Source organism: Anomalospiza imberbis, chromosome 2 (assembly GCF_031753505.1).
Source record: "Anomalospiza imberbis isolate Cuckoo-Finch-1a 21T00152 chromosome 2, ASM3175350v1, whole genome shotgun sequence".
In the NCBI taxonomy this organism is placed as follows: Eukaryota; Metazoa; Chordata; class Aves; order Passeriformes; family Viduidae; genus Anomalospiza; species Anomalospiza imberbis.
In genome coordinates, this window is record NC_089682.1 from 32,705,336 (window position 1) to 32,777,424 (window position 72,089).

The following is a 72,089-nucleotide window of genomic DNA, read 5'->3' on the forward strand; positions in this document are numbered from 1 at the left end:
TGCCTCTTCAGCTGACTGGCACTGGCTGATGTCATACCAGTTTCGAAGTATCTTTTTTTCCTTATGTCTTTTTGTCTTTGCCCACTCCAAAATGAATGGTGGGGATGTAGAGAAGAAACACACCTAAGAATTTTTTAAAATGTTTTTCATTTTGGAATGATATTCTTCTCTTATTTAAATTTCCTTTTAAAGGGAATTTTTAAAAAATCCAACTAGTCAACCAAAATATTAATTTTCTTAATGTTCTGGTTAAAACTATTTCTGGGTACAGAACTTGCCAGTCTTTGTAGGTATTAGCATGAAATAGGAGAAAATATTGAAAATTAAGAAATGTACTTTATTTTTCATCACCAAAACAGTATTTTTACATTCAAAGAGTGGGTGAAGAAAAGATAGTCAAAGCTTAATCTCCACTTAACAAAAACATTTCCATACGTTTTACTCATATTAATAATTCACAAGAAATGAGTCACAACTGAGGAGTGAAAAAAACTTCCATAGACATGAAGAAAAATATTAACAATGATTACTACTTATAACATCTTGCTTTAAAGGAGCACTCAAAAATAAAGATGCTATAGAGGTTAGAGAGGCCCAATATGCTTAATTTCTGTTAGCTGAGCTTTGCCATTTGGTAGTCAAGGTAAATAGTGCAGGTTTTATGAAAAGAAAATAAGGTATCTTAAAAATTCATGATTCCTGCTTAACATATCTGAACTTTTATAAATCTAAAAGACACAAAACATCTAAAGAAATCATATTGGTTCATTTAGAGAAGCGTTAAGCACAATAATTTAAGTCCATCCATGGGATTGTAGGGAAGTTTCTGATAATCTGATACATTTCCTCTGGTGATTAAAACATTTTGCATGATGAGCTGAGACACTGGAGTATATTTCAGGTTTATAGATTTGTCAGTGTCATCACAGTTAAAGATTAACAGGGCTCCCAGTGCTTGTTCTTGGAATTTAACAATTAATAGCAGAATAAATTAATCCAGATCCTCTTTCCAGAAAAGATCTGCTGCCCATCAGTACCATGTGTCCCAGACAAAGGTAATCCTGATGTCTTTTTCTCTGATATTCTTGATGGTGCTGAAGTTAAACATGCTTCAGGTCCATACAGAATTACTGAACTATTCCTTTTTCCCTTCCTATTTTTGATAATTATTCATTGTTAGCCTCTCCATAGAGGAAAGTCTGTTGCTGCATGAGCAGTGGTGTTCAGTATTTTGGAATTTCAACTCTGCAAAGACTGTGCAGTTCAGTTTGTTGTCTTGGGAGTGGAGGTGGATGTGATGGAGCAACAGGTTGAGGTTGCACAATGACACACAGATATCAGAACAGGGAGTAAATCCGTGGAAACCCTCAAAAAAGCTGTAAACAGATCTGAAAATAAGTCTGAATGCCTGTCATTGTGAGGGTGACACACATCTCTCTGCAGGTTTGAGCAGCTGAAGGTTGTGTGTAGTTACAGAGGTGACATCACAGGATGTATCCATGTGTGCAGGTTGTGGATCTGCCCAGGATTTATGGGACACAAAATTTGCTTTGTCTGATATTCTGTGTGAGTGATGAACGCTTTAAATTTCAAGTAGCTTCAAGCCCACAAGATTTGTCAGCACCATAGAAAGATGAAAAGTTGCTGCAAACCATTTTCCCTCAAAGTCTTTACTGAAACACTTCCCCTTACTTATTTTAAAAGCAGTAAGTATTTCCCCAGTGGATTTCTTGGCTTTCTAGCTGTTTTGCTGGTGCCAGATATCAGTGCCAGGGGTTTTTGTTGTGGTTCCAGTGCTTCTTGTGCAGGAATTGTCTGGAGGCCACAGAATGATTTGGCTGCAGGCAGCAGATGAGGCTGATATGGCACTGACTCCTGGTGTGGTTCAGATTATAATTATTGACCCAGGGGTGAAAGGCTCTGGATCCCATTACTAACTCCCTGAGTCATCCTGTTCCTTACAGCAGGGCTTGGAACAGCTGATGCAGGATGCTGCTGCTCAATAGCATCTGCAGTAAGAGCACTTACTCAGATTTATTGGCCAGCAAAACTTCCAGGTTTTGTTTATTGAGCAGCAAATAGGTATTTTTATGGAGCTGCACTCATGAAATCCTCAAGTCCTTATGCATCTAAACTTTTTGCTGAAGACAGATATCTTGAATAAGAATTAAGGACAAGGCAGTCTGAAGTTATTTTACAATCCTAGCATACTCTGATTCATAAGAATTTACTGGATATATTAAAAGCTCTGAATTCAGGAAATCCCCTGGTGTGACATTTTTCTGATTTGAATGCTGTGTCAGTCCTTTTAATTTGTGGTTGGGACTTAGGACCCATTCTCATTATTGCTATCTGAAAAGCTGCACATCTTTGCATTTCAGCCCTATTGTTTAGTGGGTGTCTCTGAATGGAGGAGAACTGAGGTAAAAGGGACCCAGAGTTAGGGAGGGGAATCCTTCTTGCTCTTGGATGCAGGTGAAAATCTGGACCGTCACCACCCTGTCATGTTTACCAGCTGGTTTTTTCTTTCTTTTTTTTCACATCTCTCTAAACAATAGATGCTTTGTGCCATTCTGTCTGTATTATCCTCTAACCAGCTTTTGGTTGAATGATACAACAAAAATGAAGCTGCTAGGCACCAAATATCTCAAAATTTTCCCTACTTCCTTATATTTTTACATAAAAATTGTGTGGTCAGATGCATTGAGACAATCACAGCACCAGAATTTGGTAGGGAAGAACTTCAAGTTTTTTGCTTCAACAAAATTTAGTCTCTATGGTCTGATTTTTTTTTTCTCCTCTCACTTGCTCTGAAATACCTCCACTTAAAAGTGCTGCACCATCCAAAAGTTAGTGTCAAATAGATCATTTGGTCTAATAGAAACAAAACTTACTGGCATAAACCCCAAATAATCTTTTGCAGAGTTGTTCTCATATAAGTGTATAGAAAAGAGATTTATACAGTAAGTGCTAAAGCTTAGAGTGGTCAGTGTTAGATTCATGTTGAACTTCTTTTCTCCAAACACACTTAAACTGTGGAATTGTTTTCCTGATCTTCAAGGCAGTGTATTTATTTTAGATATAAAATTTATAAGTTACTAACATTCCTTAGGCATCTATAACTGGTAATTTCCCACACTGTCATGTGGTTGTACTGTTTTTTTTTTTTTGGTTTTTTTTTTTTTAATTTGTGCAATGCTAAAATTGTCATAGATTGTCAAGGCAACAAAGAACTTGCTTATTTATATCCTCAATGCATTTGGTTAAGAATTAATTATGCATTATGAAAAGTGATTTTGGGGCACTGGTGAAAATATATGAAAATAAAAATATTGGATATAGGAACAGCGGTGATAAATATCTGCTTTTATATGGAAATATAGCAAAAACAAGAACAGAAACTGTCTTTTAAAGCATATTTTCTTTAAAAATATCACTAGAAATTATTTATACCATTGATTGCACATCAAATTGAGGAGCAGATTTCTTAGTTTTGAATATTTCTGATCCTCTTGTTCTTCCAGGCACCTTAAAGCCTGTAAATAGAAATGACAAATCACTTAGGAAAAACAGTTTGGACACTCTTAGTCAAGAACGGCCAGGATTTCAAATGAGAAATGGAAAAAAAAAAAAAGAGCAATCTGAAGATTTTATAGGTTTTATTGTCATTAGCTGGAAAGAGGAGCAGTCTGGAAGGAAGTGGGCACATTAAATATAACTAATTCTGCCACATTTCCATCTGCTTTTATGTATCCAAACCAGAAAGGAGCCACCTGCTAATCAGGAATGCCATGTCTCATTTATGAATGCAATTAGTCTTTTTTAGTTAATTGTCTTAATTTGTTTGGAAAACTTTAAACATACGGGCAAACAGCAGAAGATCAAAAGATAACAGTGCTGCAAATGGAAGTTGTAAAAATATGATGAGTAATCAAAGGAGTTCAGGGAAAAATGATGAAAATTGCAGCATAAACAAGGTTGTGGTAAAAATAATAATTAAAACCCCCAGTCAATTTAAGCCAAACATTATCTGCACAAAACATTATCTAAACAAAACATGGATTAGAAATGGGAGAGGGAGAAAAGCTGTGAAAATTGTCCCCCCAATGCCTTGGTATCTTCCTCATCTCCAAAAATCCCATGATATAAACACAGACTGAGGAAAAGGCAAATAAAAACAGCTCAGTTCACCATATTTAAGTATTCAGCTTAAGTACACAGACCTACTTTGTCTAGGCTTTAGCTGGTTCTTTTTATAACATTTTTGCTTCTTCAGTTATTTTCATGTAAAACCCTACATAAGTAGGTTATTTACATACCACATACTGCCATTAAAGGCAACAGTAAGTGAATTTCTAGATTTTCTCATGACTTTTACTCACTTTTTTTTTCTTTTTTTTTTTTTTGTTGCTACAGCTGTGGGTACAGCCAAATGCATCCATGGAATCTGTACAAAAAAGATAGTGCAGCTTTCACTGAGGAGCAGAGCACCTCTGCCTTTGGAAGCAGAATATTGGGGTTGGGTCAGTATTGGGTTAATTCTTTGGCATTGGTTTTGGCCTGCCAATTGTTAATTTTGGTTTAGTTCTGGCCAGTGATATTCCAGGCCTCTGGGGTAAATTCCATGCCTTAAGCAACTTCAGTGACGTCCCTGGACAAGCACTGATTCTTTAGGAAGTTTGCATTGTTATGAAGTATCCAGGTAAAAGTCCATTCCCATTCATTATTCTCTTTAATATCCCTGGAATTTCTCTTCCATTTCACCCCTTCCTTCTGCAAATATGCACTTCCACGGTCAAACCATCCCAGGGCCAAGAACTAGAGGATGTCTACCTGATATTTTGGAGCCTGCTGGAAGCATCTTATGCTGCTTGGCATGGCAGGGGGCACTCCTACCCTTCAGCCCTTTCCAGCTGGAATGTCCGTGCTGGAGCAGTACTTTGGCTGAAATTTCACTCTGAAATGTGCTGCATCCTTTCCATGCAGCAGAGCAACGATGTCATTTTGGCACAAATGTGTTTGTTTAGTTGCATTCAGGAGGTGTCTGGGATGTGCAACCTTGTTTTTTATGAAAGAGAGCACCCAGGTAGCCTGTGAGACATCTGGAATGATTGAGTCAGGGAATGATTGGCTTGTAGCACGAAACAGACTTTTGGGATAAAGATGAGAAAGAGTGAGCTTTAATTAAAAATCCTCTCAGCTTATCTTCTCACTCAGGGGAACATGATTTTTCAACCATTAAAAGCAACTGGAGCATTACAGTATTCAAAAAAAAAGTTTCTGGAAGGAGAAATAGCTCCTAATAGAGTGAGGCTTGCACTGTGCAATTCAGAAAATTCACATGGGCCCCATTTGCTCTGCTGTGTAGAGGATGCAGTTTCTCCACTCACACTGAACACCCATCACGCTGAACAGGGAGTTAATCATCAGCTGAATTAAACAAAATCCAGGGAATTGCAGGGAGACTCTGGAAAAAGACCTCATCTTGAAAAGAAATGACAGAGCCGTATGAAGACTGGATGTTTCTGAGCACAAATTAACTTTTCTCAATTGCCCAAAATACTGGTTTCACCTGCTCTGTTGTTGGAATTGATCTGACTAGACAGATAAAATATTTCCAGTTATTTGCAAGTTGTCAATAAATCAATAACTGATGTAAAACCACTTGAATTGAGCAGTTTTTTCCACCTATGGTGCTGCTGAGCAGCAAGATCAGTCTGTTGTGAGAAGCTAGAAAATGAAAATACTGAACTGCAGAGAACTTTTAGTTCTTTTGTGATATTTGTGATGTTGCTCAGAGATATTATATCGTCTCCATGCCTTGAATAGTATGTGTGTTGTACTGATATTATTGTTTCTGTTCTTTGTAGTTACAAAAAAAATTCAGGGCCTATATCAGACAGCAAGTTAACTTTTTTCTTCTATGTACAATGCTTATTTTGTAGTAGATGACAGTGAAAAAAAAAGTAAATAATCCCACAGCTCTCTCCTTTACTTCAATTACTAAAGAAAAAGTGAATAAGAGCAGGTGTTTGAAAAACCCTGTCATCTAAAGATTTCCACTTTCCTTGGAAAGCAAGAATATTGAAGGGAACCTACAATTCCTGGTTTTCTCTAGAAACAGTAACAGTGACCTTCCTCTAATCCTTTTGACCTACTATTGTAAGGCTGCTTACAAACAGAAATAGAAACCACATGCTGTCAGTCAGGGCATCCTTAATTTCTCATCCTGAGTAAAATAAAACTAAATCCTTTGTGAAAGAGCTCATAATTCTTCTCCTTTCTTGCAGCTGAGAAGGATCATAATGGAAAGCAACACTGAAAAATCACAGGTGGGCAAGAGTTGTGGCAACACCTTTTAGAGCTGAAAAATATCCATCCAAGAGAGAAAAGGATGTGGGTTTGATGGCTTTTTGTTTGTATGTTTGGGGTTGGTTGGGTTGGCTTGGCTGTTTTTTGGTGTGTGAGTGTGCTCCTACAAACAGTCTCTTTATTATAACTACCTACCTTTAAAGGGGAAATTAACTGCTCATTAGAAATTAGTGTAATTGTCTTTTTAAACCATCTCAGAGCCATGGGAACAGTGGGGATGTTCAGGCAGGCAGACTGTAGGCCAAAGGAAAACCCCTAAAATGCCTTCAGCATAGATATGAGGACCTCAGAAACGTTGGTTGGCACAAGAAAATTGTGAGAAGCCAGTTTAATTTTGATTCAGCTGTTTTAGTTTGTCTCAACCCTGGTTGTCAAAAAATCTTTCCCTTTTAGGCAGTTCAACTTGTAAAGGTAGATGGACACTAAATAAATTCCAGTTTGTAGGACTGGGTATCTTCATAAATTCCTTTTAATTACATATGGAGATATCAACAAAAAAAAAAAAAAAAAAAAAAAAAGGGAAGTATTAAGGAGAAGAGCAATTTTTAGAGAAGTCCTGGTTGGTTTAGATGTCTTGAAAGACACTGTCCAAGTAGGAACAAGATCAGAATTCCAGTTGCATGTATTAATAAATAATTGATTAGAAGGGGTCATGTGCCTCTAGAAGATAATGTGATTCTAGGAAAAAAAAAAATTGTGACTATTGCATTTTAAGAGCTAATTGGTGTTGTTGCCACTTTCTTAACCTTTTAGTCCCTTTGTTTATTTATAAAAGTCGCTGTGTCTTGGTTCCTCATTTATGCTAAGGCAGTTTTGATTATGTAAAAGACTGGGTTGCACAAACATCTCTCTGGTTGGGGTTAGGTATTAATGAACCTGCTCTTGGCTAGGGGACTGCAATAAGTCACCTTTATTGATTCTGTAGGGCTCAATATATATTTTTAAATTATTTTAAATTATTATTTTTTTTTTTTTTACATTTTTTAATAACGTATCTTCCTTTAGTGAGCTATAGTAAGATATTATCTGGTATGCTGTGTATCAAGCAGCCTGGATAATGGATTGCCATCCCAAATATCAAGCAATTTAAGTGATGTATTTTCATCCCATGACAAGTCAGGACCAATTGCTCTCAGGGTCAGAAGAGAGCTGGTGGTGCAGCCATAGTTCAGAACAGCACAGAGATATGAAGCCTTCTGTTTCAATGAAGTTCCTCATTTGCTCACAAAGTTCCTGATTTATAGTAAATGCATGTGTCTGGATATTTCCCAATATTTGAGTGTTTAAAAAAATCAGTGAAAATCTGATATGACTGAGTTACTGAATTTTTTTTTCTGAGATACTTGGAAGCACATGGATAGTGAGGTGACTGCTCCTTAATTGTTTGTGGAGTAACAGATAACAGCAACTGAACAGGGATCTATTGCTTGTCAGAATGGGTTTGGTTAGCAGGAAACGCATCTCAACTCCAAGACCAGGTTTCCCCTAAAAGAAAAGTACAACCAGTTGGGTGTCTCTAGAAGATGCTGGGTATCTTAGCTGTTCAAACACCAGAGAGCAGATATTCAGGTGCAAACTTGTGTCTCTGTGTGGTGGTTCCACTGGAGACTCAAGACTGGGTCTCCCCTACCTCAAGTTAGTGTGAATGTTTGTGTTTTCTTATATAAACTGCAACGTTATCTCTAAGAATGATTAAGACATTCACTGTGGCTGGGAAATAACCTAAAGAAAGTATTTTGAGAGATCCTGATTAGATTTCCCCAAAACCACCTTTTGTACAGAGAAATTGCATATTAAAAACAAATTGCCAACTGTTGCAAATTTTTGAGCTTAAAATGTAATTACAGTAATTCTATTGTTTTCTTCATCAGGTTGTGTTTTAAAGTCATGAGATGCCATCAGTTTTGGGGAGAAATCTCTATCAAGGTCGTTCTGTTTGCTGCATCAGTTGCTCACTTACAATCAGGGGGACCGTGCAGCGCACGGCGGTGCCTTGAGATGCCAATTACTCTGATTTGGAATTTTGTGTACAGTAATTAAAGAGCCAGGTAGCAGCAGACATGTGTTACCCTGAGATAACATGCTCCTTGGAAGTATCATGAGGCAGGAGGTGGAGTGAGTGCCTCCAGTGACCTGGGAAACTCATTTATCTCAGCACTGCACAGGCCTGGGGAGGCATTGCCACTGTGCACCAGCTATCAGCACTATCAGCTGTGCTGCGATTGATTGCAGCATGTCAAACAGATGTTTAAAACATGTTCAGCCTTGTGCATCATGTGATGATTATGTCTGACTCTGAAGGACCATGTATCAGGTGTGAGGAGATAGGAGCATGAAGTGTTTGGGTTTGTTTTTTTTGTTTTCACTGGGATGTGCATGACTGGCAAAAGTTATCTTGAAAGGGACTTTGAGCTCCAGAGTGCCACAGCTTCAGCAAACCCAACATCCATAATGCAGGAGAGTGTTCACATGGAATTGGCTCAAGTGGAGCATTCAGAGCTGGTGTGTATTATTCCTTTTTTTTTTCACAAATGTAGGTGTGCATGAGTGTGTACTTGCACACCCAGAGCGATCTCCGCAGTGTTTATTTTTAACCCATGATTATTTTTGCCCCCTTCCCAGAGTTGTGCGTTGTTTCATTTTTCAGGTGACTGACAGGGAACATTTTTCCAGCAGCACAGAGCAGCCTGGCACTGTCCCTGGGATGAGGGTTGGCTGCTCAGCACAGCCCTGGCAGACAAAGGGCTTTGTGCTGCCTGCTCTGCCCACAGGCACCATATCACACCCAGGAGAAAGGTCTATCTTTAATCTGAGCTGCTCAGGAAATCAAAGTGGGGGGATTAAAACAAGAGCAGTGACTGATTTCCGCAGGAGAATGCTTTCCTGTTTCATTTGATAGAATGAACAAGAGAATCAAAGCAAGGTTAGATTCTCTTTTTTTGTACCTTTTTTTTTTTTCCCCAGCAGTTTTTGTGATGTCAGTTCACAAGGTATCATAATAATGGAACACATGTGCGATAATGATTTTAGAAATTTTCCTTATTTTTTTACCTTAGAATAATTTACATATAGCTGCTCTGGCAAGGTGTGAGCCTTCTGAGTCATCAGGCTTGTAGTTAAACACGTTAAAGCTGATTAAATATGCAGCTCTTTGTTTCTTTGCATTCTTTTGATCTCTGCTAAAAATAGTGCCTTCATAAGGACTAAATTTCAAAGGTATGGTGGGATGTTGCTTCAACATTGGATTTGAACAGCCCATAATGAACAGCAAAAATTTGGTCTGTGCTCAGAGGAAAGAGCAGTGAGAGGAAGGCAGGAGCTGTGGAAGAGTGCCCAAGCTTGGCTGGGCTGCCAGATGCTTTAACAAGGAGGGAAATATTGTGCCCTTTACTGGCACGGCCTCCCTACAAGTGAAATGTGCTTCTCTCGTGTTTTAGACAGGCTGGTGATTTTTTTTTCCCCTTTTCTTCTGTAAAATGAGGTTAAGGTGGCAGTGCAGGATCTTGGCCTATTCTGTGCTGGCTTTCTTTGCACTTCAGTGGAATCCACATGGGATGGTGATATCCAGCTTTGCATTGCTGCTATTTCTCACTTTAATGACCCTGGTAAATCTTTAATGATTGCCATCACTGTCAGAAGGGCACAAAGGGCCCTCATCTGTCTTGATGCAACCTCAGAAAATATGCACAGAGATGTCACTTAAAATAATGGCATTGGTGGTAGGTCACTTGGATTTTTATGGGTACCCACCTCTTCTTGCAAAATGCAGCACAGAAATCCTACTCTTAATCATTATAATCACTTAAAAAACCTAAATGTCCATGTCTTAGTTTTTTTTTTTTTTTAATTAACTAAGGCAGCACATTCCAGACAAAAAGAATTGAGACAGGCACTTCACAGGAATGGGCCTCCTCATTTCTGTATTCCAGAGCAGCTGAGATATAAGACCTTATTTTAAATTAGGTATTTCAAAGTGTGAGATTTTCATCCAAAATTTGATTGAAAGTCCATGTTAAAATAATCCATTCCACATTAGAACAAAGCTTTTTCCACCACGCAAGCATTGTTTCATCACGAGTGATTTCCCTATGATAGCTTAGCCTTTAAGACATAATTCTCTCAAATTATGGGGTGTGCTAGCAACCCCAAGAGTCAGAAACTGGATATACACATCTCCTGCTCTCATTAATAGCACTTGCCTGCCTAATTCACTGAGCAGCACAGAGAAAATGGAGCCCCATGGGTTAACATCAATGGATTCAATGAGGTCTTCACCTTCTAAAAATGTCATTAGTGGGAGTAAGAGCTGGCTGTGGGCCCTGGTGTTTGCCACAGCCCTCTGGAGAGCATAAATCTGACACAGAGGTGCTCAGGCTTGCCTGGGGAAGTTCCCACCCATTGTTCCATTGCCTACCACTCTTGTTCATTCCATTTCTCCTGTGTCACAAGCTCATCCGTGTGTAGGGACAGACACTGAGCCCTTGCTACCTGTCTCCACCCTTCCTAAAATTAAATGTTCATGCTAAGGCAGCTCACGTCTTTAAACAAGTTCAGCTCCCACCAGAAGTTGTTCCTACACAGTTTTTCATGCCTGGTTCAGTTGCAAGGCTCAAGCTGAGTTTGCAGATAGAGCTGGACAAGGGGAAGGTTTTTCTGGTCATCTAAAACAGGGACTTGGTGTCATTTCTGTTTACTGGTGATGAAATGTAGGATCAGATTAATCTGTCTCCTGGAGCTGGGCATTTTTGTTTTTCTTATTATAATGTACTCAACTACATAGTAAATTGATTTTTTTCTTGCTTTCCACAGAAATTTCAAGGCACTCTATCTCTGACCCTGATCAGTAAAATGTGGGTTTATTTAAGAACCCTCCTTCTTGGGCTGTTGGTCAAAACAGAAAAACCTTGAGAACTTTTCTGCTGTATTTTGTAGTTGATATTTGAATCCTTTTAACATCCAGAGCATGAGATTAGAAAAGGGTGGATGACCTAGAAAACCACAGTGTGATCTTATTAAAAAAACTAAAGAAGTATTCAAGCTCTAATAAATCATTATTTTATTCATAAACCATATATTCATAGCAGATTTTTATTACACTTCTATGCTCACCTAACTTTGTAGTCTCTTTTGATTTTGTTTTTGTCTGCAGTTATTTTCCACTTCTAAGACATTTGATCTGTGTTTTCCTTTAGACCTCTGCCTCTTTGTATAGATTACTAGAAAGGAGCTCAATTACAATTTTGTCTCTGATGTGGATATTTCTTTATTGAAGGTTGTACAAAGGCATCCTTCCTCAAGCTCCATTTCAAACAGGATTTCAAATATAAACTATAAAAAAAAAATAAATAGCTAATCTGAGCAGGCCAAGACATGCTTAATTTCAGCTTTCATGGCTGTGTGCTTGGTACAGTGTCAACAGCAAGTGTTCACAATCTTCTGTGCTGCACAGTTTGAGCAGTCTCAGGCCTTCCAATATTCTATTTGAGGATTTTGTGTACAACTCCTTGAAAAAATATAGGTTCTTGAAGAGTGTATCATAGTACTGGGTTCAGCTGTAATTTGAGGATGCAGAATTCCTCTGTTAAATATGCATTTTTCCCCCTTGGATGTGGGATTTCCTGTTGGCATTTTGTGTTTTCCTCCTGCAAATAAACACAGCACAGAACTTTACAGTCTATGATGAGGCAATGTGAGAGTATTCTTCTGGGAATACATTTTTACATGTGTTAATATAAACGATGCAATAGTTCCCCAGTTAAAATTTTCACTTAAATGTATTTTACCCCACTTTGGCAGGTATGGATTTATAGAAAGATTGTTCACCCTACACTTACAGCACTTACTGTGATTGCTGGGTGAGTTCTGTGAGAATTTATGAGCAACGATATTAATTAGCTGAGTTATACATTTTATTAGGTACAATTTTCCAGCCATATAATTCTTGGAATCTGAAAGACAAAAATTGACATACTTGGGGTTTATTACACAGTCAAGGCTAGAGATTTTTAGTCTTTCTCTGTAGGCATATTTTAAAGTAATGATGTCATAATTTGTATCCATTTCTATGTTGTGATGTAATATTTTCTTGATGTTATTTTGTCTTCAAACATCTCTGAGATGCAAATTCAATTGATTTAGTGCTGCTTGTTTAGGAAGAGAGGGATTTTTCCCTGATGTTTTCCCTGCTGATCGGTATATAAAGACCAGATAAGAATATTTTTTGTTAAAGAAGGCTTGAATTTCAAGTTGATAAACATAAAAATCTCTCAAGGTATTTGAACACTGATGGACTTGATGTTAAGGAGCTATTTCAGAGACAGCTGGTATTTGTGTTCAAAGTTATGTCCTGACTGCTCTGCAGGGTACAGGACTGTTCTGTATGGACTTCTAACCTCAAAGGAACAATCTTCCTGCTAATACTTCTTGTCTGAGATGGATGGAGAGCAAAACAGAAAACAATGTGTCCTCCCAGCCTCTGAATGGCAAGGGATGATGGAAGCTGAGCTGCGCTTGCACTTGATGGGAACAGGAATTGCCACACTTGGCAGGAAATTTCACCATTTCTCAAAGGATAAAAACCCAGATCTGGCTGACAAACTGAACATGCTAAATGGTTGTTGGGTGTTGGGGAGAGAAATCTACAGAAAAGGATTGAAAAGGAACCCAATCTCATTTGTAAGCTGTGGGCTGAAGGTGCCTGGTGAGCCTGAAATCCCCCACACTCTGAGACCTCCAGGAGGCTCAGGAAAGGACGCAGATGCTGCAGCCACCTCCCCAGCTGCCATCTCATGCCCATGATTCCCCTGTTAATTATATTTCTTGATGTATCTTAGCTGTGTCATTTGAACTGAAGATAGTGAGGATTGTGCCCACGTGCACAGGAGATGTATTTGGTTTTTCTGCTCATCTCTAAAAAGCAGGGACTTGGTGGCACTTCTGCTTAGCAGGAGCATCTTAATAAGCATTAGGTCTGAAGAGAAGAGTGGAATTATCCTAATTACAGTCTTTATTATTTGGTTTATGAGGTTCTAAATCAAGGAATATGTTAAGTCTTTCCTGTTTTCCCCCAGGTCTTCTTAATGTCTGGTTTTTGTGCTTCCCAGAGGAAAATTGTTGTCGTTGTGGCTCTTTTTTGTTAAAACAAGAAAAACTTTTCAGCATATCACCTTTAGGACAGCTTGGGGAATTTTTTGCTTTTGATCTTCATTCATTTTTTTGCCCTTATGTAAACTTGAATTTCTACTTCCTCTCTTACTGGCAATCTGCCATGTCCTTCTGAGTTCTCATTTATTTGTCTCTCTTGCCCTGCTATCTTCTGGTTCCTTTCTCAGTAATATTAACAAGCTCTTGCTTACACCACAATTCCGAATTTGATCCACTGACTGATCCAAATATGCTGCTTGTTTCTGCATGTTCTTTGTGTCTGGAGTGAATTCTGCTTTAGCACTGCAATTACCATTACAGCTGATTAGAAACTCATTTTTTTTTCATTTGGAATGTTTCACAAAAAGCAAGTTTCTAAAAATGCTTCCATTGAACATTATAGGAATGTTCTTATTTTCTCTGTGAAAGACTGCAAGCAAATGTTGGGAGTTTTTTTAGCATTTTGTTGAGACTGGCACAAATGAAAAAAACTACACTGGTTGAATATTTTTAATTACAGAAGTCATATGAATGTGGTCTCATACACTGAAATACCTTGTTTGTATATGTATTTTATGGTGCTGAAAGAAGTTAGTGCAATTTAGAAGTCAGTATTATATTATATGATATCACAATGAGTAAGAATAGCGTGTCTTGCTTACCCCAGACTGATTTTGATTTTCCTAAAGAAATATGTCACAGAAACTCATGTAGATAATGTCCTGCTCCTGTACATCTGCTTTTAACAGTGTCTTATTGGCCCTGCCAGACCTTACATTGTACATCCCAAATAAAGAGCAATCTTTGAAAATACTGTATTGAAAAACTGTTATGAAATATAAAATCAGAAAGGATTTTGTTAGTCTTGATCCCTGCAGTGGTATCAATGAAATAATGGAAATCATCTGGTGATCTGGCAGAGGGAGGAGGAATTCCAAGGAGGAATTTGGTGTCCATCCTTGTTGGTGGTGTCAGAGCAGAGTCACGCCACACATTGCTCCAGTGACAAAAATAGCAGTGCTGCTATCCCTGAGTCACTTTGGTGTGTTCACTGTGTGCAGAAGATAATGAAGTGTTATTATTTCCCCAGCTGATGGAAAGGGAGCATTCCTGGGCCTGTGTTTGCTGAGTGTTCTGGCTCTAAGGGCACCACTGCAGGCTGAGCAGAGAGTTCTAAGCCAGAGCACATTGCACCTGAGCCTGATCTAAGCCTGGGGGATGAAAGCACTGATTTGATCATGAACCAGCACTGGCACAGAGATACACTCTGAAGAAAAAAAACCAAACCTAGCAGCCTTGTACACTCTTCCTTTCTCCCTCTGATTCTAGCACTGAATCAAGCACATTTATGTACACATTATGCAACTGTCAGTGTAGCCTTACTGGTGCTGTTACTGAAACCACTGTTTGCTGTTTCCATAAAATTTAATACACGTGGGAGTCATCATAACACAAATCCTGCCATGGTCAGCCTTCAGATGATGTTTTGTCTCTTCCTGACCTTTGTTACATTCAGAAATCTTTGCAAATATCCATCGGTTCGCACAGCAGAGGGAGGAATTTCTGGCCTCTTTCACAGATGGGAAAATGAGGCAGGGTGGGAAAGGACCTGCTGAAGGTCATGTGCCCAGCAGTGTCAGAAACTGCATCAGAGCTCATGGCTCTTAAATGCCATCTGGGTTTTGGGCTTTGTTTTTGTTTTGTTCTGTTTTTCTCCTTCAAAATCAGAGTGGTTTTGGATGAGGTAGGTTGAAGTGGCTGAGTTATTTTCAAAATAAAGAACTGGGCAATCTGCTGTGCACTGCTCAGTATCAATTCATATTGGGTCATCCTGCTCCTTAATTTTTTTCCAGTAGCCCAATATTGTGTATTTAGCCTTAATGCTGCAGTAGGACTTTGTAATTAAACACTGCAGTGGTTGTCCATGTCCTGGAACAGTGCAGCTCCATTTGCAGCTCCAAAAAGATCCCATGATAACTCCAGACATTCCAGTTTGGAACTGGAGAGCCCTGGGTGCTGCTTTCAGCTTTCCCTCAGATGTCCTATGTGACCTCAGGGAAGTAATTTATTGCCCCCTGTCTTGTTTCCCCATATCTAAAAATGGGCAATAATGATTCTCTCCTTTTGAGGGCCTGGGTGAGGGTCTCAGATGCTTTGATCAAGAGGAGAGTAACTCAAAAAATTCATTTAGAGTTCTTCAAGGAAAATAAGCCAGGAAATTAAGAATGTACTGCACAATATAATGAGAGTACCTGTCTATGTCTGCTATTTTTTCCTCACTTTTATGTCACCCCACAGAGAATTGTGAAGACTTACCTCTACTTTATCGCCATCCAGGATGTTCTGGACCTCTGCTTGCATCCTACTGGTATATGGCCCTTTAATGTTGAAGGTTTGAATTAAATACCTTCTCTTTTTTTGTGGTGGTGTTTTGTTTTTTTTTTTTTTTTAATGCAGTTCAGACTGCTGAAATCTGCTTCTGTAGTTCAGCAACAAAAGTAAGATCTGCCAAATTATTCAAAAATAATTAGAACAGATGGCCAAATATGGCATCTCAAACCTCCCAGAAACATTTAACATCCTGATTACATCTTACAGAATAAATGTTGACTGAGATAAGTGTAGTAAGGCACGTTTTATAAGTGCATTGACAGTTTTTGTTTCCCATAGACAGAATTATGGTTTCGTTGCATTAGTAAAGACACTGTGATGTAAATTTAAGGCAAATCTCACAAACTAAGATAACACAAATGGTAGCACATGTATTCTTTATTTTCTAATTGTTTGCATGACCACCAAGAGAGAAGTAATCTGTCACAAGTGAATTTGTTCTTTTGTGTGGTTTTTTTTGGTGGTTTTTTTTTGGTTGTTTTTCCCTGCTGAAATGAACTTTAGTTCTTTCAGTCCAAAAACCTGATGGAAGTGTCTGGCCCAGTGAGTCTACCTGTAATGAGAAGACTTGTGATTAGCTGAATCACACCCTGCAATCTGAAGGAGCTCTTTGGTCCCTTTTCAGACCTTTCCAACCTCCTGCTGTGAGGTGAAAGTTGATCAGTGCCTGTGAAGGGGCTCTCCATCACTGTATGGCCAGAAATGTCCTTTTTCATCCCAATTTGGAGGGCATTTCAGCTTGCCAGGGGTTTAAAGCTATAAAATAGTAAGAGGAAGGGAAGGAAAAGGTGTTTTTTTTTTTTTCCTGTCATTTTAATGGCTTTAAAGCTCACTTCTGTAACATTTTCAGGCTTACAGGGTGAGGTAGTGGTAGAAATTCCCAGGGTGAGTGGTAAGTGAAAATGAGAAAGAGGAAGGTGAGGTTTTTACTTCATTGCTAACTTTTAGGAACTTCATTTTTAGGGAAACTAAATGACCCAAGATCCACCACAAAGGGTGTTGGTTCTGTCAGCAATAGACAGATTCCATTTGTTCCAGTACACTTTCAATCAGGTAGTGCAGAAGAAAGCCTGCTTTATTTGTGGGATAGATGCAGGTGAAAAGATAAATTCTGCTTACTGCTGACTCCTGTTTTTAGAGTTGAAGAAATCAGGCCATCACCAACATTTCAACCTCAGAGATGGATTTTAGTTATGAAATCCCAGAGGCAAAGAAGGAAAAAAAAAAAAGAGAAATCCACAGTTCAAAAATTATTAGGAAATCTCTGGTATTTTGAAGAGATGGGCTGTAGAAAGCTGACACATGGTGTATGGCAAAAACCTCTACTTCCTTCTCATGATGGGAATACTGAAAGTGGAGATTATGGCACTTTTTTCTTTTTTTAAGGTTTCAGGAATCTTGAGTATTGTTGATAAGTTGAATTCTGTAAGCTGAATAAGTAGTTTCATTTCTCATTCTTGATGCAAATAGCTAACATGAGCCAAAGGGCTCATGTGAACATTATCAACCTAAAGTTCAGACATTGAGTGATGGAAAAGGTGGCTGTAGTCACATTTATGCAGAAGGGGAGAAGAAGAAAATTTTAAGTAATTTCAAGTTCTTCTCTTATTCTGCTGGCACTTTGGCAATTTTGGGCTGATTCCTGAGGTGGTGTGCTGCTCCAGAGCTCCCCTTCCCTGGAGAAAAGCCATTTGGAAATGAAAAGTTGTCCAAAGGAATTTACTGCAGGAATCTGTCATTTTGGGTGATATTTTCAGCCAGAAAATGTAGTTAATTTTGGCCTGGAAATGAACATGGGGTGAAATGGGAACAAGGGAGAGTTAAATTTTCCATAGGGGAGTTTTAAGGTGCTGCTTTGGACTCCTGCACCTCACCAGGAATTGCAGAGTATGCACGTGGTAAATACAGTGCTAAATGCAGAAGAGTTGCTTACAGGAATGGAGCAGCTAAGCTGATTTTGGCAGGGCAGAAAATTTTGGGATGTCAGAGGCCCCTGTGCTCCCTGTTTGCTCCGAATCCAGAACAGCTGTAAGCATAGCCCAGATCCTCCACGTTGCACACAGGTGCTTTATCACCAGAAAATCAAAAGCTGCTCTGTTGCTGTGAGGTGACCCTGCAGTCAAGTGTCAAAACTTTGAAATATTTTCTTTAGATGGCATCTTTCTTTTCAGATATTCTGGAAGATGTGGAGGCCAAAAAGAATTGCTTGAGGCTGATTGTTTCTTTGATTGACAGTCTGTGAAGGCACCTTTGGTGTCCACCTGTACAACCACACACCTGGGAGGCAGCACAGGAGCTTTCAAAGCTCTCTGCTCCCCTGTCAGCAAAACCAGAGGGGTAAAGATGGAAGCCTGGTCTCAAACTGGAACACACTGAGTAACCCAAGTAATGAACTGATTTCAGAAGAAAATACTTTAATGGAGAATATATAATAGCACCTGAGACTGATTTCTAAACTCTTGATTAGGAGGAGATTAGGAAATCTCTTGTGTTTTGAAGAACTGGGTTGTAGGAAACTGACACCATGGATAGAACCACAGCTAATTCCTTCTCATGATGTGAACACTGAAAGGGGAGATTTTTTTTTTTAAGGTTTCAGGGGCCTTAAATGTTGTTGGTAAAATGAATTCTATAAGCTTAATTAATAGTCAATATAAAATCTAGGGCTGGTTCTCTGAGGGACTGAGAGGCACAAAGGGAGAAACTGCACACCCTCAGGGCTGCAGCAGGATGAACCTGACTGCATTTCATTTCCCTATTTATCTTTAGGTGAGTAAATTGATGCTGAAATAGTACAATATGTGCGACAGGAAAGCTGACACCACTAACTGCACTTAAGTTAGTGCACAGTGTAACAGCTTGGTGATGCTGAGCTTGGTCCCAGTGGTGAGTTTCAGACTCTGGAGACATCATGGTTTGCTGTATACACAAAGAATGCTGTCAGGTTGGGTTATTATTGTTTTATGGTGCTTAATTATTGTGTTATCATGAAAACTACTCAAATTATTTCCTAGAGCGAGTCAAGACAGCTGCCAAAGTAACATCACTTTTACATTTCACCAAGTCACCACAATAAAACTGCCTTGCCCTTAATACCTTTAAAGAGCAGAGAAAGGAAATTTAACTTCCAGAGGAGAGAGTAAGTGCAGGTTCCAAGCAGGACAGAATTTTGTGCTGCTAAGTGGATTATACCTCTCTCAGGGTACTCCAGATTTTACAGACTCAAATCTGAATTTCACATATGGCCTCAGCCCTAGGCCAGGGTCCTACTTGAATTATTCCAGGCTTGTACATAGAAAGCTGTTCTCCAAACATGAATCCAATTACCAGCTGCAGTCAGGCAATTGAATGGCTACAGAAAAAAAATAATCTGAGACACTGGGGGGTGGGAGGGAAGGAAAGCAGGGGGAGGAGCAGGGAGAGGACTATGATTTGTGTGGTAATCAAGAGGAGAAGGTCAATTGTAATAGAACAGGCTGGTTTAGGAGACAAAGATAATGCAGGATGCCTTCCACTCTGTTGAGGGATGCTATCAATAGATCTGCTGCTTTCATTACAAAAAATGTCACTGACTGACAAGATGAATATAGGCAGGGGAAGAAGGGCTTCTGATGGATCAGGTGATTAAAACCTAGACTGCAGACGGGCAATTAGCAAACGCCAAGCTGATGACCTGTACAGGAACTCAAGCACACGAAGGGAGGAGTGGAGAAGGTGCAGCAGTGCACACACACAGGCAGCTGCTTCTCACTGATGACACTGAGTGGGCTTTTCTGCCTCTTTTCTCCTCCTGTGACCCCTGAATGGGAACCCCAAAATGCCTGCTGTCCCCAGAGACCACAGGGGCTTGTTAACAGCTTGACTGCAGTTTAAGCAGCCAGCACTCTGCTTTTCTGGAGGCAGCAGGACTAGAAAGGACACCTATTGCAGCCTTTGTAGGGTGGCTGTGGCTGCTCAGAGCCTGGTTTGAAGTGTCTGCTGTGTCAGTGCACCCATGCACCCATTAAACATTTCCCTGCTCATTTGCTGGCAGCAGCCCGGACAGCTGACACCCACATTCCTCGAAAATTGCTTTACTTTTTTATCCCTTCTGCATCTCACAAGATGAGGGCTTTTGAAAAATCTGAGGGTATGTTTTCTGCTAGGATTGCAAAATAGCAGCTAAGCCTTCAAGTGCATTCCCCTATCCTACAGGTCAGCCTATAAATCAGAGCGAAAAAGGGTTTGGATACTTATGTTTGTTTTACTGCTGTTTGCATAATATCATATGTTATTCTCAAGATATGGCAAATCAGCTAATGCTTTCATCAGTTTAAAATACTGGCACTTATCAATTACATGAATTGATTGTCACAAAGCTTGTAGAATACTGAATTTATGATTGAGAGAAATGCTATGGATTTCTTCAACTGTTTCTGAGGTTTTAATAGTGTCTTTCATAACTAAAGGTGCTGAGATGCAGCTCTTGGGGAGAACACAGAAAAACCTACAGGCTTTGTTGGAAACATCTACGATTTCATTTAAAAAAAAAAAAAAAAAAAAAACAGATTTTGAAAAATTGGGGCATCAGAAATTATGATGAGATGTCAGGAGCTATTTATTCCATAAAAGCTTATGGTGTTAATGTATCCATCAGTGCTGATAAATCCATCATGGCTTAATCTGTTGTGCTCAGTGTGGTAACAGGACAAGGAGCAGCCATCTGCTTACCGTATTTGATTGCTGTTTCTTTGCACAAATACAGTCCTGCTTCCAGCACTTAAGAGTGATTAGCTCTAACTTATGGAGCTTGCTGTGACATTCCCACTGAGTAATTACTGGGGAAAGCAATCGACAGAGCATCTGAACACGGGGGCAAATGGTTAGCAACTACATTTGTGACAAGTTTAAGGTCTAACAAATCTCCCCCCACACGTGTCCCCATAAGGGAAAGGAAAAAGGGCAGAGCACAATCTGTAAAGGACGATATTTGCTACAGATATTTTCCAAAGCCTACACTGCAGAAGCTTGAAAAGCCTGATTTCCCATCCCTCCAAGCCCCTGAGGCAAAACAGTCCTTGATTAAAAAAGGGGGAAAATTTTAATTGCTCTTTCTCTCACATTCCTAGCTTGGTAATTTGTTTTTCCAGTAGTTGCACAGGATCAGGGATGGGGGCTTTGTGCTCAGACTCCCCTCATCAGGAGGTGGTGGGGGCTAAGGCACAGGCATGACAAAAGCTTCTGTCCCCCTGATTAATAGTTTATTTCATTTACTGTGTTAGAAGGGGCTAGCTCTCCAAAGCCTGTCTTGAAATTACTGGTTTGGAGAGATTTGCTCCCAAAACTGAACCTTCCTGCATCCCTACCCTGTCCTTGAACTTCACTCACCCAAATGTTTGTTTATAGAGGGGCAGATTAAATGTGCACTGAAAGAGAGTTGATTTAGCTGCACAGACTAAGATATTCCAGTTTTGTCCTATTTTAAGTTCTTAAGGGGGATTTGAGGTTTTCTTAGAACTACTTATGGTATTTTGAGCAATTTTCTTTTGATGAGCTGCAGCTATTACCTTTCTCCTTTTGTAGGATTTTATTACCTTCTTTCCCTTAACCAAAGACCCCACCTCTACCCTTTTCCCCCACATCCTCTCACTCTGAGGGGGAATTAAAATGAAACTTCTTATTGTCTCCACTGGGCTTTCCACCAAAAAGAAAAGGCTTGACTGTGACTTTAGATTTGCATTGGCCTGACACAAAAATTAATTTATCTAAAGTTATGTAGCTCTTTGAAGTGCTTGGGGACATGGGAGAGATTCAGCATGTCCTGCAACTAAAGTGAGTGGTTTTTATCTGCCCTAATAATGGCCAGTTGTACCTCAAGATTGTGCTCTCAGCAGTCACTTACAGAGACTTCTCCTTCTGGAGAAGGAGTAACATCAACCAAAATTCAGAGCTCTTAAAGCTGCAGCTGTTTTCAAGGGGCTTTTTGGCTTTTGGAGAAGAAAAACCATTCATTGTGCAGCTCTCCCCATGCAAAGTGAACTTGAACATGGTGGTGAAGATTTTCCCTGGTGCACTTGGGCTGTGTGCCAGAGCACCCTTTGCCAAATCTGGGTGACTGGCTGAGAAATGAAAGATCTTTTTGTATAGCTGTGGACTAAGATTTTTTTTTTTTTTTTTGTGTAATCAGATAAAAATGCAAGTTTTTCCTCTGAAAATTCCAGAGCATAGCCTGCATAAGGTCCTCCTTAACAACAGAAAATACTGCCCAAAGCACCTCACCATGTACTGAACCCTGAGCATCCCTAATCCAAAAAATCTCATTATTTGCCCTGACTAGGGCAGGGACTGAGGGGTTTGGGGGCCAGGCAGCAGATCCCAGAAAGGTGTGAGAAAGGCAGCACGAGCTCAGACTGGGAAAAAAGGCAAGATGAATGTTGCAGTGAATTTTGCCATGAGAAAATAAATGAAGTTTTTCAAAATAGAGGAAACACTTGTGCAAGAAATCTTCCCTTCCTTACTTTGTCTTCTCCTGGAATGGTTTGTGATCCCTGTTCTCATTCCGCCTTCTAGTCAGCTCTTTTCATTCTGAGTCAAAATGTGATGGGACAATTTTCCTTCCATGCCATAACTTGTTGCAGCACTAATTACATCTTTGCTTTAAGAGCTGGAGTCACCAGTAGAGAGTGATTGGGTTGCTCCTTACCTTGAATGAGAAGTGGTGACTTTTGTTTGCTGCTGCTGCTGACTGGATTTGTGCCAGAGTCATACAGCAAATTAAATATTATATATCTTCCATATAACCCTGGCTAATTTAGATCCAAAGTAATTGCTTCTGGAGTAATTGATTTACATCTATAGCCAATATTTCTGCGTGTCTTTTGTTGTTTTAATTATCTAATGATCTGATTGTGTAAGCAATACAGGATAAAGTCTTCCTGTTTATTTCATTTTGCATTGCAGAAAGTCAACAATTTGAAAAGCAGAGGATTGCAGTCCAAATTGCCCAGGATCTTTTAACCTGGACATCTCTTTGACCTGCACAATTCGACGATAATGATATTTTTATGTACAAATATTACATGTAAGAAACAACCTGCATTGTGTTGCAAGTAAATACTTCATTCCCCCATTCTGTATGTGATCATAGGATTTGCTTTTTGTCAAGGAATAAATTTGTAGCTTACTTTATTAAGCAAGATTGAGAAAATAATGCCTGGGGTTTTTAGTTGGGTTATTATATTAGAGGATTTTTTTTCTCTTTTCCCAAGTATTACAATGGTTTGATGTTTGTGCCTGCTTTTGAAGGCTGATTACAGCATTTGAGGTCATAGTATGCAATCAGTCCTTAGCTAATTGCTTTAGCTAGTTTGTTATTAATTTGTAATGCAACCTCTTCCAATCTAGCAAGTCACTGTCTATGCCATGACAGTGACAGTGAAAAATGAAGCAGAAAGGGTTTAGGAGCTCTGGAAGGATAGGAGATGATGTTAAAGTTTTATTCCACCATTGCTGGCTGAGGATCTGTCTGGGGAAAGTTTTCTGCTTGCCATCATAGAGGGACTGGAGGGTGGGAATCCAACTGCAGGTCACTTACCAGAAAGGGTGTCAATCTGAAGATGAGAGGAAAAAATATTGATGAGCTTTTATAGAAACCAGTCAGAATGAAAACCAGAAATCAACAGCATGGAGGAATAGAAGATATGAAAGAAGAGAGTTGGGATGAGAGAAGGGTGGTGCTGATAACAAAAAACTTGTATGAAATGCATGAGCAGAAAGCAAACTGCTGTGCCATCAGAAGTTTTGCAGAGAGTATGTACCCTCAAACACCTCGTCAGTAACCTTATCTGAAATAATCTAAGTTCTCACTGTGTCAGGATTCACTGGAATCAAACATTTCTGGAAGGAATTGGTGAAGCATTTTCTCCTGCCAATATCCTAAATAATCCTTCTTATGTTGCTGCAAGGGGAGAATGAGAATAAAATGGTGAGAATTCTGCACTATTAGAGGATGTATGCAGGAAAAATTAAGCATGAGGTTGTCAGAGTCACTGAATTTCATCAGATTCCTTCAGATCATGATTTTGTTAAATAAGAGATTTGATATTATTTCACCCCTTTGTGCCCTTCTCCTTCTCTCTCCCATGCTGCAGGGTTTTTTGCTGTTTGCACTAATATTGGACTTTTCAAAATGGCCCAGTGCAGGTTACTCAGAGATGCTCCATAGCCTTGCTGCTGTCTAATTTCTTTGGTTTTTTAAGCAGGTGCTTTTAAGTTACTTTACTACCAGCAGAACTTCCCTCTTTATCAATACAGTTCATCTGCCTGGAGATTACAACCATATTGTCACCTGTTTTATTGATGTTGAATTAACCATAGTTTTTAGTGATGATTATTATTATTATTTTGGCAAACACTAAGTTTTTGTGCTGTTTTCTATTGTTCTATATTGTTCACATTTTTTATAACCTTTACAAACTCTGCTTCCTGGGCTGTAAAATCCATGAAATGTGGAGTTTGAAATAGAGTCATGTAGTGCTTGAAAAAAAAGTTATTCTCATTTTATAGCCATTTGTTAGGTAATCAATTTAAAGGTCTTCTATACTGCCCTTTAAATGTGTAGGTGTAATTCCTATAAGCATTAATAGGATTTACATTTCCTGTTCACTGGAGCCCATATTCTTTAATTTGCTTCTCTTTCTTTTTATACACAGAGAAAAAAATAATCACGTAGATGAAATACTGCAGCGTATTTACAAGTATTTTCAATATTTGATTTTAACAGTTTTGTCTTCAAATTTGTTTTGATCAGAGAGGAATGAAAGCATAATAGCATTGTTCTTATTGCACCTCTTTCCTGATAATACAGCAATGGTTATTTCATAGCTAGTACATTTAGAGGGACATAAATCTGACTCCCAGTATTGATCACCCTCCTCAACTAAATAGACTCAGTGGATTAAAATTCTGAAGTGGGAACTCAGGGTCACCCCTGAGGGAGGTGCTGTCAGAGCACCCACCCAGATAAATTAGAGGGTGGCAAATAAGGAGGAAAGGTGAGGCAGGAGGCATCCAGAGAATGGTGGGCAAGGAAAGAACAGCAAACTAAACTCAGACACCTGTGGGCATACTGGAAACAAAACCCCACAAGTTTCAAGAAGAAAAAAAAATTGGAACACATTCTTAAAAATCCTGGACTAAAGAGAATTACTTCCCCCCTCCAGCAAGTGGGCATGCTGGACATGTCTCTGCTGTCTTGCATTTGTGCTGAAATTGGCCCTGACATTTGGAGGCAACTGCAATATCTAAAATTCAGAATAAAAAAAAAAATTCAAAAAGGGACAAGTCATGTTTTAGTCATGTTTTTCTGTAGTGGGAAAAATCTTTTGTGTTTGAGCTGCATAGGCAGGGGTTTCCCAAGGCAGATGGAACTTTGGCAGATATTTGGGATAGTGTGTGTGGCAGTAAAGAACATAGCGAGCTTAGGTGGTATTAAAATTGTACAGAGACAATGTTCAGTCTTCAGCAGCTTCATCACAAATGAAATGTAACGACTGCAGGGATTGCCACAGACTCAATTTAGTAAAATACACTTGCAATGTTCATCAGAATTTAGAACACAAATTTAGTGCAAACCATAATAGTTTTGTAATGTAATAATTCCACTGTTATTTTCAAGCAAATTTGCTTGAAAATGATTATTTAATATAATAATTTTTATTATATAATCATTAATAAATTATTATCTAAAAGTAGCTTTTCTTTTAGTGCACAGCAAAAAAAAAGAATGCATTTTCTAACTGGCTTTCCATTCTTGCCTCAGAGCTTGACTGATCATTTCTTTCATCAGAGGTCATCTGTGCTTCTAAAAATGAAACCTGTGTGGCCACTGTTTGTTCAGTTGTTGCATATTAGCTCCTCAGTGGTTAAAAAGATCTGAACAAATAAGAGGGCTTACCCTACATTATATTACCCATTATTAGTAGGAAATTGAAGTCTAGAGATTATTATTAAGCCTCAGCCACTGAAGCCTACCCAGGCTCGGAGAAAGGCCACTGGAGCTGACCCTTGATCAAACTGCATTAGGAGGGTTTTACCCTGGTTGCTAATTAAATAAACAGTGCTGATGGTATTATTCCTCCTCAGAGGCATTCCATGACATCAGCTCTCCGTGGCACCCAGGGACAAAGGGAATCAGGTTCCTTTTGGTGACTTCAGGGTCTGGCATGGGCCATCCTGCCCTGTTGTGTTTAACCACGGCTGGATCGTGTGTCAGAGGGCTTCTCATTGAAGCTTGGGCAGAACAGGGACAAGGTTTCTATTAAAATAGAAACTTTTGTGGGTTTTTGCTTTCCAAGAGGAAGAGAGGCAATTTAATTTGTGCCTTGGTGTGCCAGGAAATACAGAAGGAAACAGCTTGATGAGTCTGAGAAGCACAGACATCTAAAGAGAGGGTGTTTGGGTAACTTTGGTGCCTTTCCAGTACTTAACTCCGATTTTTACTAAGAATGTGTCTTTGCAGCACATTGCTTCACTTCAAGGCAGGAATAAGGTTAAGGTAAAAGACTCTTTAATTTTTCTAGTGTTTCATATGGAAATTTCAATTGAAGGGCAAAATCTCTCTGCCAATATCACCTAAAAGTAAATAAATTCCAAGCAGAATATTTATTCTTTTCTGGGTGTCTTTTCAGTCATCTCTTCTTTAAACAGAGTTCACTGGAAACAAAACAGAGATGGAACTGGGGTTTATTTTGTTTTTCTGAATTTGTCTGTGTGAAGGAAGTCTTGAGGTTTACAGAGCTGTGGTGAGATCAAAAGGTCCAACCTGGATAACAGAAATTCTTGTCACTCAGGATGACATAAAGGATCCCCTCATCCCTGTACTATGGACTGCACTGCCTCCCAGTCCTGCGTGTTGAAAACATATGAGCAGGAGCCAGAAAAATCAAAATAAATACTTAGCTTTTCTTTCCAACAGAATTTGGGGGGTTATATCTTTGGTACAGTGTGCTCTTGGGGAAAACAAATGGGCCAGGGCCTTGGTTCTCCAGCTCCAAGAGGAGAGAAAGGCAAAGTGAAAAAAAAATACTAATTTAGCTAATTAAGAAGATGCCATTACTTGTTTTTTTTTGGTTGTTTCACAAATCAAGTATCTTATGACTTAAATGAATCTTGTTTGAATCAAAATATTTTCAAATTAAAAAATTATTCAGTTCAAATGGGAAAATTTTTAACAATGAAAAAATCTGCTTCTAGTTTTTTGGGGCAATTTGTTCTGGTTGCAAATTATCATCACCATTAAAGAAATTGTTGCAGCTTTTCTTTCCCTATCCATTAATTTTTTTTTTTTTTTTTTTTTTTTTTTGTGATAGCCTTCACTAATTATTTTTCTTACACTTTTTAAGTAATTAGTTAATGAACATCCTGATCAGCAGGGCACCATCCTGCACCAGGCTCACAGGGAAATGCCACCATGCCCCTTCAGGATGTCACTCAAGGATTTTGACCCAACACTGTCCCAGTTGTTTGTCTGCCCTGTCTTTTCCTCTTTCCCATTTTTGTGAGACCCATCCCAACATTTTTTTTGCAATAATCCATGCTTAGAGAGAGGGCAGAAGCTCCCTGCCTGCTCTTCCTCTCACAGAATCTGTATTTTATTGGCCTTTAAATTTAAAGGATCACAAAATGTGTTTTTCAAAGCAGCTGGCATGGCTTAGAAGTCTCACCATTTCAAACTTCTCTGTGAAAGATGGATTTGTTGGAAAATTACTAACAATCTGTAAATCTTTGCAAAACCAAGATCAATTCTGAAGTAACACTGTTTATTTTATTGCTCAGCTGTGTCATGGTGGCTCTTGATGACACAGAAACCCGAAGTACAAGACAAATACTGTTCGTCAAACCCCATAAATTCCAAGCAGTACTTGATATTTTTTTTTATTTGAAGTGTCTTCTACTAAGAAATTAAATATTGTGAAAAGCAAAGCATTTTGCAGAAAATTTAACTAAGATAAATTTTCTTTTCTTACTAAAAGCAGTAAGCGTCAAGATTTTTTTTATTTCTGTAGTACTTTTTTTCTTCATTTTTTTTACTGTCTTTATGGTATGTAGCTTTATTAAGGGCTAAAAATTTCATAAGGAAGCTTTAATTCCATAACAGCTAAAGTTTTATTTATTCTAAGTGGACTTCTAATTGTTTGGCAATTTTTTTTCATTTTGCAACAGAAAGTTCTAACAACTGCATAAAATGCTGTTCTTGGAAGCCTGTATTCACTTGCATTGCTGACACCTAGACTTGCTTGGAGACAAAATTAACTATTTTCAATTTTCATTTGGTCTTTCATCTTTTTTTTTTCTTCTTGTTCTTCCAGGCTAATGATTTCCACAGAAAAATCAGCTTTCATTCACTAATAATGACCAAAACGTAGTATCAGAGATAGAATTGTGATGGTTTTTCTGAATGCAAGCTGCCCTTTGAACAGCAACTGTCAGAATTAATGATAAAAGTGCTACAAGGCAGGAAATACCTTCTCCAGGGGCATCACATCCAAACAAGGATCAGCAGTGTCTATTTTTCCCAGCTTAAAACCAAGCTCATAGATTATGTCAGACGAGGACATAAATTCTTGCTGTGTGCCATGGAGTGTCACAGAATAATGTCACGCAGTTTATACTGACATCACATAAATGTCAGACTCTGTCACAGTGGAGAAAACAAGTGGCCTTGTCCCAGGACAGCCTGGATTTTTAATTTTTTCCCCCCTCTTTGTTAGAGAAGCAGCCCCCCTGCTCCTGATGACCTTGCAGCACGAGTGGAATGTGCATGGGGGGCACATCCTGCATTCTGGTGCTGAGAAATTTGGTGCCCTCTGTGCAAATCTCTGCTTGAAATGCAGCTGCACCCTGAGCTGATATGACTGATGGAATGTTGGGAAGGCAGAATGAATCATAACAAGGCAGTTATGAGGGATGGGAGAGTGTAAATAAATCAAAGCAGAGATATTAAAGCAATCCTTTAACAGTAGCATTTCAGGGAAAGCGGAGGAGGTGGGGAGCTCTACTGGAATGGTATTTCTGAGTTTTCTGCATGTCAGCTGTTAAGCTGTGCCCCAAGAAATCCTCAGGTGTTAGCATGTGCTCTTTGAAAGCGCTCAGCAGTGCCATGTTCACACATTCAGCACAAAGCAACATGTTGCTGTGCATCTTAGGAGTGGGAGAAATCTCTTTTCTTAAGATTTTCTCATAGGAGCAGCACCTAAAGGAAAGAGGAATTAAATGGTTACGTATAAGTAGAGAGATTTTATTTAGTGGGAATAGGTTGTTTGGGTCTGCATGTGGATCCTTCAATTTGAAGCCATCTCTGATTCAGGAGAAATCTCACTGCAACTCTTCAGAAGTCTTTGATTTACAGTTTCGTGGTGCTTTAGGTTAAGAACTCGTCCTGTTTAAGTGCTGTACTTGAGAAAGCACAAGGGGTGGAAAAATGGGTAAGCACAAAACTCCACATTTATAGCAGTTACCTGAATGCATTTTTTTATATGATTGCATATCTCAAAAGCAACAACAATTCTCACAATATCCTGCATTCTCATGCTGTGTTAGAACAATAAATGTCTTACATTTCCTTTTCCATTTTAGCTGGTTTGAGAACCTATATTCAAATGTGACAGACTTAAAACTATGGGACTTGGCTATAAAACTAGGTGTCTCTTGGTTTATTTATAAAATACAGATCTGCAGATATTTCTTTGGGCTGCATGCAGTAGGTGGTTGGCAGGGGCATTTCAATATCTTCATTTATGTTTTCTCCTTATACTTCACATACTGGACTTCTGCTTTTATCTGTTTTGTCCTGTAATGAGATTGGCTTTTGCCATCTGTTAGTCTGAGTCTGTTCCCAGCTAAATCATTTGGGGAAAGAATTTGGGTTTCCTCACCTTAGACTGTAGGAGAAATTCAAAGAGAAAAACTGCATTAGTTGCAATGCTGTGTCTTTCTCTGCAGGGCTGTCCTTACGATTTCGTCTTTATAGGAAATTTTCAGTGATTATAATTTTTGACCTCTTTAGTACAATCATGAAAAAAAATTATAAATACAAGTGAAAGACTTTCCAGAGAAGATGATTTAGGTTTCCTTTCCAAGATCAAATGTTGACTTTAGCCCAAGGGGCTTAAAAAGGCCTGTGGATTTTATGTGACATTTTCAGGTGGGATGATTACCGAGATACTCAAATAACAGGAGAGAGGAAAGGCCTTGGTGTATACACACTACACAGAAACTAAGAGTGACTTTATGATCATGAGGAAACCCATATGTTTTGAGTTACTTTAGTTGCCCGTAACAGTTTGTACATTATTGGCTTCATTTTTTTATTGTGTTGGCCTCGGTGCATTAATACTTCATAGACCTGTAGAGTAAGTGATGATTGACAGATGTTTTAAGGCCCTGATTCAAGAACGTTTTTTGGCTCATGTTGATGCCTATTCAAGTGAAAGTCAAGTGAGTTAAAGCCCTACCTTGGATGGAGTGAAGCATGTGCTTAAATGCCTCCATGAATCATGATCTGCATAATATTCCCTCAAGGTAAACCAAACACATTCCTTATTTTCTATTTTTTTTTTTTTTAGTGAAAAATGTACCTCCCCAGACCTTGTCAGTCTGTTTCTGAGTGACTTCTTTGACTTGTACCAAAAAAAAAAACCCTTTCCTGCAAATTACCACCACTGGAAAGAGGAGTGAGTAGGAATTTGTGAACAAAAGAAGCAGGAGAATTAAAATGAATGACTTCCTAATGAAGTTGCTATGGAAATGTCAATAAGCAGGGATGCAAATTAAATGATCTCGCTGGCACTTTTTGTTTCTGTTGTTCTTTCCTCGCTGGCTATGGGAAGGAAGCACATTCAGGATGTCTTAATGTCACATCAGTGACTGTCACTTGGCTGTCTTATAAATGGCAATTAGATCAGTAGGTCTGCCACAGAATGGGCAATTTTCTCCCATTCTTAAAATGAGAGATGGGGACACAGTGGTTCCCATTCAGGAGATAAACCACAGAGGGAATCATGCAGTGCTCTGGGTTGGCACTTTCCAGGCCGGGCCCCACCATGGTAGCAGCCAGCCTTTCTTTTGGCCTGCCAGCCATGCCCAGCCTGGGGTGTTTTAATTGCTGGCAGTGGCTGCCCCTTTGTTTTTGTGTATTCCCTCTCTCAGCATGCCTCCCACTATGGGTTGTTGGCAGCTCTGAGAAAACTGGGGGTTTCCAGCAGGGATTGCTTTCACCAGAGTCATGAGAGAGTGCACCTTTAATATCATCTACACTGAGGAGAGCAGGAGTTATCCTTGGCAGAGAGCCAGGGAGCACAAAGTGTCATTTCTAATGGCCACTACTGGAATTAAAAGGGAGGCTTGAATGAAAGGCTGGGGTAGGAAAAGCCCAGCTCGAGTTTGTTGTTGACAAGCAAACACACCTGGTGGGATGGGGACAGAGCGAATGGCAGGTCATGGTGGGAATAAGGAGCTGCTACATGAGAAGTGCAGCTCTCCCAGGGTCACATCAGTCACTCCTTGCCTGTGGAGATGCAGATTTTGAAGTGCCACCAGCAGTGGCTGGGGGTTCTTTGGCCAGGAAAGAAATTTCTGCTGCTTCGTGTGTGGAAAACAGCCTCTTGCAGCTCATTTCCAGATGTTAGCAAAATCAAAAGGAAAATGTGCAAATGCACAGAGAGCAGAGTTGAAAGACAGATAAAATCAATCTGGCATGCTACCTTCACTGAAAAGGTAAAAAAAATTATAAAAAATCAGTCTTAAAATTCTAGTTAATGCTTTTACACAATTCATAGCACTTGCTGCTGAATGCTAAAAGAAATTTCTGGAAAAATATTTGTGTAAAAAGTTTAAGGGATCATATGGGCATTTTAACAAAACTGAGTTCTAGTCCCTGTGAAGTGAGTGGGGTTTCAAGTGTTGGCCTCAGTGTGACCATTAATTGAATCAAATGGAGTCCTCAGTAAAATAGCTCTGCATTCAGCAATATCTTAGCTAGCACAGTCAGCTTTAAATGCAGCTATTTTTACAGACATTGAATAAGATTTGATTTTGAGAAAGGTAATATAATATCAATACTTTTTTAAAAGGTTATTACCCTTCTGCATTTATTTTTCAGAATTCTGTTTTTTTTTTTTTTTTTTTTTTTTTTTTAATTTTAATGCTTGCATTTATATGCAATCAGAGATCACTGTTAAAATAGCAAGAAATACAGGTAGGATTTTCAATACAAAGTTTCCAATGCACAGATCCAAGCTGTATCTGCAAATGTATTTCCCAAATATTAGGAATGAAGATTAGGTGTGTTCTGGCATTTATGAATGCTAAAGCAAATACCAATCACAATATTTTCCAGTTTCCTGAAACCTTTTAGGGAGTTGTGAGTTCAAAATTGACCTGCCTGTGAATATTTTGGTGAGTGAAAGGTAGATTAAATATATTGAGAATCTCCTGTTCACACTAAGAGAATAGTTTTAGATACACAGCTCTGTTGTTCCTTGGTGGGGTGGATTAAACCAGGTATTAGATTCAGCAGTGATGTTTTTGTTGGCATAAGGTTGGTACTTCCTTTGTGGAGCTGCAAGACCAGCAGATGTTGAGCTGTTGGGGTTCTGTGAGGTCCTAAAAAAATTGCTGAGAGAAAACCCATTCCCATAACATCGTAAGAATCCTGCATGGTTATATTCACCATTGGCTTATGCTTTGAATTTTAATCAGTGTCAACTTCAGGAAGCCACAAAAAACAAACAAAGAAACAAACAAACAAACAAACAAAAACCAAAAAAACCCCTCCTGAAACACAGCTATTGCTAATAGAAATTATGGTTTTGAGACAAGGAATGAAAGAAATCACAGGTATGTTCTTATTTTCAAGCAGCTTCATTCTTGCTAGTGAATTATTTAGGATAGTATTGTTTGTTGTGATTGAAAAGAGCTCAAATTCAGGAGCCAGGAAGGCTCCAGGAAGCCAGGAGGCCAACAAAAAATCAGAAACTGCTGCTTCAGGATTAGAGACTGTGGTGGGTTCTTATCCTATCTCTTCCCTTTGCTTGTGAAACTTATGAGCATGTCTGGCACTCAGAAAGGCATTGATGAGAGTGACGATTTTAGTTTTTTGACCTTATGGCTGGCTCCTTTTGGAAAGGCCAGATGCTGAGACTGGGAGTCCCTGTCTGATGTTTATCTGAGGCACTGAGAGAAAATCCCTTCTTGATTTCCTTGTTCCCTGCAGAAGCAGGGGAACTGAATTCAGCTTGGTCCCAGATGGGGAAGGGGAACAATGCCAAATTCCAGCATAATTTCTGAGCCATCTCCCTGCCAATGGCAAAGAAATGGCAGAAGATTCCACCCCCAGGGTGCTGAAAAGGGGAAAAGGATCTCTGCCTTTGGGAAGGGAAGGCTGTAAGAGAAGATTTAGGTATACATTTGTGGGGGAAGCAAAATGGGATGGAGAAACTCATTTCCAGCTGGTGCTTGGGGCAAGATGAATCAGCAAAGGCTGATTTCACTCCTGGAAAATTTCATCCCTGGGTTATCACCTTATCTTAATTGTGACTGTAACAAAGTTTGAAAGGCATCCTTAACAAGGATAAGCTGCTCTTGCTGGTGCCTGGACTAAGATTCACACAATCCAGCTGTAGGATAAGTTTGAGGCTCAGGGTTCAAGTCATGATGCAGAGCAAAGCTCCATGGTACAAAATTTTGCCTCTGCCACACCTCAACTGTTGGATTATTTTCAAATGCAGATTGATTTCTGGGACTACTTTCTAATTACTTGACATTTTTACGAGTGAACTGAAATATTTAACTCAGGCTTAAGGCAAGCATGATTCTTCCTGATGCATGCCTTGGGAATTGGGAGCTCTGTAGGGTGAGATGCCATTAATCCACAGTACTTCAGGAAATACAGAGGCTGATAATCTGTATGAAGCTATTTTCACTGGTAGAAAAACAGACTTGTATTTACTGAAAAATGGCAATTTACACTGCAAATTGCCAAAGGTATGCACATGTACCCACCCTCTCAGGAGTAGCACAACTATTCCAGCTGAAATTTGTAATGGATTAGGTAAATTTCTTAAGGATACAGAAATTCAAAGGCAATGAAAATGCTGTGAAAAGCTGGCAGATTGAAAACTCTTAGGAGACAGATTGTTGAAATTGGGCTCTATGTAACTCACAGCACCAGAAGACATAAATTTGTTTTCAGGCAAACCAGGTAGAAGTTGCCTTCCTTTGCCATGACAGCAGAGATCCTTTCTCAGTATACACAGCAAATTGAAGGTTTGCATGCTTACTTACAGGCTGAAAAGACTTCTGTTTATGTTCTAAGTCTATGAAGTGCTTGAATGTCTGTGAGTAGAAGGGAAACAGGAGAATAATTACCTGGGAAAAGTAACTTGAACCACCTAGTCAGAGCACTTGAATTGCATTTCCTGTATTTTCCAGATGCGTGTCTTTCCTTGTGTGTGTTCACTTCTTCCTAAATCAGAAGTAATTTCATTCAGTGAGAGTGTGGGGGTTTTTTGATGACCAAACCCATACTTAAAACAAGAAGAAAAAAAAAAACCCACAAACCACCCTCTCTGAAAACAAAACTTTAAGTAATTCCAGCTCATAAGGGAAGTGGAAATATTATCTGGATTAACTCAGGGCAGCACAAGAAGCTGAACTCATGGCTTCCTAGCAACATCTAGGAGCTGCAGGAACAGAGTCAATAGGAACATTCTGTCTTGGAAAAGCACCTCATGATTCCAAAAGCTAGGAAGGACCCAAGACAGCCAAACCTGTTCATATTTGTAGGACAGGGAAGGTGTGAAGACACTTTCTCTCAGCCCATGTCCATCTGCAGAGCAGATCCTGGTTTCAGAAGAAGGCTGTGAGGAGCAGGGATCTGGTGATTCAGGAAATGACACCACGGAGAGCTGATAGCTCCCAAGGAGATCTGAGAGCTCCTGTGGGTGTCTGATTCTTTGTGAAAACAGTGGCAAAGTCTGAGAAGGCCTGTGGCAAGGGGGTGACATGCTGGTGTAAAATGATCAGCACAAAATTAGCTGTTACAGAACAAATGTCAGTGAAAACTGCCAAACAAATTTCTCCTCATTTGGGATTCCTCGGTGTCTTGGATTCACGTGGAGTTTTTCTGGAAGGAGAGCCAAGGAGAATGTCAGTCACAGCCTTATTAGCATGAACCCCTTAAACTAAGGCTTCATCTTTGACAAGTGCGATATAAACTTGTTCTTCCAAGAGTAACCAGAGGACAGGTACCTATAGATGTCATCCATCACCTTCAGATCTACTGACTTCGTTGCAGCCTGCCTTCGTAGACTCACTTTTTATTCCTTGACCTTGGCTGGAATTGTTTTTTAGAGTTTGAACTCTGCTGGACAAGTTCTGGCCTGAATACAAATTTTGTTCTCTTTACAGGAAGCTGTGGAGACCTAATAATTGAAATGAAAGCTTCAGCCAGATGTGTAGCTTGTGTAAATTAAAAAAAAAAAAGGCAATAAAAATTTAGTGCTGATAATTTTTTCCATGCTTTGACTAAGGTAGCAGCTTCCCATGAAAGCTGACCAGAGCTAAACTGAGAATGCAGGAAGGAAAATGATTCTGAAAGCAAGGAGGTTTGTGAAATAGCAAGCTGGGCATCTCACAATGTAACTATTTCTCCTTGGGACAATACATTTCATAAAAGTTTGGAGACAGCCTCCTTTATCCGCAGTCTGAATAAATATCTGATGGTAATCTTGCCTTGGGATAGGATTTTGCTGTCATGTTTGCAGATGGGAAACATCCAGTGTTGTAAAAGCCTGATTTGTGGGGTTTGCCTGGTGTTCACCCACTTGGGTTTTGTTCTGGACTGCATTACTTAAGTCTTTAGTTTAAGAGCACCAGGAGCTTCTGAAGTTCTGGCAATCCTCACATGATCTAATCCATTAAAATTCAGGGCACCCCAGAACAGTGAGGCTGTGGAAATTTGAGCTTGATTAATCTAAACCTCCAGACTGGGTAGGACCCAGAAACAGGATTGCAGTTCTGGGATTTCATGTTTTCTCTGTTCAGGGCCTTGTTCTAACCAAAGTGATGAGTGGAAAAATTTGTGCCTCTTTTGTGGATGGCTGAGACATGTTGCTGCAATGCTGAAAACACAACACAGCTCTCAGCACCCTGCTCTCCAAAATTGCCTGCTAGCATAAATTCTCTGGCATTAAATCCAAACTCATAACATTATTCATTCTTTCAGCATTTCCCCAAGTTATTTTGTGACACAGAGGTGTGACAGAGGGATGCTGCCAGGGTGGGGATTTGACCTGCTTCCCGTTCCAAACCCATCCAGCAGTTGGTGTGATTGGTGTTCTGTCCAACTGTATGTGCTCATCTGAATTTCATAAATTCTTTATCCCATCGACAAAATAAAAGTGCAGTCAAAATTAAAATTATTTATTAACAGGGGGAGCTGAAGTGCCCTGCACTGGGCCATGGTGAAATCCAAGCTCTGTCAGCTGCTCAGGTGACTGAATCCTACAGACTTTCCCTGGGTGTGTAAATAGGACTGGGCAGTTTTGATTTCTTTTTGAACTGCAAATTTCTGCCTTTGTAAATGTTTCTTTCACATACACACCATGTAATTCTTCCCAAGACCCCGCCCTTTTTAGTTTGCTTCACCTCTCAGCCCCTCTTCTACTTTAAACACTGCCAGAGGTAGTCTGGATAGGAAAGGAAAAATTAGTTGGAAAAGGAAAACAAGCATCTGTACACAATCATATACTCCATCAGTGTGAATACAAGGCACCCGAGCCTTATACAAAGCTGTGAACATTATGTGCCAAATGTGTTGCAGATGTAGGCAGAAGCAACAAAATATTGAAAAACACAGAAAAGTCAGTTAAAACAGGCATACCAAGTTTTATGAAGAAAATAATTATTATGAGCATCTTCCTTAATATTAAATTTGACACAGCTTTTTTTTTTTTTTTTTTTTTTTTTTTTGGTCTGCTTATGAAGTATTTTGCAGCCAATATTTAAGAGAAAAGTAACATAACAAGAAGTAGCTCAGATGCCTCCAATGATACAGGTTTAATCCAGATGGAATTTAAAAAAAATGGATCTCTGCAGACATGAAAAGTCCTGTGGGCTCATTTTTAGAGAAGTGAGTTTTTCAGCATGTTCCAGTTTGCTGTGAGTAGTGAGAGTGGTCAGCTTTGATTTTCTTTCTGTGATTAACGTGAGCTTGTTGTGTTATTTTACCAAACAACCTATGCTAGATACAATTTCTGTACATTAAAAAATGCCTTTGGGGATCTGCTGACTTTAATGAAGAGAAGATTTAATATTAGTGTCTGCAGATTTCCTAAATTACTATTTATTTTTTTAACCTAATTTTATTTGTAAATTACTTTTACATGGACCTTAACTCAATGAAAACAAAACAGAAAAACAAGAGGTTTCCCTCCACCTTTTTTAAAAATTAGATATTTCTTATTTTAATGAAGACATTATTAGGGAGAGTTGGATAACAACCAGTGGTGAGGAATTAGAGTTTAACTATAAGGTCCTGCTCCTCTGGTTGACTTTTTTGTAACAGATTTGGACATGGAATCTCATGGAATCTGAAGGATGCAAACTCTAGAAGAGCTTAAAATGAAACACCATTCATATGTACAAATGGCAAAAAGTACTTTCAATCATTTTTATCTTTAACAGAGATATTGGCTAACACTTCCTTTTTTCCACCAAACAAAACCAAACAGTTTTGGGAGAGAAGAGAAATCTGCTTTTCCCATGAGAAAAGTTAAATATTTTGCCTAACATGGTATGGCCTGTGTCCAAAAACATGTAAATTTTTTAGTGCATGATGGAATATGTATTTTGGTACTTCATGAATTCATCTTCCTCTCTTCATCAGGCTTCTCATGTCATTAACATAGCTCAAGAAGGGAGGTGATCTTAGTGCAGCCTGGGGAATGCTGTCTGACTCAGAATTCCAATATTTAAGGAAAAAAAACAAAACCTTTAGTCCCTGAATTCTCCAAATTTCCATGCCAGTGTTCATTAAACCAAGTCTGAGAACGGATTGGTTCTGTCAAAATACCAACATTGGAACATGGGGTCCTAATTTTTAGATATTTATGTGGGATTTTTTTGGGTTATATGGCTATAAGATAGAAAAAATTATGGGATGGCAAGAATCGCAGGTAGGCTTTGCCTTTCAGTTTGGAGCTTGTAAAATTGACCAAAACAAGTTCTAGAAAGATCCATAAATATATTTAGTGGTGCAACCTGTGTCAGTTGAGCCAGGTACAATTTGAGGAACTTGCACTTTTTCTCTTGACAAAATTCCAGTGGTCTGAAACCTGAGTTAAATCTGTTAAATCAGATTTAATTGAGTTAATGTTAACATGAGTTGATTCCATTTAACTAATGGAATTCTCATTCTGATCCAGAAAGTGATAAAGGGAAAGAGTGGGATTGGCAGGTCTATCCTCAATATATTTAGTGCAAAGTCCACATAAAAATACAGAGCACGTTAGCAAAATATTCATTGTGGTTGTTGTGGCTTTGGAAGAGCAGATATTTCATATTTCCTCCCTTATATCAAACTCACCAAAGTTGGAGTCACTTCAAGTTTTGGAACCTTCAAACAGTAATTCAAATAATCATGGGAAAAAATTCATTAGTGCTGGGGCTTTGAAGCTTAGAACTTTATGCAGGATGCAGATCACATGTTGGAAAAACAGCTTCCAGTGGAAGCTCAGTATTTCAGAGTATTTTCACATTAAATACAGAAATTCAGCACATGAAGAATACAGGAAAAAAAATCATCATTTGTGCAAGGTGAAGCAAGGATTTCAGCTGGTGCACTTTATTCTCCTCCAACACCCATTATCAGCTTTCCATTTCAATTCCCTTACAATTAATGGCATTGACTACATTAGAAATGACAAAAAATACTAATTTACTGTTCTCTTAATTTCAGTAGGTTTGAACTTGCATTTCCAATTAATTATTTTATTTTTTCCCCCCATATCTTACTTTCAAGGTTTTTTAATATTTCTGTTCCCATGTGGGCAGCTAGGGGAGTGGTTGGGAACTTCTCTGTGAGGGGGAGAGGGTGTGGCCTCTTTTTGGGCATTTCACTTGAGTTCTGTGACAGGAACATGACTCAGTCTTGAGTTGAAACTCAGGATTTTGGAGCTGCAGCTGGCAGCTCCATGTGAAAATAATTCAGTGTACGTCTGCATATGCAGAACATGTGTAATTATATACATGCAAACACATATATATTCTCATTCATTCTCATAAATGCTTTAATTCAAGGACAGATACTCTTTTCTTGTTCTGTATTTCAATGTTTCCACGCTCAAGAGTGTCATAATATGGGAAAAAAAAAAAAAAAGTGATTCTCAAAGCTCTGCTGCAGTAATGGTTTTGTAGGAACTAAATAAAAACATCAGGCCTCTCTGTTCCAAATAATTTTACTGCAGTTAACCACTCAGCAAGCTGTCAAGTGTGTTGTCACCAAGGCCCTCTGTCTCCCAGTGAATAATGACACCAGTGAGTGTTGGATTTTTGGAGCATCTCAAACATATAGGCACTGTCTTACAGCTGCACAGAAGTTTTTCTCTACCACTTTGGAAGGGATGTTAGCCTAAAAAAAATCACCTCTGTTATTTTGTGCAAAAGCTATTTAGTGATGATAAGGTTTCACAAGCTTCAAATTAGTTTACCTACATCAATTTGCATGAAAATTATGTAAAAAGCACTCCCTGGACATTGTCTGGAATAGGCTTTATTTTTCTAATAGCTGATATTTTTCTCATTTTTCATAGTTGTGAGTTCCTTCCAGGAATCATTTCTGGCCTTGACCTCTCCAGTGCCTGCTCCATTCCTTGTGTTTGCATGGCTGTCTTACCAGGAATGACCTCCTTAATGTAAATACTTCCTTAATGTATGGAGAATTTATAGGGACTTTTATTTGCTTCATGTATAATTCTTAAATTTATAAACTTGACATTTGTAGTGTTTCAGTTATTTCTTTTTTCCTTTTAAAAGTTGATTGCAATTTATCCACTTGTAAATCTCTGCTTGAACTGTAATGCATTTTTATTGCCCCTTTTTCAAGGATTTGCTATAGAAATGTTCTCTGTGCATCAGCTGAATGAGGAAAAGGTATTCAGTAATGTGCTGAAGTTGAGCTCTACATTTTTTTTTTAAACCCAGTATTTCAGGAATAAGTTCTACATCTAAAAAACATAAAACTGGGAATTGTGACAGGAGTAACACAAAGAACTTTGTTACAAACTAATCCCCAAATTTTATCCTCTTACTTATGATATCAAATAGTAGGTTGGTTCTGTGGAAATTTACCTTTAAGAAACACAACTGGATGTGATTCATTGTGGCTTCAGGGAAGCAGGGATAGAAATGGTGAGTTTTAAAAAATTTATTCTCTCTGATAATTTTTTTTCCTTTATTTTTCCCTCTGTCTCCCAAGACATATTCAGTGCATGGTAAATTCTATTTTTTTCAGAGAATAGATATGATAATTAAGAACTGAAATAATTTTCAAAAATTAATTAAAAAATAGATGTCAAGGTGGCCATGAAATGTCTACCCTTATACTTTTCAACCCATGATATAATATTACTTTGTTATAAATATATATATATAAATATCCTCAAGTTTCACCCATATAGCTCTATTATTGCTTTCTGCACTAACTGATCAAATGGTATGAGCACGAAGATTATTTTGATGGGCAAAAGAAGTGTAAATCAAGTATAATAAGTTTTTGTGTGGTTGCTATAAGGTTTTCGTTGCCTGTACCATAGGCAGTGCTTTAGTTAAGGAAAATTAGGGCTTACAACTCAATTTCTTAGGTGAGGAGTGATTTATGATTGCAAACATACATTCAAAATAATAAACATTTGGTAAATTTGCACATTCCTTCCTTTGTTATATATAATTATTTCCTGTGTGTAGCGTTAGTATCTTGTGAGTAAAAAACCTCTCATAACATGTCCTCCTGCAGCATTGCTAAGCTCAACTATTGAATGAAATTTTTTGTGTGCCATTAGGTAAAAAAAAAAAAAAAAAAAAGAAAAAGTTCTTTATCTAAAAGGCTTTATGGTCTTTCTACTATAGGCAGGGGAATTTACAAGTTGCCATTGTTTTTCAGTGCAGTAAAAATATGTTGAGAATTACCAGCATACGTAGAATGCATTCAACATAAACAGATCCACAGAAAGCAGCTCCCCAGCTTGCTCTTGGTGAATTAAAGATTACTTGAACATACAGTTATGCTGTTTTTTAGGTGTTTTCAGGTTTAGGAAGATGATGCTTTAGACACGGAGTTCTTTACAAGAGTTTCTACTCAGCTTTTTGTGGTGACGATCAAGTTCTCTGTAGATGATGTAAAGTAGTTAGAGTAACTCACAGTACAATACAGCATTAATGATGTGCTTTGCTTCTCAATCTAAAAAAAAAGATTTTTAAAGAAGAAACAATAGTAATAATAGTAATAGTAATAAAAATTATATATATATATATATATATATATGTAGTAACTCCACCAGAGCTCAGAGTGAGCACTAGTAAAAAACTCTAGAAAAGAAAAACAAATCCTTGTTTTGGTGCTCTAGGAGGATTCCTAAAATCTTTATTCCTTATATTGTTGCCTTGGTAAGACCAAAAGTCAGATGTACAAAAAAACTTGACAAGTATTAGGAGTCTCAGTTTCTGGTGGTTTAATATTCAGAGTTTGTCATGAAAACAGTCACCAAGCAAGAGAAGAGAGATCCTAACAGCATGTATGAATATACAATGATTACAAATAATTTATTGTTTTACAAGATGGCAAAATTTAATAGGGCACCACACTGTTCTGTTCTAAGAAATTGTCCTTTATATTAATGTGAGTTTTGCAAAACAGGATAAAACAGAAGTGTCCAAATTTTCAGTTAGAAGAACAGTTACTTTCTTACTTTCATATATTGAGATTAAGTAAAATTCACTACTGGGAAGTGCAAAATAAAGCATTTGGTAGAAGAATCTCCTGAGCTAGATGACCCATATCTATCCAGAGAATCACTGGGGGTCACTTTAGTTTATGAACTTTTCACTTCCCCAAATGCTTTTAAAGGGCAAAAAGAACCTGGGATGGTGGAATGGAGAGGAGTTGGAAGCAAATATCGTGAAAAGGTGAATGCAAACCCGAAGTTTCTTGTTCAGGCTGTGGATAAAGAGTGGATTATGTCTTTAAATGAGAGATCACTGCTGCAGTGTTGGTATCCTGGCTGTTCACCTCTTGATCCTCCAGGCCAGGAGTTGCAGGGGGTTTCCCAGATTTTTCCTGTTCTCACAAACCCACAGTGTCTCTCCATTCTGAGACTGCTTTGTGCTCGTGGAGTGAACCTGCTTTCCTGCTGAATCTCTCCTCAGGCCACCTGCAACTCCTTTGGCTTCTAATTCAACACCACCTCAGGTTCTTTTGCCAGCAAAAACACTGAGTTCAGCTGCAGCTGCATCAATTAGCTCCTCAAGCCTGCAAGTAGTAACACCAGTGACACTTTTTTGGGTGAATGATGGACTTACTGGTGAGTCCATAAATGCAATGATCAATCCTCCCTTTAATGTTACTGGGTTTAAACATTCTTGAGCTTTGAAGGTGGCAATCCCCTGCCCTTCACTCATAAAAACCACACAAATATTTTGCATCTGTCACAACCGAGCTTCACAGATGTGCAGCAGCACAGATGCTGATTAAGTGAAGAAAAAACTGTGTGTATATATATATATATATTTATATATATTTATATATTTATATTTATATATTTCTGTTGCTCACAGATAATTTTGCTTTTGTTGCTCACAGATAATTTTGCTTTTGTGGCCCCTCAGGGCAAGACAGACATTGAGGTGCTGGAAGGAGTCTTGTGAGGAGCAGCTGAGTTGGGGTTGTTTAGCCTGGAGAAAAGGAGGTTCAAGGGAGACCTTATCACCCTCTCCTTTAAGAGCAGGTTGTAGTGAGGTGGGGATCAAACTCTTCTCTCAGGTAACAAGGGTTTCCTCTCATCTCAGGATGAGAGGAAACATCCTCAAGATGCACTAGTGGAGGTTAGGATGGGATATTAAGTTAAAATTTCCTCACCAAGAGAGTTGTCAAGCATTCGAACAGGCTTCCCTGCCAGGAAAACACCACTGGAGCTGTTTAAAAAGCAGTAGATGAAGTGCTTGCCGCCATGACTTAGTGGTGAACCTGGAAATATTAAGTTTAGGGTCAGACTTGATGATCTTGAAGGTCCATTCCAACCTAAAATATTATCTGATCCTGTGGGATGGGTATCTCTTGGTCACTGAATGTAACTGTGTTGTTGTGATCCTGTGCTTGTCCCAGATAATGTCTCTCATGCTGTATCAAGTATGTGAGCTCTCCTGGGGGGCTCTCTTCATCCTCCCTGGATATGGGTTATGCCTCAGGTTTTAGCTTTTATATTTTTCAGATTCTGTGCTGCTTTAGTGTGTTGGTCTGAGCTTCATATTAGGGGATGGTGAGCTCTCTTCACAGAGCAGGGAGACAAAACAATTCCTTCTCTAGCTGGGGACCAAGGACAAATGGTCCAAATCTCAGGCCCAAGAGCATAAACAACATGAGCTGAAAAGAGAAAAAGAAGAAGGATGGGACTTCGTGGGCTAAAGCTGGAATTGGACAATTCACTCCAATATGTAAATGGGCCAGAATTTATAAAACTGTGATACCCCATGACCGGCCGTGCATTTTGTGACCATTTTGGCTCATCTTGGGTATAGCCCTGGCTGGGCTCTTGTGCTGCCCAAGGTGGATCCACTGAGGCCTTCTAATAAATCCCTACTTTATTCTTTAACTCTATCTAGCCTCTGCTCTAGCTCAGCCTTCACAAGGCATCATGGGCAGGACCTGCTTTTATTTGGAGTATTTTGCTGATAGTACCTTCTAAAATATCAAAATCTGCTCTGTTGATTCTTCTGGCTGTACACCAGTCTTATTCTGAAAGTGGAAGTGCATTTTTGATTTCAGGGTTTAAGACTCCTGCTAATTTGCAATTTACCCAGGCCAGGCTTGTCTTTCCACTGAGACAAAATAGTTTTAACCCTCTTTGGAATGATGAAACCCTCTGCCTGTGTTGTTGGGGTTTTTTTGTTTGTTTGTTTGTTTTTGATTTTTATAAAGCCAAATACAGATCTACTAGGATATGCTTGGTAAAAGAATTATAAATTAATAGTCTCTTTTGAACAAACTACTGAAGCTACTTGAACTCTTCCAGCAAAAATTAGGGTTTCATTCAGGTGCTGCAGTGAGCAGTTGAGGATAACTGCTGAGAGGGACTCAAGGACTTTAGGGGATTGTTGGGATGGTGGGGAGCACACCCATCAGCCAGATGAGGAAAAATGGACCTCTGGAGCCCAGAGAAATGGGATTCATTTCAGGGACTGATCAGATGGATTAGAGCTGCAGCAGCAGCAAACACCAGAGGTTTATTACTGACCTCATGGGCCACTCACTGGGGCAGGGATGACAGGTGGGAAGCAGTACCTGTTTTCAGTGGTTTCCAGGGGTTTGGTGTGGCTTTTTCCAGGTTGATAACAAAATAAAACAAATTAAATAAAGCAAAATTTTTTAGTGTTTTTTTCTCCAGCTCTGGGAGGCATAAGAGTCCACATCAGGTACCTACTTTATCTTGCTGATTTCAGGCAATAACTTGTGCTGGAAGAAGTGCACACCTTAAGTCCTGCTCAGCTTGACTCAGAAAAGAGTTCAGAGTCAAGTTCAGATCACTTTTGGGCAGAACTGGTGCTTGACATTGTCATTAAAAGTAACCACATGCAGCACTACTTGCTGCAGGAGTTGCAAACCCCTTATTTTATTTTATTCTCTTTTATTTTATTTTCAGGGGGAGATGCAGGCCTTCAAAGTGCCTAAATGCAGAGGAATGGTGCATGCCAGTGTGTGTACATGTGTATCCACTTGCCTCTCCATACATTTAGGAGTCATAATGGGAAATATACCCTGAAGTGGAAACACCAGGTCACAAATACCTTTATTTGTGACCCTGCAGTGATGCAACTCTATCAGTGTCATGGAGATGGTGCTGACTTATACCAGAGAGGGGTCAGAGAGCAGAGCCCCTCAGTACCCAGAGCAGCAGGGATGGTAAAAAATCAGCCTGAGGCTTTTCTCCTTTGCTGCTTTGCTTTTTCAGGTCTCTGCCATGAATGACTTCTGCCTCTTCTTCCAGCAGGACATGGATGTGGCAGTGGGAAGGGTAAACAGCTCTGTGGAGGGCCTGTGCTGACAGAAAACACATCTAATGCAACACAAATCAGGATGGATCCCTTCCCACAAAGTCCTTTCTCTCATGAAACCTGACAGAAAAGCGCAACAAGGCAGCTGGGTTTGCTGCTAATCTCTTGCCTTTCACCTGAGTTTGTGTTTCCTCTGTCCTAATGTCTCCTGACAGTTTTTGTTGTGTCCATCCTTCCTTTTTTGCTGAGCCTCTACCATCAGGCAAAAGAGGGATCTACTTTAGGGGACAGCCATCAACAGAATATCAGTTTGGCAGCATGTCACGAGCATGCTTCAGTATGCTGTGTAATTTATAAGGCAATGCATCCATTTTTAAGGCCAGCCCTGAGTCCCAGTATATCAAAAAGCAAAAGAATAGATTGCTGCTGCCACTTATAATAATGTGTCCAAGAATACATTGTGTGAGAGGCCTTGTATCTATCAATGAGAGTGTTTTAATTCTCCTTTTAGTGGCTATGTGCCGTGTACTTAGTAGAAGTTATGGCTAGGATTACTTCATTGATAAAGCTCTATTTCATGTAGCACAAAGGGAGAACAAAAGATGTAATAATCTCTGGTGTATCCTGTGGATTCCCATTGTGTGGCATTGACTTCAGGGGACTGAAATTTCTCTAATTAGAGTTTTTTATCTGTCCTGAGTTCCTGGAAAAAACAGAGTTCAAAACTCAAGAATACAGCCTGACAGGGGTTGAACATGTTTGATAAAATTGAAGGGATGGAGAAGTTCTGGAGATAGATTTTTAAATGCACCTATTGCTTTCACTGATATTTTATAGGGGAGATTCTTCACTCTGGGCAGAGCAAAGAAGGAGGTGGACAGGGATTTTTTCTCTGGCCATGGGGAGGGGTAGGAAGGTGACCTATGCATTTCCACTCTTTCCTGTTCTAGTATGATGGCAAGTACTGAAGGGCAGGGAATGAGATTAATCCAGTTGCTATAAAAAACCATGGCTTTGTTAATTAATTAATTAATTGTTTATCTATTCAGTGTTTATCTAGTTATTTATTTGATATTCTGAACTGATGAACTACACCTACAACTGAGGATTGTATTGCTTGATGGGCCTGATCTTGAAGCCAGGCTTAATTTGATTTGGGTATTCATAACCTGAGTGGAGAAAAAAGAGTTTAAAACAAGAAAAAGCATACATTGTGGAGACTCACAAAAAAACCTAAGAATGTGATGAGCCATCTCATTCACTGCAAAGCAGGTGGCAGAAACCTGCCATCTCCAGAAGCCACAGGAGGGGTTTTCAGGGCAGGAACTAAACATGGTATCAGACCTGGGACCTGCATGCCAGGCTGGAGGACCAGTGTCAAGGTCAGCTCAGAGCTGTTGTACTGGTGGGCTACTGGTGGAGTTTGGGCCCTGACACCAGTAAACTGCATGGAAACCAGAAAAATCTGCAGATATTCAGAGAGTTATTTTCTAGGAGCTTTAACCTGAACTGGTCCTGCTTCCTCAGACAGTGCCAGTGAAGCTTTTCCATAAGGGAGGGTTTGATGAACTCCGGGGTCCTATCAGCCTCCTCAGGACCAGCACACAGATGCAACCCCTGAAGTACAGCTGTGAGGACGGGTCACTTGTGGTGTTCATCTTCTTTTCCAGCAGCTCTTGGGGACTTCTGGGAAGCCAGGGCTCTGTCTCCAGGGGGAGAACAAGTCAGATACAGAGTCTGTGGGTATTGACTTCCTCGCTTTCAGCAGGACGTTGCTGTGTTTGCCATATGACATTGCTGCAGAGGCAGGCAGTGCAGGGCCAGTGAGGGATGGAGGAGTATCTGGCAGACAATGATTCCTTTGGGATTGTATTGTCTAGAAGATGGAAGAGGGCCAGGGAAGATCAAAGGAACAGTGTCTGCTAAAAACCAGTGATTACAGCTGTGTGCATGTATGGTGTGGGGGGTACCCTGTTTTCTCTTTTGATTTCACTATTAATGTGTTAGGAAATATCATTTCAGTTCAATTTCAAAGCAGACTTCTTTTTTGTGAATTAAAAAATGTTGCAGATTTTTTTTTCTCAGAAATAAGCATGTGCATGTATGTAGTTGCAGCTTCACAGGCTGTCATCGTGGCATTGTAAAAGTAAGCTCAGTTTCTTGTGCAGTTACATTATAAAATTGTGCGTAAAACTGAAATGGTTCACTGAAAAGGAAACCATAAAATTGTATAAAGATTCATGATCCCTTGCTGGTCTTATTTTAACAAGAAACTATAAAAGGAAACATTTATTTTCCATGCTAAAAGTAAAGGTCACTCAGTAGCTTTCAGTTTTCTTTCCTTCTTTCCCCCTTCTTGGCACTCATGTTGGTTTCTGAAAATATTTCATTCTTTTCTTCTTTCATTTCTCCCCTTTCAAGCTCACCATCTTTCACTCTAACAGCTTCTTTCTTCTCTATCCTTATTTCCCAGCAAACCAATATCCTTAGGGGTTCTCCTGACTTTTATTACAAAGAGTTCATCTCATCCGGCCCTGTGAACTGCAGGGCAGATAAGGAACTATTTTCAGCACTGTAATGTTCTAGAGGTAGTCTGCAAACCACTTCAAAAAGACTCATTCTTTAGTAATTCTTGAACTTTCTTGTCCACAGAGCCTCTGTAGTATTTCAGAACAATGTTAGAGAACCAGTGGTCATTTGTAAAAAGTGCCAAGGAAACATTGAAAATTGTGTGCCAGACTCCAAACACAGGAGTTACTGACATTTTACTCCTGTGTGGAGACACAGGGTCAGGCAATTCTTATTTTAAGAAGTCAGATACTCTGATTATTGAATATTTAGAGACTTTATGGACTAGAGCTATACTTTCTCTTATCCCTGGGGTCTCTCCTGGGTCTGAACACTCCGGGAGTATAGCATGAAATGTTCACATTCAAAGAGTGGCTTCTGCTCCTTGGCCAAATTCTATTCAGTCAGTTCCTGGATTTACCAAATAATTTTGACTTTTAATGTACCAAATTTCTGATGGATGTAGGTCATGGCACCTGCAGAGTCCTTCCATGGGCTTTATTGCACATGTCTGTCTAAAGCTCTTTATATTTTCAAGATGTTCTGGGACATTCTGTAGCATAGAAGTCCTCATGGGCTTTTCACCACTAAGATTTTTACTTTTCCATGGGCTTAAGTAATCAGTGAACTATTGACTAATTAGGCATTACAGTAATCTTGAAACTCTACCAGTAGCACAAGGTTTTTGTTTCCTTCCTCTCTTAAGGTATACTTGTTTTTAACTGGCTTTCTATTTGTCTTCCTATTTATTTTTCCTAAATAACCTCTATAAATAAAACAGTTTTTCTTCGATTTCCCAGTCTGGTGAAATTTTTTCCCCCGTTTATTTTTTTTGGCAAGAAATCTTTAATTTAAGGCAACACCATATTGTTTTTTCTAATTTTCCTTCCCTGCTCTAGTAACTCTAGGCGAGTTCTAATGGCAGCTAATTCAGAAATCAGTCTTGTGGCAGCTTCATAGATTTTACTCAGTAATTTATGTTATGCATTGTAAAGCTGCAGACCACTGAGCTACTGCAGGTGCATGTTCTTTTTTTCTTTCTCTATTTGGAATTGAAAAGCTCTTCCTTATTTTTAGTTAATTTTTGTTAATTTTATTCAAGCTCCCTCTAGTTAATATTCTTAGCATCTTTTTCTGTTTGTAAGTGCCCAAGAATAAAAAAAAAAATCTTCTATTTATTCCACTGTTTACTTTTCTTGAATCACTTACTTCCATAAGAGAAATGTTTGGCTGGTAATATAGAAAAAAGGAAAGTATTTTTCCCCACTGAAAGGACTGTAATACATTTCAGGATTATTTTAAAATTAGATATTTCAACCATCTCTAGAAAACCTTGAAATAGTGTCATTTATTTCCCTTTAATTTGCTTAAATGTTATGTTTAAAAATGTGACATGAGATAGAAATGAAATTCCAGCAGAATTCGATCTAGGGCAACGTAGCAGCTGATAATTCTCAATTTCCAGGCAGATTTTCTCCAGAGTGCTTGCAGAGCAGCTGCTGGACGTTTTTCAGTGGGAGCTATGTGTTACCAGTGTAACACAAAGACTGGGACATTTTAAAATGTGTTTTGCCTGTGGAAGGTGATCTGCAGGGTTTGGCAGGGCATGGAGCACTCCCCTGGCACTGCCCAGCCCATTCCCCTTCTCCCAGACACACTCACAGAGGATGCTTTGGAAGGAGGAACCTTGGCACTGGCAGGGTTCTGGGGTTGCCCTTTTGAGTACAAAAGGGGAATGTCACAGCTTGTACACATTGGGGATGTCAGTATTTTGGGCCTAGCTTCTGCGCTGAAGAGAAAATTGCATTTGCTCCCAGAGCTCATGAGATTCAGGGTGACTGTGCACACTGAAGGAACACTCCATTGAATTATTATAAAAGGAAAGTTATCTCAGTGCAATCATCCCATTATTTGTTTGACAGGAGAGCCTGTTCTGTGCACAAAACTCGAAGTAATGCAGAGGTTAGATCTGAATCTAAGGCTAAGTTTGCAGGAAAGGTTGAGCCCCTGCGTGGCAATGGATGATTTCTCCAGGTGGGGAGTGTGGGGTGCTCCAAGAGGAGGGTCAGGCTCACAGACTCTTTTCATGCTGCTCTTTCTGCTCTTCCTGCACTGGATGGGGCATTGATGTGATCTGTTGCATGTAAGCCACTCCTCAAAGGCTCCAATCTTAGTTTCAAGACTAGTTAAACATTTGCAAAAAGTTATGAAAGACCAGACTTACTATAATATAGCTTAGTGCAGAGTACTAAATACAGTGCTTTTTATAGATCACACCTTTATAATTCTTCCAAAGAGGCCCAGAAATCTAAGATGTGAGCAACAGCAATGCAAGGAATATGCTCCTCAGTATACATATGGAGTAAATCCAGGAGAGCTGCAGCTCCAAACACATGAGGAAATTGGGTAGGTGTGCTGAAGCAGAAAGCACTGACAATTTTGGCAACTCCTAAAATGCCACTGAGTGCAGCAGAAGAGAGCAGAGCAGCTTTCTTTCCAGCCAGCATGTCTTCTGTCTTTCTTTCTCACAGCTGCCTTTGTCTACTGCCTATGCAAATACCTACACTACATGCCTCATGAGTTCTCTGCCCTTTTGTGTTTTTCCCAGATACCTCATTATTCCAGGGAGCTTGTGGAAGTGTTTGTGTCTGTTTGTGTGCACAGTGAACAATGCCATGGACTATTCACTGGAGTGATAAATTGTGCTCACTCCCATGTCAGGTACCTCTCATTGACTTCAGTTCTTTTCCTATTGGATGTGTCTTAGATTAACCAGGCATTAGGCATTAATCAAGGAGGTATCTACAAATAAATTTTTCATCATAATGAGCTCTGCAGCTGAATTAATAGTATTTGCACTCTCATTATTTGTCATGATGTATGGGTGTGGTACCAGTGCAGTGCACCCAGCTTGGCTGTTGGTGTTGCTGTGATCTCAACATATAACGCATCAACAAATAAAATACTCATGTAGTTATAGGTCAGGACATTTTTTTTCTGCCTGCAGAGTGTATTTCTAGCGTTTTAGACACAGCATGAGAGTTTTTTCATAGTAGACAAATATTTTTTAGGTAATTTCTTGTCTAGCATTGATAATAAAGTGGTAGGTCAAGGCACCAAGAGAACAAAAAATAAGGTTTTGAAACTTGATATGATATAGATCTTGCATAACGTCTCTTAGCAATAAGTGCAGATATTGTATTACACACATGCAGATTTAAAATTTCACTGAATTATGACACTGCAAATTCTAATTCTAACTAGGAATAAAAAAAAACCCTTTTTGTTGAAATTTAGTTTTAAAACTTAGAGTGGCTTTTGAGAGTAACTGGTTCAAGATGTTTTGTATTTGTATTTTTTCTGCCTAAGAACAGGTAACAGAACTGATGTTCTTCCTAAGATGACTACTAATGTCTTTTGCAAGAGAATGTAATTTCCCTTATGACTGACTAAATTCTGGAAAAGAAGGATTTGGGTAAAGAACTGGGAAATACAGTCCAAAAAATAGTTTTGTTGTGGATAGAAGCATTTTATATATGTTTAAAATTAATTTTAATAATATGTACGCTACTATTGAAAACAAAATTACTGCAAAAACTAACCTGGATATTTAGATCTGTTTGCTCTCAGCATGTTGTCATAGATGTACTAGAAATTTTTATTATTTTTCATACTATTTTCATTGAAGCCTCATAGGTAGTAAAAGGTAACCTCTGAAAAGGGATTTGCATTGAATCCTAGAATGGTTTGGATTGGAAGGGACCTTTAAAGGTAATCTAGCTCCAAACCCTCTGCAGTGAGCAGGGACACCTTCCACTAGACTGGGCTGCTCAAAAAATCCTGGACTGGAATGTGTCTGGCAAAGTTTTTTCTGCCAGCATTGAGAGTGGAGATATTTGGAAAAGTGAATCCTAATTTCAGAGATGCAGCCTGTTCCAGTTACCTCCAAAATAATGAATAATAAATGACAGCGTATGACAAAACTGTCCTGTTTGTAAAAATAAAGGAAAGACAATAACAAAACCACCAAAGCAAAGCCCAAGCAACCATGGAGAGCTCTCCCATGTGCAGGAAGGGGGAGAAAAAGAAACAGGTGCAGAACAGATTAGGTGCAACCACTTTTCCCAGTCTTTGTGTTGCATTATTGGATGCAAGGCAAAAACTGTGGCTCTCTGTCCCTGTGGAGTTGTGTGGCCTCATGAGCCATTTCAGAGTTTGAACATGTGCAGCAGCCTGACAACACCGACCGTCTTCATCCTCCTCAGAAATTGCATTTATCCCAGTACAGTCACCGTGGATGTCTTTGTGGACATAAAGAAGAGCAATGTGATTGAGGAGACCTCATCCCAGGGCACATTTATGGTAGGATTTCAGTCCCATCACGGCAGTGAAAGATCACTCAGCTGTTGCAGATGAAGCAGGAATTCCTAGTGTGAGGTGCGGCCGTTTGAGGTGTTCTTTGAAAAACATCCAGGCTCTGGATGCATTCAGCAGAAACTGATGCTGACCTGTGGCACAGGAGGAGATTAGTTTGCATTTCTAATTAGTTCCTGTATATCCTGAAGCAGCTGGGCTTCCCAAAGTAATGTATAGGCTTTGCAGGATATCACCAAGTTGAAGTTCTCTCCACGGATGTGTAAAGATTAAATGCATAGAAAAGTGCTGTGTGATTAAGTTAGCTCAGCAAACACAGCTAGATACTTTGGGATGTAAATTAATCTCAACTTTCAGAGAGGATAATATGGCCCCTTAAAATTCACTGAATTAATTATCTGACAAATCTTTAACTAAACACACAGAATGTACTATGCAGAACAGAGATCCCCCTTTCTCCTTGATTACAGCTCCAAGTGGGAATGCAATATCTGTGATTCTTCTGCAGTCATTCTCTAAGATTCATAGCTGGTAATTTGTTTTGTAGAACTTGGCAATTGATGGCACTGGTGGTGTTGAAGCCTCACTGCTCATGATGTGTTTTTATTCTGTGTGTGCTTGGGCTCTTTTCCTGGTGTGCTGCAGCTCCCGTACTCTCCTGCAGCAGAAATCCTGATTTTGACCTGCCAGATGTGCTTGATGTGGAATGTAGAGCTCTGGAGCAGCAGGTATGTTCCTGGAATTCTGCTTGCAGCAGTAAAACTACAGTTCGGCAGAAGGAATAATAGTCACAATTGTCACTGAAGTGTTTTGACACTTGTTCCTAAAGCTCCTTTAGAACGTACACAGAGCAGATCATTTATTTTAATGAAATTCTGTCTAACACAGGCTATTACTCACTCTCCCTTCTCTGATTTCTGTGAAGTGCCAGCTCAGAGGATGCTCTTAATGATGAGCCTGAAGAGGCTTCCTGGGATTTGCAGCTATGAGCTTCTCCAAGCACGTTTGTGTTTTGAGAGAGAGATATTACTGAAGTGGCAGAAATTCAGAGTGTGGAAGTTCACCAGCAGAGTGAAGCTCTCCCAAGGACATCCTCGTATTTTAGTTTGTTTTTTTGTTTGTTATTTTTTTTTCCCAAGGAAAAACTGAAAAAGAGAGGTTTGTGTAATATGTACATCAAGTATGGGTTGGAGAAAGAATGTGGAGAAGTCATTCTGCATCCTTTGAATCCCCTTGGCTTTGGGACAGAGCAGTGCCTGTATCTCTGTGCTCAGCTCTGATCTGCAAAGTATGAGCCAGCCTAAGTATGATAAATACCTTTATGGCTCAGTCACCACAGCAGCCTGCAGACTTTTATCCACACAAGAACTCCTGCCCTAACAAAAGCTGGTCATTCACACCAAGCAATCCCTCTGTCCATGGATAATAAATATTTGACTATGCTGGAAAAATCCTGAGTGCAATAAGCATGTCCTCCTTCTTTTGTAAGGGCATCTTCTCCCTGAAAAAAATGTCACCTTGCTGAACAGCATTTAAATCAAAGTGAAGTTTAGATTCCAGCTCTGATTCAGATATTTATAAACCTGTCATCTGTATTTCTGTGGAAGGAATGGCTTGACTAATAGCCAAATTGCTCCAGGAAATGCAGAGGAAGACCATTTGGAGGTCACATAATGTTTAATCAGGAAACTTTTCAGCACATCTTTGATGTTCCTATTAATTTTATCTTTTGCCTGATTCATAAATAATATCCATCTGGAGAAACTTAGATGCATTTAGTTATGTTTTATTAAGCAGGAAGTAATCCACTGGTCACACATTTGTAGGAAACCACACTCTTCTCTTTCCGTGGAGAGTAGAATACACATATGGCAAAATCCCCTCCCAGCAATGTCTCTGCTACAACCACAGAATTTTCTTGTATTTCTTTCTTGTTGGATCACCTGAGAATAAACCCAAGCACCAACAAAATTTTCTGTTTACCCTGGATGTCTTGAAATACCATGGCTCTCAGGAATTACTTTGTTGTTTTATTTAAAGGGTATGTACTACAATTGATTCCAGCACATCATGACATTTACGAAAGTGCTTTTTGCAAGAAGCCTACTAATCTAGGTAAGGAAAGAGAGCATCCAGAATTTAAGGTGATCCTTGCTGTTCTGCAGGAAATCTGTGTGTGCCAAAGTGGGGAGATATGGAAGGCACAGGGGAGAGGCAGGGCAGACAGCCCATGGTGGTCAAGCTCATGACCTCCCCTTTGGGACAGATGGACACACAGGTCCCAGAGGTGACCCAATGCCACCCATCCAAGGGGGTGGCTTAGGTCAAAGCTGTTTCTCACCTCTGTTCCCCGCCATGATATCCTGCCTGCCACATGCACAGTGGGAGGGCTCTGGGCACCCTCTGGAGTGTTGCTTTGTGTGGGCAATGGCATGGGGTGATTGAGTTATTCTGCCACATGCTATGGAATGTCATTGTCACAGGGAATCAACATTTTTCTTCCCTCACCAGAGTTCCTACGGGAAATGATGCTGTGATGTCTCATCATAGCTGAATTTATAAGTTATTCCAGACTCTGTAGTTGTTCATTGAGTACTTTGCTAAGATATTCAAACCTAAAATGGTAGGAAGCAAATGAAGAGAAGCTGTGATAAGTCTCAAAATAAATCTGAATAGAGATTTTGGGCTTTGGTCTGACACCTTATGCAAGGCATTCTCCTCTTTCTGGTTGGTAGCAGAGGGAAGAGAGAAGAGAGCTTTTTAGCTTTTACATAAATGTCACTCAGCAATCCATAGCCTAAGGCTGAAATGAGCTACTTTTGAAACAAGAATGATCCACTAAATCAAATAACCTGAAGTTTTCTTTTTTTGTCTTTCCAGCTTAACTATTGTCGATGAAAGATAATTTTCAGATATGTTTCTAAAGTCTTTTGCCATCCCCAGGCATACTTTTTACTTTGTACAATTACAAATTCTGTTGCAATTTCAAACCAGTAGGCCTTTAAAAATTCCTATATTGTAAAAATTCTGTGCAAGTGATATTGGGATACTTATATGTGTGATTTTTAAAAATAACTTTCACAGTGTGTAGATCAGGACCTGTACAATTGTCCCCTACTGAATACTTGTGAAAGTACTGCCCTTTTTTAGATTGCTTTGTTAAAACAGCAAGATTTATCTTCATTGAATTTGTGATCCTCTTCTTCCTTCTGCCCTCCTCTACCTAAAATCTACAACACCTCTGACCAGTTTCTGGTCTGATATTACAAGAGGTGTGTCCAGGTTATTATATTTATTTCTGGGAGAAATAACTGAACAAAGGGAGAGACCCTATTAATGTCCCAGCAAGCAGCATGAACTCAACCTTTACAAAGTCCACAAAGGAGTTCACAGTGAGAACTACAGGTACTGTAAAAACACAGAAAAGTATAATCATTTAGACAAATTGCAATTATGTTGGAACAGTACAAATTTAAATATAAGTGGTTTGTGGGGTTAGAGCCACTGTATGCTGTGAGTGCACACAGTGCTTTAAATTTACTGATGAATAGCAAACAGAGCTCTTTGGGAAAACTGCTCTGTAAAATTGAAATTTAAATGATGGGTTTTTTTTCACTGAAGCACATTTTTCAATTTTTTTTTTTTAAGAGGAGGTGGTTTGCCTGTATTCCCTTCCAGCTTTTCCAGATGATAATTCCCTGCTTCCACCTGGCTCTAGGAGTCATTAGTGGGTGACAGCTCTCTGAGGCATCCATAGAGCTCCTCTGCCCTGCCTGTTTGAACTGCCATGTTTCAGATGTGTTATCAAGACATTGCTATTGTGCAGATACAGATTAGTTCTTGAGACTGATTTTTCTGCTTCACCAGTTCTTTTGTAGCTGCCAGAACTAATTGCTTACATTACATTACCAGTCTGGGCCTCTATCACTCTCTGGATGATGCCATCCATTGGAATACAGCTGCATTCTTAAATGCACTTTTAACTATATTTTACCATTTCTGCCCATGTTTACAACTGACAGAATTGTCCCTGATTTTTTTTTTCTCTGACCCCCACTACGTGCCAGAAATTGTATAACAGCTGAACTGATTCACTTGCTATTTCTACCTCCAGAATTCCCAGAGTTTTCTGATTTAATGGGAGTTTAACAAAGCTACATATAAATTCTGTGTACAAATAATTTTTCCTTTCTGAGAAAGGGTAAAGTTGTTCAGAGCAACATTCTAGGGACCACTGATACTTGGAAAACTTAAAGCTTCAGGAAGGCAGAACAAAAATCTGGAAATGTATCAAAGCCTATCCTTATTACATAACAAAAGGGTTTTTTTTTAATTGTCCAGCTGTATTGCATCTTCATTCCAAGGCATAAAAACCTCTATATCCACTAACTGTGCTGTGCTGTGATACCAACACTGGCTGTCAAAATAAATTCCTGGATGATGCCTGCACATTCAAATACTCATGGTAATTTTAGGTAAAACTTTTCATATAACTCAAGAGATATATTTTGTATAATCCTTACCATTCCTTCCTAATATGCATATAGAAGGAAAATTGTGGTTTTGCTGAGCAGAAGTAAATGAATGTGTGTACGTATATATGAATTTGACAAAAAACAATCCAAAATTTTAATATATCTTTGTAGTTTTACAGGGTGAAGACATTAATTTTTATCTGTTCTTTATATCACTGTTTCTTAAATGTTGAATATTAGCTGTTATTAATATTGTTAATAATAATAGTTATGATGCACTCTGACACCATGTGAATAAAGCAAAGGTTTATAAATGGCTTAAGAGTAAGATCGTGCTGTGTTTGGTAACTGGAGTTTTAAACCCTTCATATTCAAACCAAAATAAAGACGTGTAACAGATGGGAAGATTCTCCCAAGATTTGTAGCAACTCTTTGAATATTGTTCATTTTTTGAGGGATAACATGTTTCACCCCAAGCAGAACAAATTTTTTTTCCATTAAAATTGATACAGAATAGCTTTTAAATGTTAAATGTGACATTTCTTAATAAGCAAAGTTTTCATCATTGCAGGTTGTGTGGACATCAGCTGACCTTTTATTTTGAAGAGAGAATTTCACTGCTCTACATGCTAACCAATACTTGTTAAACAACCTTAAAAGGCACTCAGGGTGATTTGTTCTAGCACTGGCTTCCTTCAGACACATGATGCAGAACAATTAGTGACTGGGGACACACAGCTGAAGGCATTTCACTGCTTTATTTGCTCTGCCTCTGAATTATCAGACTTGTAAGCATGTGTCTGCCATGTGGAACTGAATTTGTATTTGAGTAAGGGTTGAGTCCAAAGTGACAATTTTGGGTAACCCCCTTTTGTTCTTGATATTTTCAGTTCCAAAGGCTTTCAACTTTCCTCATCACTCCTTCAGCTTCTTCTCACTTACCCCTTTCCTTATTTTGGTTTGTTAGTTGCTATTAAATGAAACCTGATGCTTGTCCTAAATGGTATTACATTTCTCCAAGCTGAAAAACCTTTAGAGAGTTGTGAGGTGAGGCACATCCTAAACTTCTCAGAATGTTTTGCTGCCTGGTTCTACATCTCAGCTCACAGGAGGAGCATTCCCAGACCTGCACAACTTCAAGAGTGGGATGTTGGAAACAAGTCCAACATAAAAGGGGAGATTGGAAGTTTTATCTCTGCCACAGAGAATATGGGACAAATGCAGAGGAGGAGAGGGGCTGAGGAGCAGGAAAGCAGCTGAAGTCATGAACCAAAATAAGCATCACAAGCAAGTTGTACTGTGATTTCCTGCAGAATGTATCTCCTCTCAGATCATTGCAGCTATTTCCTTGTGGGAGAGGGGCAGCAGAATTTATTCCAGTGGTTTCAGAATTAGATTTCTCAAAGGGAGAAAGGAGTGGGGAGGAACACAAACCACTGTGTCTGTATGAGATGCTGATTTAATTTACATTTGTGGTGATTGGATTGCAGTAATTTCCCTGGAGGGCAGCTTCTGAGATAATAATTTCCAAAGACAAGCTTAGCCATGGTGAGCTGAGGACTTCCTGAAACAGGATGGCCTACTGAGAAAAATGTTTTTTTAAACTCATGTGGGTTCAGCCAAATTTAATAGGAATTCAAAGGATAGGAAAGCACAGAGAGACTGTCTTGCAGGCACAGTAAGTTCATTTGTGGGAAAAATTCTGTGTTGGTAAAATTGTTTGCTATAAAATGATCTTTCAGGCATTTGCATTCAATATTCTTAAAAAATATCTCTGGGGAGTTTGGGAGAGATTATTAAAAAGCCTGGTATATTTTCAGTTCTCCATGACAAATATTAAAAAATCTGCACACGCATAAAATACTTAGAGCACAAGAGTGGACAGGATTTAACCATAATCACGTGGTGTAATAGGAGAAAAATCTCAAGTTTTGACTGTTTTTGGGTTCTGTCCCACTTTTGTGCCAATGTTGTCACCTGTCTCCCTACAGAGAAGGAGTTTCAGTCCTCTTCTTTTCCTGGAGGGCTTCAGTCCAGCCCACCATGGTCCACCTCAAGAGATAGTAGTCATTTTTTATGAGTAAAAAGAGGGAAAGAGCAAAAACAATGAGTTCTGATTATATGCTAGGATAAACAAAGAGTGAAGGCAAAACAAAACAAGAAAACCTTTTATTATCTGTCTCTGAGCACGTTAAGTTAGAGCATTTATGGGCCAGGCTTGGGGTATATTTGGGCTGCTTTTCCTGGTTGCTTAACACAAGAGAGCTGCAGACTTGGAAGGCCCAGCATAGTGGGGATGCTGGCTCTGTTGCAAAATCACCTTTGGTGTCTCTATTAATTAGGCAGCAGGGCTGTCATGCTGCCTTAGCTATGATCCATTTGTTAAACTCACTCTGATGCTAAAAATAGTCCCCTCTTGTTAGCTTTGGCTTCCATAGGACAGCTCTTGCTTGATTTGTGATGCTGTGTGAACAGGCAGAAAGGAGCTACTGGACAGTCTGATACAAAACCAAGCCAGAAGTACTTGTAGCAAGGAAGGTGGGGGAAATTTGTGTCACACAAGAGAAAACCCTCAGGGAGACCTTGCTTCACCCCTTCCAATCTGTTTGCTTCTCCTGCATCCACTGCAGAATGATTGCTATCATCTCACATCAACACTTGTCATACCCTTAGCCATCAAAAAAACCTCTAATTCACTCTGTACAAAAAAAGAATTTTTGATACTGATTACAAATAAAGAGTTTAATTTCAATCATGTCCATTTTAAAAGTGCCCCTTGGAATGAAAAACATCAGAAGAAATCCCTTCTATTTGCATTCTTATGGAACTTTTTTTTAAAAGAATGAATAATAATAAAAAAAAGAACCTATAAAATATTTCTGTGCTGTTGAATACATTCTTTTCAAACTCATACCCCAAAGCAAAACAAATGAAAGTCTTCATATATAAAATTTCCCAGAACACTGTGAGTGAGACCTCATGAGTTCACAGGTCATGGTGCAGAAAAGTGAGCATCCTGGAAAGATTGTTAGATCAGCCATCGTCCAGAACTGGGCTTTCTTCTGACCCTTGGTGTAAGCCTTTAAAACTCAAGCTGATATTGCCTTAATGAAAATAAGGAAGAAATTATTAGAAACTTCTAGAAAGGTTGGAAGGAGGCTGTTTGACAAGTGAAGATAGTTTCAAGGCTTTAAAATTTTCAAAAATGCTTTTGAATCCTTTGGTAACTCAGACCAGAGAAGGACAAATATTGTCCTTCATCCCAGCCTGGACTAGGACAGAGTTTCTCAATGTGGCAAAGCCTCAGCTTTCCCTAAACACAACCCAGTGATCCCAAACAAGGACCAGGCCACCACTGTATTTTTGCTCTTGAAGTGTGGAGTTTGAACCAGGCTGATTTTTAAGATGGATTTCAAGCACAGACTGCACTGGTATGTGGTGAGAAGAGGACTGATCTTTACAGCATTTTCAGATTGTTTTGTTCAGGAGACCACAGCTGTGTGCAGTCCTCAAAAACCTGTAAGAAAAAATAATGATTTGGTTGCTGGTGAAGTCAGGTGCTTTGTTAAGTGATGACAATTTACCCAGTTTTGCTGTCACAAAGGCAAAGCCAAGATTAACTGGTAGCTCTCCTGAAGGAACCTCATGATAGTGCCAAGCACAGGTGACAGTGGGATCTTCAACAAGACCAAGAGCACTGACCATGGGGGCAGAGTTTGAAGAGATTTCTCCTCCAGAGCAGCTCTCTGGATGACCAGGCCATGTAAAAGGCCTGGTGTGATTTAAGTGTTGCAGCAGATGGAACTGAAGCCTAGAGAACAGATTCATCTCTTTGGTTTTGCTTGCAGGATCTATGAGCAAATCAATTTGGAGAGATCACAGTAATGACATTTCCAGTGTTACTTTTCTGATGGCTGGGAAAAATACTGACACTGGGGTGAGAAAAAAGACAGGCAAAAAAAGGGAAGAAAAGTGTTAGCTTTAAAATGTGATACAATCACTGTTCTACTTTAGTGTAAATTTCTCAGAATTTTTTCCAACCTCAATTCTAACCTTTGGGAAGAGTCCTCTCAATTTCACCTGGCTGCTAAAAGGATTTTTTACCATGAAAAACAAAATTTTGCTTTAACTAACCTCTGTTTTGTCATCACATGTGTTATGAGGTGTTTGCTGGCCTCAGCATACATAGCATGGAAATGATATATATAATTGAAAGGATTTATTTCATCAAAGCTTCATTTGTCTTATTTATGTAGGTGCACCTAGACAGTCTGGTCTGTCTAGGTTGTTGGAGAGTGATGCTTAGCAATTTAAAAAACCTGGCTATAAAGAAAAAAAACACATGCAATCAATCTCTCTTTGCCATCCTGCTGTCTTTTATGCTCTTGCTGTCACTTAAAAATCTTAAGATGGAGGTGTGACCCTTACTAATACATTCCCATACGTGTCTAACACTTCTTCTTAACAGCCCCAGACTTCCTCATGCACAGCCGTGCCTGGAAGTGTGGATTTATTCTTTTATGAAATCTTAGAAAAAGGTGCAAACTGAAGTGTAAATAACATTCATCTCACCAAATCAATTGGAATGAGACTGCTGCTTTTAAGGTGGATTAGAGCTTAGGGGAAAGTTAAAATTTTCTCACTAATGTTATGTAAGGGAATGCTGAAGTACATGGGCCCCATGTTAGCAGAGACTGATTTGTCTCAGCTTTTTCTGGTGTGCGGTGAATATTATTTGAAATACTTGGCTGTGTGCAAGAATATTTCATATTATAGATGGAAAGTGTGCTACTTTTGTGACCCTGTTGCTTTTTTGTTACTAATCAATTGTCATAGACACAAAAGGAAAGCCATTTGGTGAGAGATGGGCTAGAAACACAAAACACTAAAATGAGAAACTCACTCTGACAGCTCAGAGATAATTTCCTGACATGGCAGAGAATGAAGCAATGGTATCTCTTTGCCACAGTGGCCTATCAGACTCTGAATTTATTTTCAGATGGTTTCAGAGCATCTCTCTAGCTGTCAACACATCAAGCCTGTTCCAGAGCCCATTGATGTCAATATGAGCCTTTCCATTCACTCTTCTCAGCTTTAATCATACCCTTGAAAAGTTCAAACCTCCTAAGTGCTCTTGGGAATCTTTTCATGTGTGGGGCTGGATCACTTCTAGTTCCATGTTTATTAATGCTGTGCCGTGGAGATCTATCTAGAAATATATATCTTATTATAAGGGGGTTAAATAGAAAAATATTTGGTATCCATTGAAACTTAGGCTCAGCGCACCCAGAGCTGTTGAAGTTTTTGCCAGAAATTATGACATAGTCCTAAACACCTCCCTGTAATTTGTCACTCCAGAATGATATGCCACTGACTAAAAACGAACTCGGTGTAAAAATCTGTTGATTGGCAATTTCCAATAGGAAATGTGAAACCCCTGTGACACTGTCTGAGTGATCTGCTGTGGAGAGATGCATCCCACGCTGCAGGCATGTTCAGCTGAATGGGAAATAGGCCAGTATTTATAGAAACTGAGCCTTCCTTTACGGCACTGAGAGTCTGCCTTCTCTTCCGCATGAAGACGCTTGGCCATTTCGTTTTTGAAAATGGAATTTCCAAGCTGTTGAATAGCAGAGACCCAGGCAATTACAAGTAAATCTGGGGGAAATTCAGAAGTCCAAAGCAATTTCAGATAAAAGTTAGAACACAGTAATTGGACTTCAGACAGTTCTAAAAATGGGGTAAAAAAAAAATCATCTGTATAGCAAATCAGATTATCTTCACGAGCAAGATGCATTCTCTGATTTTATTACTGAGCTGTGGAACACATTTTTGCTGGACTTTCTGCCCTCCTGACCCTTATTTTACAAATATAGACACCTGAACTGTGTGCAAACATTGTTTCAGCCTAGCAACACTCTTTGCTGACTGCTCCAACCTGGAGTCATAACCTCACCCTGTTAATGAGGATGATAATTGAAATCGTTGTCAGCAACTTAGTTTTAAGTCAGTTAATTATTCCACTCAGGGCCCTTTTCATTTAAAAATCCAAATCCCCTCTTTCAGTGCTTAATGAGGATAATTTGGAGATAGGTCCTCATGTATACACATACATAAATTATTGGCATTTTTCAGATTAAAAAACTGTTTAAGGAGTTTGTTTAGAAAGATACAACATATTTAGTGGGTTTGGCCTTTCTGACAGGCAGAAACATTTTTGACTGTGGACAGCATAAATGTATTATTTAAAGTTGTAACAGTAGCAAAACCAGGTCATACTAAGATTAGAAAGCATAGTAAAAAGTCTCGGTGTGGACCTAAATCAAGGTTTAATTAGAATTTGTCAACTGGAGGTGACAGGGAAGGAAAGAGACCAAAAGTGTGTTGGCTGATCTGATCATTTGGAGCTGCAGAATGGAGCTGCAAAATTCCAAGGAGAAATCATGTGCTTCAGGAAATATAAATGCAATTGTAGAATATATAGGAAAATATTGAAAGAAATCAGAATACAGATAGTTCTGGTCATGGTTTCTGAAGAACAAAAAATGAAAGGAAAACAGATACAGAAGAAAACTTCCTGGGATGATGAAAGGAATGGATTATCTCTCTTATGAAAAGAGAACTTGGTTATGAAAATAGCCAGAGGAAAGCTGAGTGAACAGATGTTGGTAAATGCATCTAGGGCTGAGGGATAATTATCACTAAGAAGGGGAGACAGTTAAATAATAACTATTTATCATGGAGGAATGAATAAATTTAGACTCAAAATTAGAAGGTTGCTAATAATCAGAAGAAAGAAGTTTCTGTTTAGAAGAATATGAGCCATTTTGAGCTGGAGTTCTTGAGACTGGGAGAAGAAATTCTGTTGTTGAAAGGATTTGAAACTGTTGGGCATGCTTTTTTTTGGTAATGTCTCATCTTCCATGGCTTCCATCAGTTTCCTCCCTCATTGCTCCTCCCTCCCTCACATCCTTGGAACATTTCTCTCCCTATTCCCCTCTAATCCCTTGGAAAATACTACAGAGAGATGATAAAAGGATGGAGCTTTCCAGTACTCCCAAAACCCTAACATTTCTGTTCTTTTTTACCCAGTTCACACCATCTAACTGTCAAATTTGGGGCTGGAGAAGAGTTCTTCCTTCAGACTGGTAGCATTTAAATTTTGCTCATTTTTGGCTTCTTTCTGTGGTATGGACACAGTAGCCTGCTTAGATTTAGCTGGGGCTTCTATTGAATTTTTTCCTGCTATGTGAGGAAAGTGGCTTTTTGGTTTCTTGGCAATAATTCTAGTTTTGGAGATTTTTATTGTAGTTTTTAGGTTTGTTAAGGAAGTTAGGAAAGTTTTATGGCTTCTGTCAAGTGAAATAGATGTTATAAAGTGTTCTACAACTAAACATCTATGGCTTAGTAGCCAAGGACAGAAACAAGACTAGATTTTTTCTGCTGAAATAAATTGAATTGGAGGATTTTAGGGAAAAAAACAAACAAAAAACCCTTTTATTTTCATCCAGACCACCTAATATCTCCCTCTTTCACTATTCCTTTTATCTGTAGAGATCTGAGCTGGACCACTTCCAGATTTCTTGGAATTATTCTTTCTGATACAAAGATTTTCTACATGGCTCCATTCCAATCTCCAGTACATGTCTGACAAACTGATTTGAAGATCTACATTTGGTGATAAAGGTCACAAACCAAAAAAGAAAAAAAATAGTGAGAGGTAAGAATTTTTCAGTTTTGTTTTGTTATGACAAAGCTTTGTTTCCTGTTCTCTGTGGCACTTGTGATACTTGTTAAGGACAGTGAAATTTCTTGTTGCTAAGGGTTCTTTTATACTAATAGGTGCAAGAAATCTAAAAATGGAAAGAAAGGAATAAGGTCAAAGTGTGAAGATTTTTGGGGTTAAATAAAAACAATTATTTCAATATCAATTATCTCAATATAACAATTATCTCAACAATTCCCTCAATATTTTCTGGGGATAGGATGTGAGATTTTCCATCACTTAAGATGGGAATGCAGGTGCAAGACTCAAATTTGGGTGGAAGCAGTGGAGGTCTCAGGGCAGGAGATTCACACATTTGTGCTGCATAGAAAGCTGCCTATAAAACTTGTGAATAGAGTTGCTGGAATGATAACAATTTTCTTTGGGGAAATACTAAAATTTTTAACCTGTAACTTCTACAGTAGGATTTTTCTCTTCTTTGCTGAAGGACAAGGAGGAAGAATGTCGTGACTTGAAAAGATTACTTGTCATTCCAGCAAGCAGGACACAGATTGGGGCTACCAGGAATAACAAAACAGCCTCTTCCTTTGACATTATTATTGTTAGATTAATATGGGAAAGTAGTTTGAGAGTTTGGTACTGATGTCAAGCAAAATAAATGAATTTTCAATCCAAAGCCAATGAAAGTGGTAGGCCCTGCAGTAGATCCTACAGAGTACCCTTGAATTCTTTTTTAGGAAAACAAGCTGTATGCTTTGGTGTGTGCTAGCTCTGGGTGGGATGCAGTAAAATACAGAAAACACTTCTCAAACATGTGTTATATTGAACCAGTTCAGCCAGGAGGTAACAGAACCACGAATTACCAAGGTGAGATCACCACCCTGGTTATTTGAGTTGCACTAGAAAGCACCACCATGAGGTGTTTCTCTTGAAAGCTTTGACCAGAAAAGATTCCAACAGCTGAGCTGACCAACAGTGCTGTGAACTTCACAAAACTTCTGATCTGGCTGCATTCAGCTCCTCCTCACCAGTGGGAAATGAATTTGTAGGGAATTTTCAAAGCCTGACAGAAGGCTCACATAGTGTGCATCTGTATGCAAACCTTGAAATATGAAATGCTGACTTAGAAATGCCATGGAGTAGGACAGACATTGTGGAGACAGAAATGGAACTAGAATCAAGTTTCAAAGGATGGCCTTGCAGATAAAACTAGATACTTCAGAGAAATAGAGCCATAAAAGATTCATTGTAGTAAGACCCACGAGGGGTAATTTTAGATAATTGATGTTTTCAGTATGGTGTGGCAAAAGCTGATAGGCTTATAGTGTATTGTAATTAAGAAATAGTTCACTTCTGATTGTGATGGTGTGAATCATAACATCTGTATTGTCTCTCCCTTCACATGAGACTGAAAATGGAATAAAATTTTTTCGAACACCTCTCAGTTGCTCCATCTCTAGGTCAGAAAAAGACTTAATCCAACACTCACCCAAGGACTTGGTGTGTATTTGTGCTTATATTTGTTGGGTGTATTGATATTTTCTGACAGGATACCACACCTAAATGGCTCAAGGAAATAAAATAGATATTTTCTTCTTCCAGAGCTGTAGTAAAATGTGGAAAGCTGCATCTTTTGAGGAAGAAACCACATTTTTCTCCGTTCTGTGAGACAGCAGCAAGTTGTGCTCAGCAGAGTGTTGGAGAAGTCCAGGAGAAGAGGAAAGCACAGCTCTTTTCTTCATTATCACAAAGAATATTTCTTTTTCAAATCCATATCCTGGTCTAAATCCATATTATGCCTAAACCAGAAGTTTACCAATTCGATGTATTTGTCAGTATTTTCTGTGGGTTTCCTTCAGGAAAGAGATTTTGGATATAGTGGCAGTGTTTGGCTGGGACTGCTGCATCCAGGCCAGGCTTTCAGATCCAGCCAGAGCAGCTGTATTTAGAAGATGAAAGGAAGAATCCTTCTGCCAATGCGGATCTGGCACTTAGCATTTGTCATTTTCTACAAGCAAGAGAGACTTTCACAAGCCTAATAGAGGGAGTCCATTAAAATAACTGAAATTTATTGCTGAGTGAATGTACCAAATGTTTGAATGCAGGAATTCATCTTGACCTACTGAATTTATTCATTTTTTTGACCATTTTTTCTTCTCTTTAATTTTGAAATTTCTTTTTTGGGAATATTTAGCTGCTGCTTTTAATAACAATACAATTTTAATAACATTTATTTCAGCAGTTTTATTTATTTCTATTTGAAGATATTTGGTTTTATTTAAAAAATGAACTTTTGGTGTATGCTACATACTTCAAGGGAAAAAAGGTGTACATATAAAGTTGCTTGGAAAATTATTGATTGATCAGAAGAACAATTGATCTTTTAACATTTTGGAGAAATTTCATGGTGTTGGTTTCCTGGTTTGGATTTTTTAAAAGCTTTAAAGGAATTATCTTTCTAAACTTCAGCTACGTTCTGTTCACTTTAGAGGTTGCTAACAGGGAAACTAAAATAATATAATGTTACTTCAGAGGTTAAAAATCTTATTTCTTAAAGGATCAACTAGTTAAAAGCATTGTGTCATTAATATCACAGAAAGATGTCTCCTTAAGATATTTGGCAGACATTAAGAGTAAAATCAGGTTTGACTTAGGGTTCTTTTAGATTAAGAAGGCACAATATAAACAGTAATGATCAAATCAACAGCTCGATGTCCTGGACAACTATGTACTTTGACTGATCCACAACAGTAGAACATAACCTAATGTTGTATTGTTGTGGTTACATTTACATTTCTCAATAAAGGAATTATTTCAGCTAAAATCAGCCGTTATCTGCTCAGCTCTCAATGTGTGTGGCTCAGCTATAAAATCTCCACAGAGGGTTGCATTTTCTTGGACAGGAGACCACAAACTCATTTCAGTCAGACCTCTAAATTGCTGAGGAAACAGATTCCCACCCCCATGGCCTGGATAGCGTGCGAACAGCCAAAATTGATGAGCAGCCTACAAAACATTTCTGTGTCTCTCCCATGCTGCACTCAGCAACTGCCCTAAAACATGGTTTTTAAGGAAGAAAAGAGGTGCAAAGAAGACAAAATAGTTGTGTCTCCACAAAATGAACCCCAACTGTCCACCTCAGGAATAATCAGGCTTTTTACTCAGGCTGACTTTTCCCCCCCCACCCCTAGCTGGAGATATTAATTTATTGTATTAATCTGTGTAAACAAGTATTAATCTCACAGAACATGGCTGGAACAAAGACTAAGACAGAGACAACACCCAGTCAGGATAGGTTTCCTTTAGAAAAGCTCTAATTAATAGTCTCATTACTTTTCAATCTGGGCTTCTCTGCCTCTCTGAGGGGGAGCAGTGAAGAAGGGAAGATCTCAGACAAACAAATGCTGAAAAGGAGAGGTTTGGCTGTCATGTGTGTTAGTGATGCATCAGTGTGCCTCGAAATTGATGTTGATGTAGCTAGGAACAGAACCAAAGCCTGGTGCCAGAGGTGGCATATTTATAATGAGACTAAATGAAGGGGCTCATTAGTCTCACAAACGGTGAAGAGCTGCCTGTTCCCTCTCTGATTATCTCTCCTCCATCACAATTAGGAGTGTGTGCATGCAAAGGGGCGGGGAAGAAAAGCCAACGTTCTCAGGTTCAGGCTCTGAACGTTCTGCATAGCCCCACTGGGAATTAATGAACGTCCTGGAGTCTCCTTCTTCAGGCTCCCCCCACCCCAGATAAATGCAGAATTCCATTCCAAACATAATGGAAATGAAATATTATGAATTAAACCTTTATGTTTGCCTTTGATTGGGAAAAAATTAGGAAACAACCCCCAAAATATGTAAGAGCTCTGTGGGGGAAAAAAAGAGAATAAATAAAAGGCACTATGGAGTTTGTGCTGTTAAATTCAAATGTTTGATGACCTGTGGATGTGGGTCAGGTCATAACATGCAACAAAGCCATCCTGGGTATGATATACCAAAGCAGAAATTAGTTTTGACCCACAGTGACTGGAAGACTGTGCAAATGACCCTTGGATACAACAGGATGGCACTCAATAAGTAATTGCAAACTTTGGGGGTTTTTTTGGGTTTTTTTTTTTTTTTTTTTTTTTTTTTTTCTTTTTCTTTTACAGTTTTTGTTCGGAGATAAGTCAGGCAAATACTCCATCCTAATCCCAACACTGAACAAATAGTAAAAGCAGCCTTTGCTGCTGGTGCTGGGAGAAAACATTCAATTAAGTTGCTGCAGTGGCTTAGTGACAGCAGCCTTTCACCTTTGGAAACCCAGCCTCTGGTTATCTGTCTCGGGTCACTAAAGAAAATGAGTTGATGTTCTCAGGCTAAGCCCCAGGGCACATTTTGCTCAGAATCACCAAACCACAGGGTAATTTGGAGCTTTTGTCCCTGTGTACTTAGGAAAGGTCTAGGCCTGGAAAAAAAGAAGCTGAAATTCAAGATTAGAATGTGTTGAGAAGCAAGCAACTTCCCAGAAAATTAAAATGCTGACATTTCCAGCAGTTTAATTGACATTAGATAACCAACATGTCAAAACCTAAAGAAAACTACAGGCAACACAATGATGTATGAATTTGAAACCCAGATGCTGGAAACAGAGGGAGGGTTCATAAATAGCAGAAAATCAGGTGGAGAGGGATTTTAAGCAGCTAGAGGAGCAAAGTTTGACTGCCCTCAGGACCAGAGTGGTGATGTTTGCAGTACCTGCACTGGAATCACTACATCAGCCTGTATGATACAGGGACACACCTTAATCATCCAATTATTCATGCCTGAGTGCAGAAAAGCATCAAATGCAGGAATGGGAGGGATAGAAGAGTTGCATTCATCAGTCATCAACATTATCCCCATGCCTCAGTCCCTTCCAGATTGAGACAAGGGATTGATGGGCTGCAGGGATGGCATCCCCAGGCTGCCACTGTTCACGGGGAGCAGCTGGGACTGCTGATGCAAATACCCAGTGAATTTTGAGAAGTGTTTATGATTCCCTCAAGTCCTGGTTGGGTGTCTTTTCTTCAAAGTGAGTTCATCAAGAGTGATCAGCCACTTTTTAGCTTTAAAGTAATTTTAGAGCACACGAAAGTATGGAACTGGAACAAGGAAACCTTCTTCATAGAGCAGGAGCTCAGAGATGTGGGGTGAGGCAGAGCCAGCTGGACAGCAAATATTCCCAAATTCCTGGGGCATTTCTTCCCTCCATGCTCCCTTTTTGCCTTAGCAGCTTTCAGCACCATTCTGAGCTGCACAAACACTTGCATTAATCCTGTGGGTCTCAATAAAAGCCACCTTGCTTTGTCACCTCTGACTTTTACCTCTCTACCTGCTCCCTGCCACTGACCAGTCCTCACCAGGCTCTCCCAATTTTGTTGCACCTGGCCCCAGCACCCTACACCTGCCAGGAATTTCAGCAGGTGTTACATTTAAATGGAGGTGAGGAGAAAAAATCCTTTTTTTCTCCACAGGGTTGCACCTGATCCAAACAGCAGCCAGACCTTTTCCAGCTTGCAGCCTTTGTTTCTCCTACCTATTTCTTCCTATGCCAGTAAGTGCTCAGTGGGCAGGGGGAGTTGCAGACCATGGTTTTGTCTGCATCCAAAGCTGACCAAGGTTCCTCTAACTCATCCTGGTTCCAATCCTGTGTTTAATTTTTTCTGCTATGATTTGAGACCCAGAATGTTCTCGTTTTCTAGACTGACAAGCCACAGAGAGGCAGCCAGGTAGAGTCAGAAGACTGTTAAAATGATGTGACTGTGTCCCTTGGCTCAATTTATTCACAGGATTGAATTTTAGCAGGCTTTTCTCACTGTAGAATGTCCTTCAAGAGTCTCTGTTTCATTTATTTGATTTTTCAATAGTAGAAGAAAAATCAGTTTATATGTTGGTATATTACAGTGTGCAGATATAAGCTGGAAAGCAATATAAAACAATCTTGGGATTGCTTGTTATGGTATTAAGATTCCCAAATCTTTGTAATTCAATTTTTTCCCCATGATGTCTGAAAATGTTCTGGTGTTTCCCTTTCCTTGGGGAGCCCAGCCCTCCCTCCCCATACTATATACTGCTTTTATTGAAATTAGAGGCCACAGCAGCTTATTACTCTTAGGGGTGAATTTGAGTGGAATTTTGAAATGAGACACCAGTGTTTTCCAGCCACTCTAATGGTTGAATTTACCCTTTCCTCTGAATGGGAGGTGTGGGAGAAACAGGCTATTAATGCAGTTTCTCGTTAAGCAATTGTAATGGCAAGCTTTTAAAACTTGCCAGCTCCACTCACATCACACCCTGCTTCCCAATGACCTGGTTTTGATGTGCAGCAATTTGTGCAGAGGAAGCACTTTGGCAGAACCTGGCACTGTAGGAAGGAGGGGACCTGACTGGAGCATGATTATCATCTTCTCTTACGTTTTGACCACAGGTTGTCAGCAAATAGCCTTTAGAGTTTAATTATATGATGGAGTTTGCCGAGAAGTGTGAAAGACAAAAGAACAAATAAGTGATGGAAAGCAATTTTCCCCCCCTCTGCTTTACTCTGGGGCTGCCATAATTAAACTTAAAGTGCTGTTGCTTTGCTGGAAACGAAGTTAGGGAGGTGAATTGTAATTGCAAACACTGTTTGCTCAGTCACTCTTGGCAACAGCACCATGCTAACTCCGCCTTTGTGTCTCCTGTGAGTCCTCCAGATTGACAAAAACATCTTTTCTTATCCAATTTGTTATCACTGACTTCAGAAAGTCATTAAAGAATATCAGTGGAGCAGATTGGGATCTGGATTAAGAAATCAATTATTGCCAGGAAGTACCTTTGCAGGCACTAATTATGTCTCGACTGACATTTACGGGATCCTTTCAATGGGATGTGTGGTCAGTTTTTAAAGGCACAGGGCAGACATCAGTGCTATGTGTGACACCCACTGCTTTTCTGCTGTCTGTGTGCCACCCCATGCTGGAGCAGATGTGTGCTGCCATGACCATAAAAAATGAAATATCTACACATTCTGTGTTTTCATATATTGAAAAATAGTCATTGGCCTGTTGGTTTAGCCAGGAATGAAATGTTATCCTGGCTCCAGATAGGCAGCACAGGCTACATTTAGCAGGATGACTCCTGTCTCTCATGGCTGTTGTGCAGATTGACAGAGACAGATAGATTAGGTCTCCCCAGGAAGGAGCTGATAGAAATCCGAGAGGTGTATATGGGTTTAGACATCTGTGAAAGAGAGAAAGGCCACAGGATAAGTAATCCTGCTCTGAGAGATGGGAGCTGCTCCAGAGATCTGTGACAGAAGCAGCCTAGACAAGGATAATTTAATAGGGAATGGGGCAGTGTCAGGGGACTGTCTCAGGCAAGGTGGGGACAGGGCTTGTTGGCACTTCTTGCTTTATCTCTGATTGATAAACACTGTCAGTGCGATTGTCTGTGGAGACAAACAATGGATCTTTCTGCTTCATGTGGCCTCAGCTGGGAACATTATTAAATCTTAAGTTAAACTGCATCCCATTCCTAACCTCCCCTCTGTCAAATCTTGCTCAGGGAAATATTTGATGGGTATATTTGTGTTTTATGAGCCCTTCCCACATCTAAAATGCATAATAGCTTAATAACTGCCTTTACTGTAGGCAAAACCTCTTTGAAGAGAATGCTCAGCAGCTCCCCTGCCCCATGCAAACCCCCCCCACAAAAACACCACCCCAAACCAACAAAACATCCAAACAC

The 72,089-nt window shown here is 39.3% G+C and overlaps 3 long non-coding RNA genes across 5 annotated transcripts in view; all 3 read left to right on the top strand.

The window, feature by feature from the left end:
* Positions 1–4,453: 4,453 nt before the first annotated feature.
* Positions 4,454–11,573, top strand: LOC137468600 (uncharacterized). 2 transcript variants are annotated; one of them, XR_010996049.1, is made up of 5 exons: positions 4,454–4,523; positions 6,291–6,332; positions 7,378–8,007; positions 8,244–8,874; positions 11,182–11,573. It is a non-coding gene; the product is annotated as an uncharacterized lncRNA (long non-coding RNA). The 2 variants fall into 2 exon arrangements; XR_010996048.1 differs by lacking the exon at positions 11,182–11,573 and having other exon boundaries at positions 8,244–9,801.
* Positions 11,574–14,897: 3,324 nt separating this feature from the next.
* Positions 14,898–42,515, top strand: LOC137466031 (uncharacterized). 2 transcript variants are annotated; one of them, XR_010994954.1, is made up of 4 exons: positions 14,898–15,259; positions 15,814–15,883; positions 36,377–36,464; positions 42,367–42,515. It is a non-coding gene; the product is annotated as an uncharacterized lncRNA (long non-coding RNA). The 2 variants fall into 2 exon arrangements; XR_010994952.1 differs by lacking the exon at positions 42,367–42,515 and adding an exon at positions 40,049–40,166.
* A 27,194-nt stretch (positions 42,516–69,709) lies between these two features.
* Positions 69,710–72,089, top strand: part of LOC137466043 (uncharacterized) — a 4,260-nt gene continuing 1,880 nt past the window's right edge. Inside the window, exon 1 of the long non-coding RNA XR_010994962.1 lies at positions 69,710–69,922. This is a non-coding gene — a long non-coding RNA (uncharacterized lncRNA). The remainder of the gene's footprint in view (positions 69,923–72,089) is intronic.